The sequence below is a fragment of the Hemitrygon akajei genome, chromosome 16 (assembly GCF_048418815.1).
Source record: "Hemitrygon akajei chromosome 16, sHemAka1.3, whole genome shotgun sequence".
Classification (NCBI taxonomy): domain Eukaryota; kingdom Metazoa; phylum Chordata; class Chondrichthyes; order Myliobatiformes; family Dasyatidae; genus Hemitrygon; species Hemitrygon akajei.
In genome coordinates, this window is record NC_133139.1 from 74,836,490 (window position 1) to 74,897,437 (window position 60,948).

General features: G+C 42.7%; 1 protein-coding gene across 1 annotated transcript; it reads left to right on the top strand.

Moving 5' to 3' along the window:
- Nucleotides 1-14,984: 14,984 nt before the first annotated feature.
- Nucleotides 14,985-60,303, top strand: LOC140740409 (C-type lectin domain family 4 member A-like). The gene is made up of 5 exons (XM_073069546.1): nt 14,985-15,084; nt 20,308-20,382; nt 35,736-35,807; nt 46,219-46,364; nt 59,320-60,303. Exons 1-5 carry the CDS (start codon nt 14,991-14,993, stop codon nt 59,329-59,331), a joined length of 399 nt encoding a protein of 132 aa, XP_072925647.1. The 5' UTR covers nt 14,985-14,990; the 3' UTR covers nt 59,332-60,303.
- Nucleotides 60,304-60,948: the final 645 nt, after the last annotated feature.

Genomic DNA, 60,948 nt, shown 5'->3' on the forward strand with positions numbered 1-60,948 from the left:
CGGTGATATAATTTTAATGCCCTGTTTCAATTCTTTGGAGATGAACATATAACATTGCAGAATTACATGTTTGCACTGGCAGCGTATCTCGTCTGACAAGGCGCGCTGGGATATTTAAAATATCCGTGGTTGATGCAAAGGCATCTGACTGTTTGGGACAATTATACAGTTATGTAATTCTATCAATAATATATATTTAATTGAAAACTTACGTATCTTGAAGAAAGAAAACAATTCAACTGGCACTAATACTATTGGTCCATTGAACCCATGAATGAATCTATCTATCTATCTATCTATCTATCTATCTATCTATCTATCTATCTATCTATCTATCTATCTATCTATCTATCTATCTATCTATCTATCTATCTATATCTATATATATGTAGTCGAGTAATTTTATTTGTAGACTGCGAAAACTGTGCTGCTCCAAGCAGCACTATATGAGGACATTCTTACCCTCGGCCATCAGGCTCGATAATGAGCCAACCTACACCCATGGAGGCGATGACACTCTCCTGTTAGACTGTTTGATGTAACTTGTCTTTTAAATTCTTTATCACTTCTAGTCTAATATTTGTATATCTGGATATCTTTGCACTTGTAATGCTACTGTGACACTGTCATTTCCTTTGGGATCAATAAAGTATCTATCTAACCCCTCTAGGATACTTCTGAAAGATGAACTGCAGCTGGAGTTAAGCGATTCGTGCTGCTGCAGCACCGGACTATACAGAGAGAAAAATAAACTCGCATATCTGTTGTGCCAAAACGTCGGGGGGGGGGGGGGGGAAGTAACAGTCCTGTTGATTGCACTCAATCAGGACACGTTCAAACAACATAAAGGAATCAGAGATTTTGTTATTGAGGAATATGTGTTAATCGACAAAATGTTCTTTAGGTTATTGTGGACACTACGTGGGTCCAGGCCTCATCACAGTTTTCGTCGAACTGTGAGTAACAAACCAAAGATGCAATAAAGAGAATGATTTCCCTTGATATCAAGAAAATAGTACAAGATCCAGTGGGTGCCAGCCAATTGGCATCAAAGACAAATACTCCAAACAGAGGTTTACACAACAAAAAAGAATATAGCTGTGGTAGGAGCAAAACACACAATAACACTGCGCTCCAAGTAGGCACAAAGAAACTTCAGTGTATATAAAACACCAAAGCTCTGGCATGGCGAATCTTAAACATAATGGAATATCGAGATGAAAGAGGAAAATCCAGCGTACGCACATTGGACCAGATGGTCTCCGTATAGGGCATGAAGTTTATAAATATAACTTACATCAGAAAGAGGATTTGAAAACAAAATCATTAAGATTAAACAACGCTGAGATGGATGGAAATTTATGTGTGTGTGTGTGTGTGTGTGTGTGTGTGTGTGTGTGTGTGTGTGTGTGTGTGTGTGTGTGTGTGTTTGGGCGCGCGCATCGTATTCCACCAGCCTGTACGGCACACCAGTAAGAAGTTATTTCATTCCAATGAGTGAGAATGAGTAATTCCAATTTCGTCTTATCCCGTATTCCATTAAATGTTTGGTATTATTCCATAAATTGTGCAAATATTTTCTATTTATTTTCCTCCCTGGACCATTAATTTGGTATCTTGTACTACCCAGTATATGACGTATGCGTAACCATTTAATTTAAATACGTTGCGTTGTATATATCATTGATGCCATCAATATAAACATCACACTTCATGGAACGAATATCCAACGTAATTGAACCTGATATACAGTTCATAATTTGTCTGATTACTTATTAGGTATTACGTATTTAACCAATGAGCATCGAACATTATTCCACGCGAGGTGTACCGCATTGCTCTGGATGTGCTGGACTGAGCTACCTTATGCCCAGCGTTCTATCAAACATACAAACCCAACTCGATGGTGATGCAATCCAGTCGAGGAAATGGCTGCTTCACTTTAATGACACCATACATTCAAACCTCTGATTGTGCATTTCCATTCAAACAAACATGTACAGTATATAATGAAATCTGTCTCAGCCCAGTCCCTTCTGTGAGGAAAACCCTAGACGAGGGTGGTATGACCAAGTGCGAAAGTATCCGAGACGAGACTCGACACGATTTTGAGATTGTGAGGTGGACAGGGTTCTTGTCGAGATGCTACATGAGAATCCAAACGAGTCAGTATTCCAAAACGTAACCACAGAGTGAATTAAGTATGAGATGAGGATTGAGCATCAAACCTTCTTCTTTTTCTGTGCTAATATCGTCGCCCACCTTTCAGGAAGCTTCCATGCCTGCACTTACTACAATGGAGTATGACAGAAGTCATGACGGGCACCAGATTCTGCCTCCCCAGACTGTTTTAATTAAAACGTTCACCAGGGCCCGACACGACCTAACAGTCTCTGCCTCGGGTGCTAAAATACTCTGCAAACTAGTCCCCAGTTCTATCCCAATAGTTATCTTAAAAGCAGCGAATATGTGTGGCACACGGTGATTACATGTTTTATTGTCCCGGGAACCATAGAAAAATCGCACCACCCATTCCCGTGATTACCACCAAGTTGCAACTTGGAGTGCAAACCCGTATGTCCAAACTTCAACCACATATCTCTCTTCTAATTCCTTCCCCAAAGGCGCCTTACTTGAACTTATGGAAACAAACTATAATACCACCTTCCTGCTCCACTCCTATCGCGCAGTTACTGACATTTTACAATCCCAGCAAACGTATTACGACATTTCACTTCATACTTTCCTATATCGACTATAATATTTACCTGTGGCTTCAAACGTGCTCGTTTAACTATACCATCTGCCCTTTCATTACCCGAAACACCTACATGTGAAGGTACTCAACAAAACTGTATTACTATACCCGCACTCTCCAGAACATATTCATTATAATTGATTTACATCAACAGATCAGTTCTCCTTGAAACTTTGATTGCCAACTGTGCCAGTACCGAGGCATGATCGGAGCAGATCACGACTCTATTTGACTTCACTTGTTCGACCCGTTGCAGACGAATGATGATTGCAATGACTTCTGCTGTTTAGACGAACACCCTACCTGCCAGCCTTTTTATCACATCAGCATTAAACCAGTGTGGTGAACTACATATACCTGTCTGGACTGCTCCTGTGGCTCCTCCCACAGACCCCTGTATAAAGGCGATTGAGGCCTGATGCCCGGCCTCATTCTCCAGGATGTTGTGTTGTTCATTCTTCCAGTCAATAAAAGCCGATACCTCGTTTCTTACGTCTCAGAGTGAGTTATTGATGGTGCATCAACCAGCGGATACATATCTTAGAGCCCACACAGCTAAGCACCGAACCTAGTCTAGGTGTTCTTTTCGTATCCAAAACACTGCGCCAAAATATGGCCGACAATTACCGGAGCGGCACTGAACCGTTAATAGGACAGCGCCAGCTGTCCTTACCGCAAAGATTCGGAGCGTCTAGACCATAGAAGCCGTGCGGTGGCGTGCGTAGGGTACCAGGATACCCTTATCGACCGCCTAATCCTGATGGTCCTAGCTTCTTTGGTTGGCGGGGATGAGAGCCGGGTCCAGGATATCCCTTTCTGGAACCCAGAACCGTTCCACGAGTCCAAACTCTTCACAGTCAACGAGGAACTGCCGAACAGTTGGAGAATCAAAAGTTTACTTACGGTGAATAACAAATCTGGCTGGCGGCGGGGCTGATGGTGATGGGGCTAAAGAACTGGTACTCGTAGGTTTCAACTTGGAGAAGTAGAGAGTGATCTTAAGGATCTTGGCGAGGTGTGATCTGTCGGCTTCAGTTTCTTAAAAACCTTGAAAGGTACAATGGAATTGGGCGCCAGTTTCATTGACTCCGCCCAGTGAGGCAAGTTTTGCATAGACAACCAGAATTATTGCTCAAGCTGCAAATCCCGTCCCATTCTTCTGTTACCTTTCGGCTTTCTCTTACCGTCTTCAGTTCGGCTTAACCGGTAGCAGCCAACAGAATCTCCTTCGCCCTCGTCCATGTGTCCTGGCAGAATGTGACGACATCTTCGGCAGCTGAAACCTCAAATTCGGTGCCCTGTTCAGGGAAGTGTAGTGGATGATACCGAAACTGGTATTCCAGCTGAGAATGCCAGCCATCCCCTTCGCGGAATGCTGTAGTATGTTGTGGGCGACCACTGTCCACATCAAAAGGATCACAACACTCGCCTGTTCTTTCTGAGGCCAGGCATTTCAGGGCTCGTTCCATATCCTGGATCACTCGCTCTCTCTGATCATTGGATTTCGGGGGAAACCCAGAGGAATGGTTCGCAGTTGCCCCAATCAAATTACATAACACTTTCCAAAAACGCAAAAGCGTTTGTAGACGACGTTGCGACACAATGTACACCGGTAATCGATGGACCCTGAATACCTAATAAAGGGCAAACTTAACCGACTCGGCCGCTGACTGTAGTTTCTCCAACGCTATGAATTTACAGGGTTTCGAGAAGCGATCCACAATCACCATGGTGGCGGTGATTCAGTTGGCAGGCGGAAGACCTTCCAAAGTCCATAGAGACGAGGATCTTTACTTTTTCAGATCCTTGTATACGGAGAGCATTCTGAATGGCTTGAGTGTTGGAACTACTCACGAACATCCTACCGAGGACGACTACTGATGCGCCCTAGCTATCGGCGGTAATTCACCAGGCCTCTCAGTCTCCTCTATAAGTTCACGACAGTCCAAATCGGAGTCCTTATGCGATTTCAGAGACTTGGTCACATCAGAGTATACATCTTCATCGTTTCACCGGGTGGCGGCAACGAGGCGTTACGAATAGTCTTTGTCCTCCACGGATTAGGCTCCGAGTATCTACGTTTTGGTTCCTTACTCAGACAGTAAGCTGTGTCTGTTTACCTTAGACTTGGCTAAAACGTTAGACAACTCCTTGGCGGGCTTCCTTGCTTGTTTCTGAACTAGAGACCCCTTTTCACCCGTTCCAGATCACCACCGACTAGATAGAAACGACACTCACTCGGTCTTGTCGACTGTGTCCAGCCAGTCCGCCTTTGAAGGCAGGTCTGGGTTTCTAAAAGGCATCGGCTAACACCAAAAAAAAAGCTACCTTTTCGTAGGCCGTTGGTCTCGGCAGAGTCTGGGAACCGGTAGACCAAACGGAAAATATTCCTTCTTGTAAAGGTTTGACCATATGATAATTCTCCCTTCCTCCCATTTCACGGAAGGCTTAGGCTTGGACAGTTTAGGGTACACGAGGATCAGCGTAAGTGAGCAGAATCTACGATATTTAAACAAATGTCATCCGCATGTTCCCCTATCCTAATTTGCAATACTGATGTCTGCTGCAGGACCTGACCGGACCCAAGAGGTCGTCTTTCCAGGCCGGTTGTTGGTCAGTGCTTGTTCCCCTCTTTCAGAGGCATGTTGTGCCGACGCGCTGTACCCAAATCCAGGAAATCACCAGCTGCCCCAGAGTCCACAAAGGCATTCATCTTTCGCCGGTTGTTTTCCCTGGAGATCTCCGTCTTCAACATGACACCGTAATCTGTCAAGCTGGGAGTAATAGCAGCAACCGTCGCAGTCCTACAGACACTGGACGGTCTGATCAGTTTCCCAACGGCTGCGGTTTCGCGCATTCGGCCCGCAGATGACTTGCTTCCCTGCAATAGTAGAAGAAACATTGATTCCAACGCCGTGATCTCTCATCGGCGGAGAATCTTCTGAAGCCGAATTGCCTTGGCTCGACAGGATCTTGTGCAGGAGATGGACTGGTCATTGTCTGCGACGGGAAAGTGGAACTACGATACGATAATACCGGACATGGGCTAGCCTTCTTCGACTTCTTGGGATATTGCTACGTGTCCTCCGCCAGGTGGTTAACGAGGCAGATGAACTGATATATCCAAGTCTTCTACCGACTCTCCCACAGCAAGGGCATCCTTTCATTCGCTTTGGAGCCAGTGGCAGTACGAGTGGCCAAGGCCTCCCCGTTCCAACCACACGCTTCGGCCAAAGTCCGAAAATCAATTCCGTATTCGTTGTCCTACCGACTACCTTGATGCTTCCTGATCAAAGGGTCCGAGGATCTGTTAGCTCCGGCGGTATGATGGAAAACCCTCTTCATGGAGTTCATGAATTTTTCTGACACAGAGCAGATATCCGCCCTCCGCTCCCAATGCATGGTCGCCCAAGCCAAAGCTCTCCCGGTGAGGGGAGAGGTCATGTAGGCAACCTTTCCTCGCTCCGTAGGAAGCCGGGACAACTGGAGTTCAAGCACCAACGAGTAATGTGTGAAGCAGCAGCAGTCAGAACTCGGTCCATGGCCATATCGCTCCACGGTCGGAAGATGGAGTTACTCAGTAGTGCGACGACAGTCTGGACGAGCGATTGTGGGATCCTCCTTGCGACAGCTGGCGCAAGGCAACCTGGAGGTATAGATGCTGTTAGGGCTGCTGAGTTCCTCCAGGCCTTTGTGTGTGTTGCTTATAAATTAGTGATACTGGGCTTAAATTGTTCTGGTACGTTATTAGAGTACTTAATTACAATACACATTGTGGTATATATTAAATTAGGTATGAAGTCCGACCCTCTCGATCTGTACCTTTTTACAATATGACATCGGTGCATTTTATCACCTGCGGAATATCAATTTAGTATATCTTTTTGCAAAGAAAGAAGTTTCACTTTGCTTATCAATCATTGTAACGTTGGTCCTGTTCCGTGAATCATTCTCATAAATCCTCCCTGAACTTCTCTAATGCTTTCATTCTTTTGCCATAAGGTGAGGACCAACATTGTCTGTTCCAGCTGAAGCAAAATCAAATTTTCACGAATTTTGGATTTAACTTCATTGCTTTTATATGCTGTGTCTTCACAATATTTTCAATCTGTCCTGCCATTTCCAATCACCCGCGTCCAGGGACAACCAAATCCCTTTGTTCTAATATATATTTGAAATGTATCCACTATTCAATACTGTCCCTACTTATCCTACCCACAAAATTGCATTGCGTCGCATTTCTCAGTATGAAACTTTATGAATATGATCTGCCATATAAGCTACAGATTTCACGCGCTTGTTTTAATCATACCACAGTCTGTAAACTTCATCAAGAAAGCAGCCGTTTTTAGTCATCTGTAAATTTAGAAAAGCTGGCTGCGCACACAAGGTCAATGGCAGAGATAGACAGCAGCCCGAAGAGCAATCCATCTTGAACACAGTTATGGGCCTATCTCTAGTTTAAAAAAATAACGATGACCCTGTAGTATCTGTTATTCGGCCATAATTCATTTTAGCAGGGTTCTTTTCATTCCTTATGTTTCAACATTTCTGGTAGGCCTGAAGTGCACAACTTCATCTTAATCTCAGCAAATGACTGCTGGCCGCACTTCCCTCATTCACTCTCACTATTACATCACCAAATCACTTCCCTCATATCGGTTAAACGGAATTAAGTTCCCTAATTCCGCACTGAAGTTCCCTAATTAATTTATTTTGCGCGTTTCATCCTGCCACAGGTCATTGTGTCCAAAATTGCTTCTCACCATCGAGCAAAGCTGACTGAGCTGAAGTCGTTGGATGCAAATTTTCCCTATTCCTTGAGGAAGTAAGTAATATTTGCTCTCCAGACCGATGGCAGCACCACTACTGCAGTTGGGATATCCGCCCCTGCAAAATTCTGTTCTGACACAACAGCCACATCATTTTTATTTCACATCTCATGAATGAAGAAATACTGGTTCTCTGATGCCGCAGAATTGACAAGGACTCTGAGAGGAGATCATCCACTTTGTATTTCTTGCTGTACGTGTTTGCAAATACTTCAGCCAACTGATTCAGACACGTAGGCATTGCCCTTTAGGGTGAGGATAGAGATGTGTTTATCAAGTGTTCCTCTCGCTATCTATCCAATTGTCCATTATAAATGATATATAGCAAGTTATGTATATGAACACAGTGCGTTGAATTCGTATGTTATTTATAGGATACTTTGCGCTCCCTATTGCTTACTAATTTTTTATATGACTAATCTTCCCCTGTTTACAAATGAATTTTTCATGCAATAGTTATTTGCTCTATATTCGTCATTAACCCAGGGTTCTCCCACTTATTTGATCAACAGTTCAGTAAGAGAATATGCTACACACTGTGGTCACAGACTACGATGGCGCACATGTGTTCTGCTCCCGATGTCTATAGCATGAGTGCAGTGTCTAGGGTTAAAAATAGAATCGACCATAACATATTCAACTAAACTGGGCAGGGGACGTGTGTTGCAGATACGGACAGTTTATTAATTCCCAAGGCATGTTCAAGTAATAAAGAATAAACGGCATTCTCCTTTTACACTAATTTATGTTAACAATTTCATTAACCTTTAGCCCTCATCACACCTAGCCATTCCTTTACTTGAAACTCTTCTCGCCGTTTTTACGGTGAGACTATAATGCGTTTAGTTTCGAGATTTCAGGAAGCACCGCGTTATTTCGTTAAAGAGATGATCAGGTGGTATTCTTCATCTTCGGTATTTAATTTCGCATTCAGCTCAGCCGTTCATTGTTTCATTTCCGCCGTCAGAAATTTTTGATATTCATTCTTCCGTCCAACAAGTAATAACCCATTGACATTAATTCGGCTTTACTCAGCTGATTAAATGAAACATCAGAAACTACATAATAAACATGGATGGTTATGAGACGTAATTCTTTTCTCTTTTCCACTGTGTTTTCCTCCATAACCATGATGGAAACATAGATATTTTGCAATACAGCTTCAGAGTCTAACATGAATAGGTGTGAACCATGCATGTATGAGAGATTTGGATATATTCAGGCATTGATCTCTGGATGTTGAGTTGGAAGCAATGATCGTTATGATGAAGGTATATTTCTTTTGCACTCTTTATGATCTTTTCGAAAATTTGTTAGCCAATAGAAATTTAGTGGGCAATATGCCGGATAGTGTGCAAAATTTAAAAATCGTTCTTTTGATTGTGTGTTCCCTTCTTTTCCAAATTAACAGTAATTATATGTATATTCACGTTACATTGGGACTGCTCTCTCGTTTTAGCAAGAGTCACTTTAAATAGCTCAGAAATACAGATTTGTTGGTTTCATTTTAAGATTCTGACTAATCTGAAATTCTGCATTCATTAGTATTAAGATTGTAAGTATTGTAGGAAGCAGGTGTAAGCCTCAATATCACAGACAGGAACTTTAACACAAGTAGGCACCTAATAGAGATCTGGTTAAGAAAGTGTTCCAATAGAATAAAGAAATGTTTAGTCGTGATTTATGAAGCTGATGCTTTATAGATTGTGGCATCCGTGTTTCCAATGCATCTTATCGGCTACAACGGATGGCACCTCTCATCACCCTCCCAAACCCATCTCTTCCCGAGTAATATGCTCCAGCCAGTAAAATTTTGATATACTTATGCTTCTTCAATTCCGATTGGCAGAAGATTGGCTGATACTATATATATGCAGCTCGTTGCTAAATGTCTGGAATTACCTCCAGACCACTGCTCATGTATTTGACATTTGTACTCATATCTCCTTCTGTAGAACCTTCAAGGTTTGTCTGATAACAATGCACGGCGTCTTGCGTATTTCTCTACGTCCATGCATAAGTAGATGAACAACATATATTTACAATATGCACTTAGTGGCCACTTTATTAGGCACCCCTCTGTACAGGCTTGTTAGTGCGAGTATCTAATCAGCTTATCATATGACGGCAACGCGATGCACAAAACCGTCCAGACATTGTCAACAGGTACGATTGTTGTTCAGATCTAACATTGGACAGGGAGGTTTGAGTATTTCAGAAACGGCTGATCTCCTGGGATTTTCACCTACAACCGTCTCTCGCGTTTGTAGAGAACGGTAAACATCCAGAAAGCCGGGGCTTTGTGGATGGAAACTTCTTGTTAAAGGAGAGGTCAGAGGAGAATGACTAGACTGTTTCAAGCTGGCGGGATGGCGACAGTAACTCTAATACAGAGGAATTACAACAGCGGTGTATAGAGCAGTATTTCTGAACAACAACACGTGGAACCTTGAAGAGAATCAGCTACAGCAGCAGAAGGCCACGAAACCCTCAGTGGTAACTTTACTAAGAGCACCTAACAAAGTGGTCACTACGTGTATTAAAAGCAGTCAGAGTCAATCCGCCTAACTTTGCTTAGAGTGCAATAGATTCTCACTGAAGGCTATAAATGGCGCTAGCGTTTTGGTGACAGGGACCAGTACGAATATGGGTCACTGAGTTTCCTACTTATCTGTAAGCTCCAAATGAATTACAGCGTCTCTGCATTTCTATTATTTAGACGTGACCGCAGTCATATGAATAGCAAACGCGATACTCTCGCATCGATTAGTTAGGAAGATTATGTCTCATCTGGAAACGGCCTGAGAATGTTACCGCCGAGTGGAAGCAGAAGGCTAAACTGCTTTTTGAGGGCTCCCCACCTGACTCCGGTCTGTCATTCCCTGGCAACAAATCAATCGAGTCAATTATTTGTGATTTGGCTCCACTCCCGACGCTGCAGAGATCAGGCGGTGAAATTATGCATTTCAGCACATGGAATGCGAGGGATGTTACTAGACAAGGCCTCATCTCTAACGGAAAGGTCTGACAAGTCAAATGATTCGCCTTATTAATAGAAAATGATTTCTTCTATAAAAAGTGCAATCTATTTCATCGTCTTTGAGACCTGGAAGCGAGCCAGATTTCACTTCCTAGCCCACATTGTAAAGTCGTTAAATTTGCCAAACTGTCTGAGGTCTGATACTATTTCGGGGGTTACGAGAACATTGCTGTTCTTAAATACCAGGATCGAATACCTAAATAAAACAAAATAAATAACAAAAACTGTTCGTCTCCGACGAGGGACGCTGCAGGGGCGCTTGCAGCCCATGTCGCAGGTGAAGGGCCGCTCGCTGGTGGTGGATGGTCTTGTGCTCGAGGAGGTAGGAGGACTCGGTGAAGCCGAGGCTAACAGTTCTGAAAGAATAATTTATTTGTGGTACAATACATTTGCGATCTGTGATTGGTATGTAATGGCGGCTCGCGCACATTGGTAACTTTTCTCTTTTGATTTTGAAAAACGAATGTATTTATAGGTGGCAAAGCCCTCGGCAACACCTAGTTGGAAGATTTTATGTGGAAAATAGTGTTTAAAGTGCACTTAGTCTTCAGTTCTGCCAGACTTCAGGATCGAAATCTTGAGCTGTTAAGAGCAAGCATTTACCACATGTACAGCTGTTGGGTCATTTGTGGCCCGTGGGCTGCTGAGTGTCTGAATTCTCAGGGGAAATTGTTTTCAAAGGCTGTATTATTTCCATTTGCACACCTGCACTCCTCTACTGAACATTCCGACCAACCATTCTCAACCATGACCACATTCTGTTACTGAATATCCGCAGCCTATCAAGGCATTAACGCAGTGAGTGTTAAAGTTCACCACTGCCGTCTTCATTAGCGCTACCATTAGTTTCAATCTTTGTCGAATATGTAAATTAAAATAATCATGGAAAGTGATTCGCATTTCACGTCAACAGTCCAGAGTTCCAGTTTAGTGCACGATTTTCAATTTAACTGGAAGACACCCATATAGATTGCATCCATGCAACATATCAGGACAACTGAACACCGGGGCAATTTTCCAAATGTACAGCTTTAGCTAAATACTTGTTGGTCGTTATGCCATTCAACAGATTTCAGTTCTGCGTGATCTATCCATCAGTCAGTTCAGAGATATCAACAACGTCATAGCAGCGTGCATTCTTAATAATTGTGTTGTCTTGTCTTGTGGAAATTACTGTGTGCATGAAGGTAGGATATAAAGAGAACCGAGGTAGGCAGAATCCTTGCCTTCCACAAAGTAAATTCTACTGGGTTTTTTTCGGGAATGGGATAGGCTGTGACAATTTAGGTTAGATTAGATTGGGCTTTATCGTATTAAACGTACATTCCATGTGACGTACCACAGAATCGGCCGACATGAAACTTTCAGTCTGTCCGTGAGGCTGTGAATGCTCCAGATCTGATAAATTCAGGGGAATGCTGAGCACTTCTGAGAGCGGATGTAAACATATTGGGATAGATACATGAAATAACTTAACTGATTCGAATAAAAGAATATGAAAGACAGAACCAAGGCACTTGGGTGGACAGGGCTAGAACAGATGATGATGCGAGAAGGTGGGAAGAAAGGCGACAACGAGGAAAACAAATGGAGCCCAGTAAGGACATCAGACCAAATGAGAATTGGGGGAAACTTCTGTAAAGTGTCAATCTTATCCTAATAGGTGATTATACAATCACTGATTACAAGATAAATGGATACTTTCTTGTTCCCAAAGGAAATTACAGTGTCACAGTAGCATTACAAGTACAGATATACAAATATTGGAAAAAAAATAAAAAAGAATGAAAATAAGTTAGCTTAAAAATAAGATATACAAAATTTACAAGTCAAAGGTTACCAAATCACTTCCCCGGATTTAGGTTGATTCATTATAGAGCCTGATGACCCAGGGTAAGAATGACCTCATATAGCGTTCTTTGGAAGAGCTCAGTTCTCTTTGGCTGCTACTGAAAGTGCTCCTCTCTTCAGCTAAGGTGGTATGCAGAGGGTGAGAAATATTGTCCAGAATTGCCAGGATTTTACAAAGGGTCCTTTATTTTACCACAATCTCCAGTGATGGACTCCTGTAACAGAGCCAGCCTTTTTAATCAGTTTATTACGCCTGTTAATATCAGCCCTGTTAATGCCATTGCCTTAGCACACCACTGCATAGAAGATAATAACTGGATAAAGGTTGAAATTGTGCTCAATTGTAATTATATAAAGCATTAGACCAGACACAGTAGCCTTCTTCTGTCAAAATGGAAGCACAAGTAATTCCATATGAATTATTACCTCTGTGTGTCTCGCCACAGAAGATGCCTGAGCTGCAGTGAATTTGAAACATTCCCTGCATTTGATTTGCATTTCTAGCTTCTGTATTTTTTAGTTCCGTACTGAGACATCAGTGCATCCAAACTCAACCTAATATCAAGTACGGGATCGTCTGATACAGTAAGTCACCTTCACATAATAAGACCCTTCTCCAAGAGGACACTGTCTCTATTGGAGCCTGGTTCATAACAATAGAGAACTCAGAAACTGGATTAGTGCAACAACACCCTCCCCAACCCCGTCTTGGCCACAATATTCATCAAGGTTATATTCTACCTCAGCAAAGCTCTATAGAGGTTAATGACATTGGAACCTTTCAAAATACAATGTTTAAAATGTATCCGTGTCAGCTGCACATTGCCTATAGTTGAGGGGTTTTCTTTTCCAAAATGTATTGAAACTTCAGTGAGAGGAAGTGTGTGGTATAAAATTAGACTTCCCTTATTGTGCCTCACAGGTTCAGGACAAAAAATTGTTCCACTTGAAAACATGGAAGCTGAAGACACTTATGAGAATATCGAAGATCTTAGTAGTCAACGTCCAAGGGAAGCATTGAAACCAGGTAAATATCAGTGATGTTTCGCCACATCGAAATTGATTCTAATTAAGTTCTTGCGCTGGAAATCAGTAACATCTTCAGCTCGATTAATCACAGTAAAAGTGACATTTCCTATTGGCAGCGAGCATGAGCTGACATAAAATTCTAATTCTAAAATTGATGCCAGAACTAACAGAAATTAAGCAAATGGGGTCAAAACTGCTTCATAATTGTGCTAGTAATACTGTATTCTTTATTCCTTGTACCTCGGGTTACCGGGAGGAATGGTAGATTGCCCAGGAATTGCAATACCTCCGTTACCCGCCGAGAAGAGATCTTCGATCTGCTGTAGGTACTAGTGTTATTTTTTTAACGAAAGATCTGTGAATCAAGTGCCATGGATCATGGCACCAGCAGAATTGTGTCCTAACTGTCGATTACATATGTCGACACTTGTTTCACTGCACCGTTAGAAATAACATGGGTCAGTGAATGCAGGAGAATGCTGACAGCAGAACCCTGCACATCGTAAATTAAGACGCCAACCTGGAGAAAATGACTACCGGGTGTCACATAATTTGATGTATTCCACGTGGTTTCAAGAAATACTTGAGAGTACTGATTAGAGTGAAGATTGACTGAGCTGAAAATATCTCAATTCTAGCTGCAGGGATGCCTAGTTTTACAATCAATGGGAGCGAAGAAGTCAATAGAGAGGTATATGGAATTAATAAAGAAAAGGAAAACTGACGAATGTTGTTCGACGTTTGGGTTAATTGAGCAAATGAAATATTGTGTTTGCTTGGTGTAATTTGCGTAAAACTTCCAGGAGCTTTTTCTTATCAGAGTACATAAATAATCATGAGATTCATTTTCATGCGAACATATCTGATGTCCATAATAGAATAATAAACATAATAGATTCAATGAATGATCGCACCAACCTGGGCTTTCAACCCGTCTGGAAAAGACAAAGAACTATTCAAATATAAAAAAGAAAGAAATAATACTAAATAAACAATAAATGTCGCAAAAATGAAGTGAAGAGTCGTTGAATGTGAGTCCATAGGTTGTTGGAACATTTCATTGATGGCAAAAGTAAAGTTGAGTGCAGTTATTCTCTTTGGTTCTGGAGCCTGATGGTTGAGGGATAATAACTATCCCTGAACCTGATGGTTTGAATCCTGAGGCGACTGTACGTTCTTGCTGATGGCAGTAGCGAGACGAGAGAATGCCCTGTCGGGTCATGACGATCATTAATGATGGAGCGCAATGTTTTGACGAACATAGCGGGCATTAAGGTCATCTAGAAGTGCTGTCGCCTGCACAGTTCGGTTGAGTTAGGACTTTCTGTTAGGACTTAAAGACTGAAGCGATATTTATTGGACAATCAGTCCTTCATGTTTAAAGTTTGCAGTCTACTTCAAGGTTGGGTTTCCTATTGTACCTTAGGCGATGATTTTAACTTGCATTTTTGCAGAGCGCCGTGTTCAGCAATGGACGAATATGCGAAGAAAGCTATCTCCCCGAATCGTCTACACTCTCGTGGCCATCTCGATCGTACTTTCCGTTCTGGCGCTTGGCACTGCAGTAATACGGAGTAAGATTTCTTTAATATGGGATGTTGACAGTAAAAAAAAATGTGAATTACACCGGACAACAATTTTTTTTCAAATTGCTGCTTCCTCAGAACTTTTAGTTTGTTTATGATAGACTGTTTGAAGATGAATACGAATATAATTGCAGATTACTTGTTTCACGTAGGAATTTGGAGAAACAACAAATTAACTTTTTATTGAATATAATGTGTTTAATAGCGTAATGGTGTTGATGCTTTGCAATAGTTCAACTAAGTTAAAAATATTTTGTTAATGGTTTTCATTTGTACTAAATGTCTGAGGCTTCTCGCGTAAGTGTCCAACAATTCGCCAGCATTGCTGGATTCCAGTTGCCCTGGTATCTTTTCTCCATGACTGCAATGTCCTGGTGAAACCTTTCGCCATGCACGTCACTAACAGCACCAAGATTTGCAGCAAAGAAGTCTAAATGGAAATGCAGAAAATGAATCTTTAGTGATATATTGTATTTCATGGTTTTATATGCTTGAAGCATGCTTTCAACCAGCTGCATGTAGTTTGGTGCTCTGTAGACGCTGAGAAAATTTTCAACAAATCCCTTGAATGCCTTCCATGTGATTTTCTCTGGTCCGACTAGAAATTCCTCAGATTGCTTGTCATTGATGAACTGTTTTTATTTGTGGACCAACAAAAATGCTTTGCTTTATCTTGGCATTAGTTATTCTGGGAAGCATCTGTCTCAAATATCAAAATCCTTTATAGAAATTTTTGTGCCTGGTAATAGCAAATTCCATCCTTACAGTCCAGAACCCAATAATTATTACTAAAAGCTGCCCTGCCATGCAGCAGCCGCCTCGCCTAAGCTTGCCCAAGCATGCCTGGACAAGATAGGAAACTTTCCAGCTTACGTTGTAGGCAACATTTTGAATGTCTTGAATTATGAATTGAAATAATAAACATAGGTAATTTCAAAAAATGGTGCGTGATAGGAAATGTCACGGTGATTTTCATGATCAGTAGCCCAAAATTCATAAGATACACCTAATGGTATTCAGGAAGCAAAATCTTTGTAGTCCAGTGTTATCGGAACTGATTTAGTGTGCACAATCCATTAGATACTAGAAATGTGGCTGGATAAATTCAAAGGTGGCTGAGAGACAGTGACTTTTACGTTAATTTGGGGTTTCTGTGTAGAAGGCGACAGAACATGCCGAGAAAATTAGAATTCAGCATTAACCACGGACAGTGAATTGTCAGCTCAATTACCATTTTTTCCCATTTCTTTAGTGTGGCATATAACCAATGCGATGAAACCATAACTCACGTATTTAAATTAACAGTGTATTGATGTCATTTAGAATAATTGGCATTGTAGAAGTGACAAATCCGAAGAACTTTCAATACTCCTCCCCATTGTCTGTCTTGTCTTGTGACGTACTGTTGTGGGATGTGAAAAGTCGGCGGGAAATCGAATTTGCAGTAATGGAAAAAAAAACCAAAATAAGTGATGATATCGGATCTAGGATGACCTTTTACTGGGGCCTGGATACGTGCTGTACAGCATGACCGCTTTTTTTGTCTGGTCAAACTGTTGCGTCACCCTGCTCCAGTAGGACTCTGAACCTGGGGTTTGAAGCACTATTATTATCTAAAAATACAAAGTAAATGCTGAAAAATTCTCGAAAGGTCACTGAGTCAGTCTGCGTTCGGGGAAGCAGAACATATTTGATAATCCTTGTTGAAGACCCTTCATCGGCACCGGGAAATGGGGAAAACACATTTGTTTAAGTTGCGAATAAGGTGCGAAAAATGTGAAATATCTGTGATAGAATAGGTCCAAGTTTCACCCGAATATTCCATGGACTCCGATGATTCATTGCGGCCGCAGGATAGCAGTGAAACGCCCGAAAGAGTATAAATCATTGCGAAATGCAAATCTAATCGAGTATTTCAATAGTGAATCTGCAAGTGATGGGAATGACAGATTCAAAATCAGAAATGTATGATTGTAGACTTTCCGGATAATGGCGCAGGAAAGTTTTATGGGACATTGTACAAATCAGTATCGAGTCGGGAGGCTACAGTATCCACAGACAGGAGACGAGGGATTGTTCCTTTTGTTTGCTCTGGGCAATGTTATAACAATCCAGGAGGCCAATGACAAATGGGTCTGGGAAGGAGTGCCTCTGCGGAATGAGTTATTCTGCCCTGCAAAGCACTCACTTAAAATACATCTGAATTCTCCAGTACAGTGAAGCCCACATTATGAACTCCAAATTTAGTAACTGTAGTTCAAATGCTAGGAAGTACATTTCAATCGCTCCTCCTCTTACTAGACCTGTGCAGTTTGTTGGATGTTGGGAAGGGAAAAGATAAAATTTTGCCGTTGCTTTTCAATGGTTGCATCAGAGCGCGTTGAAAGAAGGGTTGTGTTTTAAGGAGACATAACGGCAGGCCAGTCAAACATCGCAATTCGGAAAAGAGACTAGAGAATATGTTCCTGATAGCGAATGGTTCTTGAAAGTGGCTGAAATTGTGCAGCACGATTGCTAAATGCTTCTGCGATAAAAGTTGAGAATTTTATACTTGTTCCCTCCGGAGTGTAAAAACAGATTTATTGCTCTCAAACGCTCTATCTAATGTGGTAGACGAGGGCTATATTTAATATCCTGAACGCTGCTTCAAATGTGCTGGAGAACGGAGTCTTAAATGTTATAGTTCACCCCGCTTTCATGATTCCATCTTCCGACCCCAACGTATGACATCACGGCTTCCTTTTGCGGCATCGGTCACATAAAATTTGGACCTCAGTCACGCTATGCCGATAACGTTACGTTTCCCCTACTGACATTGTTTATTCATGGGGTTTTGGCTGAAATTGTCCATGACTATACATCACTTGTTGCTTCTGGCGTCCGTCCTGCTCACTGCTTAATTTCGTTGTTCTCCCCTCCCTGTCATGGTCCAGTCCGTGAAGTCTGCGTTCTGGTTCACAGTCTGGTCCATTGTTCCTTATTCTAGGGTTTCCGGTTTTCCCTTGTTCTGTTGGGTGCTCTAATTGAGGCACCTGATTCTCATTTTGGGCTGGCTAAATAAATAGTTCCTGGGTTCAGATTCATTTGCTAGACTGTTCCCTTCCCTTCACCTTCCTCCTGAAACCTTGCCTGCGTCCTCGCCTGTATTGCTGTTAAGTTCTACTCCTGGAGCAAGAACGGAGGCTTGCTGTGTCTAGATAAGGAACTGTCTATCGTTGTTTGGAACTGTTTCTGTCTCCACGCCTGCACTAGTTAGGCCCGGCTGTTTGCTGCTATCATGTGTTGGGAACCGTCTCTGTGTCTACACCTTCGCTAGGTAGGTCCAGCCATTTGCCACTACCTTGTGTTGAGAACCGTCTCTCTGTGTACGAGTCCTGGCCCTATGTCCTGCTCCCTAAAAGGGGTCCTGACTCTGTGTACAGCCCCGGCCCCAAGTCCTGTTCCTAAGGAGGGGTCCCGGCTCTGTGTTCCATGTCCCTGTGCTCCAGTTCTCTCAAGACCAAGCTCCGTGTTCCTGTTCTCTCAAGACCAAGGCTCCGTGTTCCTGTTCTCTCAAGACCAAGGCTCCGTGTTGCTGTTCTCTCAAGACCAAGCTCCGTGTTCCTGTTCTCTCAAGACGAAGGCTCCGTTTTCCTGTTCTTTCAAGACCAAGGCCCTGTGCCCAGGTGTCCCTAGATCGAGTCAAGACTTCGGGTTCTTCTCCTGTCCATGTGCCTCGTCCTGTGCAGGAGTTCCATGTCTAGTCCTGAAGCCAAGCCTTGAAGAACCCAAGCCATGTCCAGTCCTGTAACCACGTCATGTCCTTGCCTAGTTCAGGAGTTTCGAGCCTGAGTCAAGACCTAGGTTCTGGGTCCTTGTCCAGTCTCTGGCTCGGAGTCCAAGCCCAGGCTCCTAATTCTCAGTTCCTTTACCTGGTCCCGCTCTTCTAGCCAAAGTCCTAGCCCAAGTCTGTGTCCTGTCCCGTCCCTAACTCTACTCCAGTCCAGTTCCTAGTACTTCAGTGTCTGTGTCTTGCATTTGGGTCCGTTGCTAGCGTCCACCTTATGACACTCCCAACGATAAAATACAGCTACTATAAGATGTAAAACAACACAATGACATATGATGTCACTCACCTCCAATATGTGAAGTCATTCCCCTCTTTCAGTGACATTATCATCAACTTGGTGACTTCCAGTCAATCTATGACCTTCCTACCCCTCAACAGCCTTGTGAAGTCTCAGTTCGCTGCTATCCATCCTAGTCAGTTATGTACCCACCCATTCATGTGCTATGAGACATGTTTTCTTTCACGTCACAAGTTTCATCATCCGGTTTACTTGTGACACTGTGATTCCGGCTCAGAGAATGGAGTGGTGTATCCAGAGAAAGAGGTGTGGGGCAGGTCCCTGAGTTTGGGGCTGGAAGCATTTAGCCTGCTTAAGGGCACGTATGTTTCGAAGACTCACGCATCTATGATATGTAAGTTTGGGCACTATTCAGCAAGGGGATTCTGTAATTCGTGAGGTAGGAACTTGGGTATTTCTGCAGTTTCTAGGCTGTTCGGATTAATGGGTTGTGTGGAGTACAGTTGGAAATCAAGGTGATTCGGTGTCTAGGACTGCGATGTGTAATTTTGCTGTAAATCTCCATTTCGACATTCTAGAGGTGGGTTAGGAATGGTGACTCAACAATGCCAACATCGTCTGCAAGAGCGTGTGACATAGATGAGAATAGCTTGTAGTAAGAGCAGCGAGCTATGTTCGCAACAGTGAAGTCATGAAGCAGTAGCTGGAAATTCAATTAATCGTGACTATATTTGTAAACAAAAATGAAAACAGAGACCAGATAACTTTCAATTTGAAGCATTATATCCTGGTTTGTGAAAAAAACTCATCCAAGCTCGTTGTAATTTTCTTTTCTTCAGGCGGAGAATTTAAAATCACAGTAGCACTCTGCAATATATCTCGAATAAAACCCCCTTACACATTCTACCCATTGCAAAGATAAATATCACAATCTATCCTGTCTTTTTCCTATATATAAAAATTGGAACTTGACTCCTACTTTGTGAATCCTCTCTGCTTCCAGTGCTTCCCAAACCTATTGTAATGTGGTTACAAATGTTGTGGTATTCCATTTACACTGATAATTTATGCTCTGACTTATGTGGTGGGATGTTCGACTTGCAGTCTAAGCAAAGGTAAAATTCAAGGCCTCATTCTATTTCAGTAACCAAGATGGGGAGTGAATTCAACTCTGCACTCAATGGTTTCCAGATTGAACTTTCCTGGTGGAAATATAATGGTGAGTGTGAACTCTAATCTGTTGGACTCTGTTTCTTCTGTTCAGCAAGATCTGTCTTTGATCTGGTCCTCTGACTATTCCCCAGATCATTGTCCTGAGGCCACCCAAAAAGAATTTCAGGGCTTTGAATTACTTCCCTGCAGCATTGCAGCAGTCCATCCCATAGATATCTCTCCCCAGATCAGGGACATTATGCTGCAGTTTTGTGGTATTATATAGTAACACCTCGGTGGAATTCAAAGGCAAAAATATATAGTGAGATAAGTGAAATTTGGAGGTTGTTTCGGAGTTTGTTTCAATTTAACGTCGGGGACAGGAGACTGGAGATACAGGAGAGTAGAATAACATGGGAGGAAGAGAGAAATGGTAATTATGGCAGAGGAGCATGAAGTGCGAGACAATAGAAAGGTGTAAAAGAAGAAATGTAGGTGAGGAAAAGGGGACTAATTAGTTAATGGAAGTCAACAACTGGACTTCCTAAAGAAGTATGGTGGCATTTGTGGAGCTGGCATTTGTGAGAGATGAATAGCTGTCAGAGTTAGGAGATAGGGTGGGAGTTTGCTATCAGTGGTGGTGGTGCACAGGAGGAGTGTGGGTTTTGGATAGTGAAGAGAATGTGCTGTTTACCTAAGTAAGATATATATCCATGACTTAACCACGCCATGCTTAATGTCCCCATTTAAATACTTAGCAAGAAAATTTTTTATTGGCCTCTGTGCAGTCCATTCCAGTGCCTCCAGTGTACATCTTACATCCCTATCCACACTTTAGCACCTCCCCCACATTTGTTGAGCTACCCATTTTAGTTTAACTCGATACTTTTGCTTCAAAAGAATGTTTTCGTCCCCATAACATGTAGAGGAAACATGGCCGTTATAAGTATTTCTCTACTTTCATTGAACAAGCAAAACCGGGCATTGGCGCCACGTCCAATGCTATTCCTACCTCCTTCTTATACGACGCACTGATGTAATGTTTCAAGAGGCACGTGCTTGGAAACTGGGCAGGCACTGAACCGGACCTTGGTGTATTCTACCAGTCAAAATCTGGACTCCGAAATTTCGAGTTGACTACGCCGTATTTCGGCGTCTTGTTCCCTTTCTATTTTATTCTTACTGTAGCCGGTTGACTGCACAAGGGTTTTTGGGTTTGGGGAAGTCCACATTCCAATGCGAAGTTATTGCATTTTGAGATTCTACATTGCTCTGCATCCAGATTTCAGTCATTTCCCGATAATGTGCTGACATCTCACTGAATTTTCAAGTATACGCCCGTCAACGAGAGTGGGGTGCAAACTAATCGGACCAAAATACTTTATTATATTCTGCACTCCCATTGGTCCGAATATTAAAGACATGAAACTCTGACATTGGATGAGGGAGCATGAAAAGCATGGCTTAACAATGCAGGCAGATTAGACGGTTCCAGTAACTTATGCTAGTTATATTGTTCTCAGGATATTTCCTGGTTAACATACTAAGTCCCAACGCAAAAGCAAAATGTGGGAATATACATTCGGTCATGGATATTTAAAGTATGTGGACGATACAGATTAATTAAATCGTGGGAATCTGAAAAATAGAATTTTAAATGAAAAGATGTGAGTTTATGCACTTCACTGAGGGCAGAGGGTTAATATCTGGTGAAAGATTGCGAGTAAGGGAAAGGACGATTTTTTTTAACTAACTGTGAACATTTAACAGAGAACAGCAGTTAGTGGTTTATTGGTCTTTATTGCAGGTGGTTTGGTGGGTTGAAGTGAGGAAGATGTTCTAATTTTATAAGGCCATGGTAAGACCACGCCGAATGCACTGTGACCTTGTGGCTCCTTTGTTTAAGAAAATGTACAGTGATATCGAAAGCAGTCAGACGAGCTGCATTAGGGTAGCCCCTCTAATTATGAAGTTGTAGTTGTTCCATCAAAGATTGCTAAATCGGATGTATCAGAATCATTTAGTTAGAATACTAAGGGCTGCTCCTGAGACGGCATGTCATGTAGATGGCAAACTGATCCACCAGAGTGAGCATCACGAAAGAGGGAACATTCAGTTTAATGGTTTACACGTTGAAATCACCATCTCCTGTCATATGACAAACAGCAAGATTGTAAAAAATAACACTTAAAGGATACTAGATTAGAGTGGTGTAGCAAAATTTCGGAGAGCATGGTAAACCTCTCTTTATAATATCTTCTGTATACTGCGGAAATTAGATCATTGGATTCTTTTAGAGAGAAAATAGATGGATTAGAGTCAAAGGATTATACAGCACCGAAACGGTCTGTAACTTCCGGTCCCGTCCCGTCACTTCTTCAAAATAAAAGCTGGCTGAGTTCTAATGACACGATCTCCCACGAACACTTGAAAAATCGGGGAATTGAATGCAATGGTGAATAGTCACAGTAGAGGAGACGAGGTGTAGAACAGAGTAGCCAGAATGTGTCCACTTTGAGGACACAAATACTTAGTGCTTTTCCTACGTACCCATACTGTTTTATTCTCACGTTCACGAATCCAGCTTTTCACCCATTCTTGATCTTCTCCACCTGTATAAGTGTAGGCTAAGGTAAATCTAGGCTTCTTAACTCTCAGTATTACTCCAGAGATCGCCAACTTTTTCAATAATCAATTGGTATCTCAACGCTGAATTCGATATATCATTAAGGCCCTTTTCTCATGAAGGTATCCTGAGTCTCATTTAATTTCCTCAGATGTCATCGGCAGAGGGTAAACTTGAAACAGGATCCCAGGACCGTTATGTGAGACAAAAAACGCTGACAGCTAGTAAAGTATAATAATCATTTATTTACGAATAATAAAAATTTGACCAAACATTCATGTTATTCATGTTCCAGAAACTACAAAGCTAAATATTCGGCAATCATACATTCATCAAACAGATCTAATTAAAAATGCAACCAGAGCAGACCTTCCCAATTGCCTTAGACAACAGAAGAGAGAAATAACCGCCCACATATGCTGTATACCCAGGATATTTGAAACTAGACACCAGGCCACTAACCAATGGAAAACAGCTGCCGTTTCTAAACGGAAGCGGCTTTCGACAACCGGAATATGTCAGGCGTCCCCCAGGACACACACGCCCCTCAAAATTTGCGAACGTGATGATCCAATCCGCAGTCTAGTATTACTTTTGCGACCTCTTAGGTTACAGATGAAACAAAAGAGTACACCATGCAACACTGTCAATCCAATTGTCACCTCGGGTAGTGTTAGGAACTGCAAATGCCGCACGTGCCAGTCACCGTCCGGAAAGTGCTCACCTTCATAACGCCGTTTGGCATTGAGACAACCATCCGAGGATACGGTTTCTACTCATATACAACATCCAAAATGCATCTTGTATCTGTACCCAACAGCAAACTATACTAACACTCCTTCAGGTAGGAATATCACTTTAAAGAATCAGGACCTTCCAATTCAATGATAGGTAGGACAACGCCAGCTCCAAAAGCACTTACTCAACCAGAGTTATTAAGGGTCAAATCCCTAAAGGCTGTTACAATACTCTGCGTTGAGACCGGCTGGACGAGTATGCAACTTCATACACCATCCAGAGGAATGTATCGCAAGATCTCCCACTCCAAGTCAACTTCCACTGCTTTGCGATTCTGTAATGCAGAGAGAGGTACAGTGGTACTTGTCTCTGATTATTCACTGCATATTTAGCAACACCAAACGCGGAACTAGATGAATTTCAGATCAAATGCTTATTCCATCTGCAATGTGGGTATCTTGATATCGGAAATAAACCGACCCAAATTTCAATCCCATCAACTCATATTCCACAGGGACAGTACCAATTAAGTCGACTGGAAAAACAATTGCACATGTAAACAACTAACAAAGTAACGGAGTAAGGCACAATAAACATAGGACAGATTAAAAAAGAGAACAAAAAACAAAGGAACTAAACAGACACAAGAAACAAGAAGCAAGTGGAATACAGCTGGAAATGTCATTCTTCCAACGATCTATACAGCTGTATTCCACTTGAAAAAATTACTTATAATTTAAGAGATAAATATGAAACATTTTTGAAAATTTGGCGCCCTTATTTACAAAAGACAGGATTAGATATATAGGTGCTCCGAAAATAAAATAATTGGTTATTTGGGGAAAGAATTAAATATATATACTAAAGTTATTATGAACTCCGTGGAGCATTTGGGGATCTTCCGATATCCAGGCATTCTTTCTTTCTTTCTTTTGTCTTCTTTTTCTTTTTCTTTTCTTCTATAGGGATGTTAGGGGGGTGGGGTTAAGGGGAGAGGGGAAGGGTAGATACTTTTTTTTCTTTCTGTAATCATTTGAAAACTCAATTAAAAAAAAATTTAAAAAAAGAGAAACAAGAAGCAAGTTTACAGATGAAAACACAAATAAAGGCCAGGCAGTGAACTTCTTTAAAATGTTGTATGAACTTCAAAAACTCAACAAAGAGAGTTAATTTCTCACACAAAAAAAAAGCAGACTTATCAGAGAGCAACTGAGTAGGAAAAGGCAACTGGGCTGGACACAACAAATTCACTGAGTCTCTGAAAGACCATCTCCACACACAGGCGCACACAAATGCAAACTAACGCGCGTGGCCTCGCCTCAAATATTTCTTTGCATGCAAATTATTCACACTCTATTTACAGAGAAAAGGGATACAGGTCGAATGACAGCCACCCTACAACAATGAGGGGCTAACCACCACCCGATTTCCACTGCTCGGATACATTAGCCATGGCCTTTTGTAGCGAATCCTGAATGGAATGTGAGGAATGTGGTAGATGAAAAAAGGAGGGTTTATCTGCAGAGGTCTTCAAACATAAGACTTTCTCCTCAACAGCCTCCTTCTCTTGTTCCACAGACAGTATTTCCTCCACAATGCATAGAGGGCAGGGATGGGAACTCCTTTTCCTTGCTGCTCCAGGATTCCGGCAACGCCAAAATAATTTTATTTACTGAATATACGGCATTCCCCTCCACCACCCTCATCCAAGCCTCCCCGTCTACTTATTCAATTTCCCTACCTGGCTACGTTGTCCTCTTTTACATACTCCAAACTTTGCAATAATTGAATCACTGTACTTACAGGATGACTAATGTCTGGTGCTATTAAAGGCAGCGCTACCCCTGTTATTGGAAAAACCTATGTAATAACCACGTATCTTATCATTCCAGAAGTTAATTTAATCTCCTCCAGTGGGTTACCACTATAGCGTCATAATTCGCTGCTAAGAGCCCACTGTCGTAGAAATTCAGTACCCTCCTCTACTGTGCTCCATTCCATTTGGATTTTAAATTTTAGTCAGTAAGAGTGGGATACAGTACTTAAGTTTAACTGCTGCCGTTATGTTACCCGAACCCATAGAGATGCTCAGGGGAAGGAAGCAGTGCTCTCAGGGTGTTATTGATCACATAATAGGACGATAAACCGCCACCCACCCCCGCTCTATCATTCCCTGCTGTCTGGCATCATTTCAGGTCATTGGTATCACTGCCCAGACTTGTGACATTATGCTGCCATTTTGTGATGTTAAATGGCTCCACACAGTTGGAATCCACAGGCAAGGCAAATATGATGAGACTGGTGAATTTTAGAGCACGGATGAGGTTCTGGTTTTGATTTGACATTGCCAACGACAGAATGCAGGTATGGGAAAGTAGAATAAGATGGGTGAAGTGAGAAACGGTGATTCTGGCAGAAAGGCATGAAGCTGTGTGAGACAATAGAAAGGTGGGGAGTTTGTTATCTGTTGTGATATGGGAGTTGCTGAACAGATTGTGGCGATTTCATGAGGGAAAATTATGCCAACTCTGTGAATATGCCAAGTTCAATGTCATCATCTAGAAACTTAGTAAAAAAACTACTTCACTGGCCTCTGTGCAGTCCATTCCATTGCCTCCAGTGTACCTCTTACATCCTTGCCGATCATTTTGCAGTTCCCCAAGTAGCTGGATATATTTGCTCAGCTATGGAAAAGAGTGTGGGCGTCGTTTGGGTCAGACACTTTTTGTTTGTGATCTTACTTCAAAAGTATGTTTTCGGCCAAATACCAAACGCCTATATTGGCCGAGGGAAGATAAACAACCTGGCTGAGCTAGGCAGGTAGTTTACAGTGCTCCAGTAATGATTACTAATTATATTGTTCTCGGGAGCTTTCTCTGTCAACGTACTATTTCTGAACACAATGTCAAATTGTGGGAGTACGCTTTCGGTTTTCGATATCTTTAATGTGCAGAGGATAGAGATAGATTAATTCAGCGACTCTGTGAAATAGAATTTAAAATGAAAATATGTGGCATTATGCAGTTCACGAAGGGTAAGATGATGGTAAGATAATATGACCATAAGACAGAGGAGTAGAATTAGTCCATTCAGCCCATCGAGTCCTCCGCCATTCAATTGTGTCTGATCTTGAATCTTGCTTTCTGACCATAAGCTCTGAAGCCCTGACCAATCAGAAAATTATCAATTTTTCCTTTAAATACACCCATGATTTTGGCCTCTACAGCTATCTGTGGCGGAGCATTTCACAGATCCACAGCTCTCTGGTTTAAAAAAAGTCCTGTTTACCTCTGTTCTGTAGGGTCACAAGTCAATTCAGAGACTGAACCCTCTAGTTCTGGGCTCCACCTCCATAGGAAACATCCTCTCCACATTCACCTTATCTAGTCTATGCAAGGTAAAGGATACATATCTGGTAAAAGACTGCACCTAAGGGAGAGGACAATGAGGTTGTTTTATTAATTAGGAACATTTAACATCAGTTAGTGATACAAGGATCTTTATTGCTGGTGGTTTTGAAGTTACAATTGAGGAAAATTGTTTTAATTTGATAAGGTTTTGGATAGACCATTCTAGTGCACTATGACCTTTTGGTTCCTTTGCTTAAGAAAATAAATAATAACACAAAACACAGTCAGAAAAGGGGCATTAGGTTAGTCCCTGTAATTATGAAGCTGTTCTATCAAGAATAACAAAATCAGGTATATAAGAATTAATTATTTAGAATATGGAATGCTGAAGCTGAGTGGAAATTACAGATAGATGGCGAAATTGTTCCACCAGTGGGAGCATCGCGTAGGAGGGAACATTCAGTTTAATTGTGTGCACGTTGAAATCATTATCTCATAACAGATTAGAAAAAGCAAGATTTTTAAAAAAGTAACACCTATGGAAAACAAGATCAGGGTGGTTAATTAAAACTGGAGTAGTCCCGACTGTCATAAGGTGGGCATTGCGAGCGGACCCAAATGCAAGACACAGACACTGAAGTACTAGGAATAGGACTAGGTATGTAAAGAAAGCAAGGGAAGTGGGGAAGAAACGACACTGGACAAGACACAGGCCCTGGACGAGACTAGGATATTGGGCCTGGGCTAGGACTAGACTAGGAAGGCGGGACCTGGATGAGGAACTTGGAACCTGGACAAGGACTCTGAGCCAGAGACTGGATAGGGACCCGGAACCTGGGTCTTGACTCCGGCTAGGACTCCGGATCTAGATGAGTGCAAGATGTGGCAAGGCAACAGGACTGAATGTGGGGGCAGCGACTCCTGGGATGGATGAGGACATGAAGCCAGACTTGGACAAGGACATGAAGCTCAAACTTGATCTTGAGAGACAAGAATGTGGAACATAGAGCCTTGGTCTTGGGAGACAGGATCATGGAAAACAGAGCCTTGATCTTCAGAGACAGGAACGCGGAACACAGAGCCTTGGTCTTGGGAGAGCAAAGAGCTGGGACCCCTCCTTGGGAGCAGGACATAGGGCTGGGACTCATACACAAAAAGCTGAACATGACGAGACAGTGAAGGTGAGGACACAAAAAGACTGTTCCAAACAACGAAAGATGGTTCCTCATTTGGACACAGCAAGGCTCCAGTCTTGCTCCAGCAGTAGAACTTGATGGCAAGGATAGGCAAAAGGTAGCAGACGAGGCTCCAGCCAAAAGGACAAGGACTCCAAGCCAGAGACTGGACAGGGACCTGAAACCTAGGTCTTGACTTGGGCTTGGACTCCAGATCTAGGTTCAGACAAGATGTGGCAAGGCAACTGGACTAGACATGGTGGCAGGACATGGGACTCCTGGGCTGGATGGGGACGTGAAGCTCAGACTCAGTCTTGGGAGACTGGAACACATAGCCTTGGTCTTGGGAGATAGAAACGTGGAACAGGCTCTTGGTCTTGGGAGACCGGAATGCGGAACACAGAGCCAGCACTCCTCTTTGGGAACAGGACATAGTGCTGGGACTCATACACAGAACACAGAGCTGGGTCCCCTCCTTGGGAACAGGACGAAAGGCCTGGACTCATACACAGAAAGCTGAACACGACAGAATGGTTCCCAACACAAGGTAGCGGCAAACTGCTGGACCTACCTAGCAAAGGTGAGGATGCAAAGAGACATTTCCAAATAACAAAAGACAGTTCCTTATCTAGACACAGCAAAGCTCCAGTCTTCATCTGATGGTAGAACTTGATGGTGAGGATGTAAACGAGACTCCAGGCAAAAGCTAACAGGTGAGGCTCCAGCCAATGGCTACAGAAAGAAGGGAAAGGGAAAGGAACGGTCCAGCCTCAGGGTAACGGCAAAGACAGCCTGGCTTACCCAATGGAGGCAAAGACAGGAAGGGACAGACCCAACCCCAGGGTAATGGCAAAGCCGGCCTTACTTACCCCATGGAGGTGAGGATGGGATACTGACGAGATGAACCAGCACCTACACTCAAACCCAGGGCCACTTATATTCCCAGCCTTAAGACAAGGATCAGGTGCCGATGATTAAGCCCAACTGAAACAAGGGACAGCCAGACGACCCAGAATCCAGAGTCCATGGACCAGACCGTGAACTGGAACGTGGATTTCATGGACTGGACCATGACACCGAGGGTCGTAAATCTTTCTTCATAAGGTTATCTGCCTACTGTAGAAATTCGATTTTTGGATCTTTTACAGAGGGAATACATGATACATTCCGAGGATTATAGAGTGCAGCAACGGTCCCTTTTGCTCTTTCCTGTTGCTTCTTCAAAAGCAAAAGCTCAGTCAGATCCATAAGACAAGATATTCAACGTACACTTTTCTTGAAAGATAGGGGAATTCAATGCAGTGGTAAACCATCACAGAAAAGGAGCCAAGGCTTTGAACAGAGTAGCCATAATGGGTCAGTCTGAAGGACACCTCATATTCTGTCTGGCTAGTCTTCAGCCCCTTGGCATGAAAATTGAATTCTCCAACTTCCGGTAATTCTCTCCCCCTCCTTTACCCATTCCAGTTTCACTCTGCCCTCTCCTTCAGCTGCCTATCACCACTCTCCATGATTCTGTCTTTTTCTACTACCCATAGTGCTTTCCCCTTACATTCCTTCTTCACCTTTCCTGCCTACACCCTCCCCACTTCCCCTCCCCCACCCCTTGATCTTTCCTCTTACTGGTTTTTCACCTGGCACCTACCAGCATTCTCCTTCCCAGCCTCACCCCACCTTCTTTATAGGGCCCCTGCCCCCTCCTTCTTCAGTGCTGATGAAGGGTCTCGGCCCAAAACGTTGAATGCTCATTTCCATGGACGCTGCTCGACCTGCTGAGTTCCTCCAGCGTGTTGTACGTGTTACAATAAACCATGCCTGATTTTTTTCACCTGTCTGTGAAGGCTATGGTAAATCCAGGCTTCCCAAGTCTCAGTGTTACTGGAGAGATGCATAGCTGTTCCACACTGAGGAATCGAATGGCAGCAAATCACTCTATTCAGTATACCATTATGTCCCTCTGCCCACGGAGGGATCCTGTGTCTCATTTAATTTCTGGAGATTCCATCAGTAGAGTGACCAATTAGCTTTTCCTCAACTGTTACCTTAATCCATGGATGAACGGTGGCATCATGGTCGGTGCAATACTTTCAGAGACCTTTTATGGTATCAACAGGCCCCATAATACTTCAATTGCTACTCATGGCAGGTTTTACAAGTACACAGAACATAGAGGAGTACAGACCAGGAGCAGGCCATTCAGTCCACAATATTTTGCTGAAGGAGCTAAAGAGCATGTCAAAATCACCCAGTCACTAATTCCTCCAACATACTCAAGACAATGTCCCTCCATCTTGCCTACATCATGTGCTTAGATAAAAGTCTCTTAAAAACCTCAAATGTATCTATCGCTACCAGCAGACCAGGCTGCATATTCCAGGCACCCACCACTCTCTGAGTAAAAGATTACTCCTCATACCCTCCTTGAAAGCACCTATTCTGACTTTCAATGCATGCCCCACAGTATTAGACTTTTCAACACTGTCTGGGTTTTTAGAGGAGCAGCTCAGTGGCAGTGCTATACTAGTGTGCTGCCTTTATGGCAGTTATTTAGTTTATAATATTTTCGCTTGGTAATTCGTTTGTTAGCATTTTTTAGTTAAAGTTAGGATTGTTTAAGTAAATTCATTTGTCTGTAATATATCGCGGCATGCGATGACGTCACATCCAGTTTTGCCGCGTCTTGTGGGAAAATACTGGTTTGGGATAAACGCAAGGGTGGGGGCCAGACATGTGCCAGTTCAGCGCAAGCAGAGTTTTCTCTCTACGCACCAGAAACACAGTGAAAGCAACGCTGTAAGTCATGAGATAATCGATATGTTGAATTAAAATGTTAACGCTGATTCTGTTAAAAGTAACGACGGTCGATAAGGTTTATGTTTTCGTTAGTTAAAGAGTCGGGATAGTTTGTGTTGAAGTGTATTTAAAGCAGTCAATGGAGTAGGTAGATTCTGACCGTATGCTGCACTTTAATGTAATGTAGTTATTGTAGTTTTACCTTTGCAGGTATTCACGATGTAAATGTGATATCTAGAAGGAAACAAATACTGTACCAATCTTGTATTGTTTTATCAACAGTTTTCACCATACGTTAATGTGAAGAGTGAACAGTAAATGGTTAATCTTACCGCGACCTTGTTTTCATTGACTACGGTTTAACTCGACGTTTAATTCAGGTTTCATTACACCCGAACGAGAATGTTACAGTGAAAAAGCGGCATTATCAGGTGTTTCAAGTGCAGCAATGACAACTCGGTCCAGCATGAAGTCGTTGCCATCCTGTGACAGGAGCAGTAGGGCATCAAGTAAGGCCACCCAAGCAAGAGCTAAAGCAGAAGCCGCCAATGTGCGAGAGTGCTTTGCCAAACAAGAAGTAGAAATAAAAATGGAAGCGGCTGCCAGAGAAGCCGAAAACCAGAAGGAAGAGGCTGCCAGAGAAGCCGAAAACCAGAGGAAAAAGGCTGCCAGAGAAGCCGAAAACCAGAAAGAAGAGGCTGCCAGAGAAGCCGAAAACCAGCAGAGGAAAAAGGCTGCCAGAGAAGCTGAAAACCAGAGGAAAAAGGCTGCCAGAGAAGCCGAAAACCAGTTGAAAAGAAAAAGGATAGTGGCAAAGTTAGAAGTGCTGAAGCTAGAATGAGAAGCAGAAGCTGCCAGGGTGGAAGCAGAGTTAATAGAAGATGCTGAAGAAATGCATGATCCAGTTGAGGGAAAATCTACTTCAGAAAAGATCAGGTTGGAACGCACAAGCGACTATGTCCAATCTCAAATAAACCGGAAGACTCGTTTTTCCGCTCCACACTCATTTGATAATGTCCCACTTCACGAGGAGTCTCAGAGAGGCCCGACCGCATCACATCCATCCGAGGAAATCAATTTACGCGTGCAACTCCGCGACGAACCCAAGAGTGAAAGGGCTCACGACAAGTACTTCTCGACACCAAACTTACCAGATTTGGGGAGAAGAGAGGCAAAGACCGAGTCCAGAACAGCAAATTCCATAACAGATGTACACCCTCAGTCGTATACCCGCAGACATGTTTCCTCAGCCCACATGCCACTTGCAGTCGAACCCGTAGCACGGTATTTAGCACAACGGGATCTCGTCACTTCAGGACTATACCAGTTCGACGATAAACCTGAAAATTACCACGCATGGCACTCCACATTCACCAATGCTATCGACGGAGTCCAGCTCAGAGCAACCCAGGAGTTGGATCTTATGGCGAAATGGCTGGGAAAAGAATCATGCGAACAGGTGAGACGCATACGTTCAGCGTACATCAACAAACCCGAGCTAGCATTGAAGAAAGCATGGGAGAGACTTCAGGAGGGCTATGGGGCCCACAAAATTATTGAAGCGGCGCTATGCTAACGTTTGGTAAATTTTCCTAAGGTGTCAGCCAAGGACCACACTAAGCTAAGAGAACTCGGAGATTTACTCATGGAGATTCAAGGCGCCAAAGAAGATGGCTACTCAGCTGGTCTAGTATACCGAGATACTCCAACTGGGATTAGACAAATCGTGGACAAATTTCCATTTGGGCTGCAGGACAGGTGGTTGTCCGTTGCCTCAGAGTACAAGGAAGATCACAGAAGTCAATTTCCTCCCTTTGAGTATTTCACTAGGTTTGTGTGCAAGGAGGCGAAGAAGCGAAATGATCCTAGCCTCATAGGTCCAGGAAGCAGTACAATTTACACAAAGCCAGATAAATCCTCTTCGAATAATTTCAACATTAATAAACCAGTCTCAGTGCTTAAAACTGAAGCCTTTACAACTAACAACGATCCTAGCAAGAATTGTCCATTGCATAATGTTACGTTCCCCAGTAACCGGGTAATTTACCAGCAAAGATAGATGGGTCCGCTGAGCCTGGTGCTACTATTTTCAAACGTTTTATTTATAAAGGGGCACAAACGTATGGTTAATACAAAACATTCAGATCATATACATCGTCAAAACTCAATCTAAAGCATAGGTGTAGTAATAATCAATCAAAAATGAGCTCTATCATTGTCTAGGGGTTAAACGATTTGTCCAATTGAAATATAAAAGTCTCGCCAGTTCATGGAGGCTTTTTGCTGCTTGAGGGACCGCTGCGTGTTCACGGGTTGGAGAGAGAAAATAAACTTGCCAAAGCTTGAGATCGAGATCGAGAATGGGAGTTCCTCGTTGTCAGTCCGAACTCCTTTTCGGGGTTATTAGCCACTCGATAGGGGATCCGAATCACACGTGGCTTCCGAGCAGCTTCCCGTTATTACGAGAGGAATGAGCGATGGTGTCCGTCTAGTGCGTCGCTGGAGTACCGCCTCCAGCAGTCTCATTTTTATCATGGCTGGCAGATTTGTAAATGTCAATCAAGGTAGGGTGAGGCCATCCCCACACCACATTGCCCGAGGGTGTCCATGTCCCTGATATCTGTCACGTACTATAGAGTTGCAATTCACACAGGTGCCTCTTAGAACAATGGTCAACTCCATGGCATTGTCTCTCATTTCCTGGGTCCAAGACCCAAATTAATAGCGATCTTGCGATTCTCTTGAAGGAGGGGGCTGAGGTCATGACACCTCCCCTCTTAAAAGTTTTTTACCAGCGGTTAAAAAAACAAGTTGGTACAGGATCTTTTTTTTTTGGACTCTAACATACTACACAAGCTTTTCTCTTCACAGAGTACTACCGTTATACATTCCAGTCAGTATCTAAACAGGTAACAATTACAGTGCCCCTTTCTTTAATATCTTAACATCACGTACCGTACTACAGTCTGGTAGCACCAAACTTCAGCTCAATAACCACCTATTTTAATTTATTTTCTTCAGCAACACAACTAAGGAGGTGTGATCTTAGCTTAGGTGCATCTACAAAAGTTTATACAAATACTAATCGTTTCGGTCGTGTTATTTCACCGGCAGGTCTCCAAAAGGGTTGTCTTTATTAGTCACCAGCTTGGGCGCAAACCCGTACAACCGGCGTCGCTGTTTAAAAATGACAATTTCTATTAACCCTCTTCTCTTTCCCGGGGAGTCCCCCCGTGGGGAACTTGAGTAATTTGGCGAGGTACTCTCCCGCCTTTCCTTTCCTCGAGGGTTATCCTCTTAACTCCGTGTCCCCAACCTAGTCCATCATGGGAATTTCCGCCCAATTCCTTAATGCTACACAGGTGGTTAACCCTTTTGTCAAGACCATACAGGCTGATGTGTTTTAGTTCGAACCTTTTTCTCCGGCCGCATTTAAATTTCGGCTTCCTCACAGCGCTTTCTCGAATAACAATAGCGTGTGTGGCCCCTTTACATTCCAAATCAACCTGTAATCGATGCGCAGGCATCAATCTAGACTTTAACTTTTTCCCCTTCGATTTGGGAACTACAGATTTTCCGTTCTCCTCCACAACAACAGTTATCTCCCCATTCGTAAACTCCACCTTAACTCTGAACACCCTCTTTAGCACAGACACCTTCTTTCCCAAACCAAGTCTATCTGACTGATAAATGACTGATTTAGAGACTGAAGTTTTGTATTATATTCATTGTGACCTTACGAAGGTCAAGCGGGGAGTGTGCTGCCTTTATGGCAGTTATTTAGTTTATAATATTTTCGCTTAGTAATTCGTTTGTTAGCATTTTTTAGTTAAAGTTAGGATTGTTTAAGTAAATTCATTTGTCTGTAATATATCGCGGCATGCGATGACGTCACATCCGGTTTTGCCGCGTCTTGTGGGAAAATACTGGTTTGGGATAAACGCAAGGGTGGGGGCCAGACATGTGCCAGTTCAGCGCAAGCAGAGTTTTCTTTCTATGCACCAGAAACACAGTGAAAGCAACGCTGTAAGTCATGAGATAATCAATATGTTGAATTAAAATGTTAACGCTGATTCTGTTAAAAGTAACGACGGTCGATAAGGTTTATGTTTTCGTTAGTTAAAGAGTCGGGATAGTTTGTGTTGAAGTGTATTTAAAGCAGTCAATGGAGTAGGTAGATTCTGACTGTATGCTGCACTTTAATGTAATGTAGTTATTGTAGTTTTACCTTTGCAAGTATTCACGATGTAAATGTGATATCTAGAAGGAAACAAATACTGTACCAATCTTGTATTGTTTTATCAACAGTTTTCACCATACGTTAATGTGAAGAGTGAACAGTAAATGGTTAATCTTACTGCAACCTTGTTTTCATTGACTACGGTTTAACTCGACGTTTAATTCAGGTTTTGTTACACCCGAGCGAGAACGTTACAACTAGTATATGTCTCTCTCTCTCTCTAACACACACACACACACACACACACACACACACACACACACACACACACACACACACACACACACACACACACACACACAGACCCCCCCACCCCCACCATCTCTGTTATCAATACAAAGTACAAATACCAATGTGGACACAGATTTCGGTTTTCACATCCTGACCAATAATGCGATGGAGAACATCACTGTGGACTCAAAGTAAATTGAAGTGAGTGCAGGACTTAGTTAATCGAAGAAAGGATATACATGGCCTAATAAAATGCCTCTCTTTCAGTTAGTGAAAACTTGGAAAAGAAACACAACTCAGTCATCGCACTTCAAGCTGAAATTTCACTGCTGAAGGAAAGTAAGTTCAATAGTTGTCATAAATATTTCTCATTTACAATTGTTCATCCTAGAAACCAATCAATTTATCACACAGGTATTGTGGAGGTGGGTTAGATTGCTAATCTAACCTCCTTTTTCATCTCTGCCCCACATACTCCTTTGTACTGCTCCTCCTTTCTACCTCTGCTTTCATTTCTTCTCTCTGCCAGTACCCACCCTCTCTGAACCTTCACCTGCGTCTGGCCTCTAGGGCTGTCCTCCTCCTCTCTCACCTTCGTAGACCCTCCACCGACCCTGTTATAGCCCTCTTACCAAACAGCATGAATAAGGTGCTCGTCCATGGCACTGGGGTGATATACTTATGACACCACATGGCAACCGAACTGCGGGAACCAGGGGTTGGGTTAGGAACTGCAAGTGCGGTACATGCCAGTCACCACCCGAAAAGTGCTTACCTTCAAAACGCCATTTGGCATTGAGACAACCATTCGAGGATATTGTTTCTGCTCACTCTTGACATCCAAATTGCACCTTGTATCTGTACCCAACAGCAAACTATGCTAACACTCTGTCAGGTAGGGTGATCATTTTTAAGAATCAGTACCTTCCAATTCAATAAATGGTAGGTTGGACAACACCAGCTCTAAAAGCACTTACTCAACCAGAGTTATTAAGGGTCAAATCCCTAAAGGCTGTTACAATACTCTGCGCTGAGATCGGCTGGAGCAGTATGCAACTTCATACACCATCCAGAGGAATGTATCGCAAGATCTCCCACCCCAAGTTAACTTCCACTGCTTTGTCATTCTGCAATGTAGAGAGAGGTACAATGGCACTTGTCTCTGATTATTCACTGGATATTTAGCAACACAAAATGTGGAACTGGATGAATTTCAGCTCAAATGCTTATTCCCTCTGCAATGTGGGTATCTCAATATCGAGAATAAAACGACCCAAATTTCAATCCCATCAACTCATATTTCATATGGGCGGTATGAAATAAGTTGCCTGGAAAAGCAATTGCATGTGGAAACAAGTAACACGGTAACGGAGTAAGACACAATAAGCATAGGACAGATTAAAAAAGAGAACAAGAAACAAAGAAACTAAACAGACATGAGAAATAAGAAGCAAACTGAAGATGAAAACACAATTAAAGGCCAGGCTGTGAACTTCTTTAAAATGTTGTATGGAACGTCAAAAACTCCACAAAGAGAGTTAATTTCTCAAACAAAAACAGCAGACTTATCAGAGAGCAACTGAGTAGGAAAAGGCAAATGGGCTAGGCCCAACTAATTCACTATCATAAAGACCATCTCCACACACACACAGGGACACACAAATGCAAACTGACGCATGTGGCCACGCCTCAAATATTTCTTCACACGGAAATCATTCACACTCTATTTACAGAGAAAAGGGATACAGGTTGAATGACAGCATTCCTACAACAATGAGGCGCTAACCACCACCCGATTTCCATTGCTGGGATATATTGGCCATGGCCTTTCGTAGCGAATCCTGAATGGAATGCGAGGAATGTAGTAGATGAAAAAAGGAGGGCTTATCTGCAGAGGTCTTGAAATATAAGACGTCATCTTCAACAGCTTCCGTCTGTTATTCCGCAGACAATACTTTCTCCACAAATCATAGAGGGCAGGGATGGGACCTCCATTTCCCTGCTCCTCCAGGATTCCGGCAATGCCAAAATCATTTATTTACGGAATATACAGCATTCCCCTCCACCACCCTCATCCAAGCCTCCCCGTCTACTTATTCAACTTCAGTACCTGGCTACATTGTCCTCTTTTACATACTCTAAAACTTGCAATATTTGAATCGCTGTACTTACAGAATGACTAACGTCTGGTGCTATTAAAGACAGCGCTGCCCCTGTTATTGGAAAAACCTATGTAGTAACCACGTATCTTATCATTCCAAAAGTTAATTTAATCAGCTCCAGTGGGTTACCACTATTGCATCATAATTCATTGCTAAGAGCCCAATGTCGTAGAAATTCAGTACCCTCCTCTACTGTCCTCCATTCCACTTGGATTTTAAATTTTAGTCAGTAAGAGTGGGATACTTAAGTTTAACTGCTGCCGTTATGTTACCCGAACCCATAGAGATGCTCAGGGGAAGGAAGCAGTGCTCTCAGGGTGTTATTGATCACGTGATGGGACGATAAACCGCCACCCATCCCCGCTCTACCATTTCCTGTTGTATGGCATCATTTCAGGTCATTGGTATCACTCCCCAGACTTGTGACATTATGCTACCATTTTGTGATGTTAAATGGCTCCACAAAGTTGGAATCCACAGGCAAGGCAAATATGATGAGACTGGTGAATTTTAGAGTACGGATGAGGTTCTGGTTTTGATTTGACATTGCCAACGACAGAATGCAGGTATGGGAAAGTAGAATAAGATGGGTGAAGTGAGAAACGGTGATTCTGGCAGAAAGGCATGAAGCTGTGTGAGACAATAGAAAGGTGGGGAGTTTGTTATCTGTTGTGATATGGGGGTTGCTGAACAGATTGTGGCGATTTCATGAGGGAAAATTATGCCAACACTGTGAATATGCCAAGTTCAATGTCATCATCTAGAAACTTAGTAAAAAAACTACTTCATTGGCCTCTGTGCAGTCCATTCCATTGCCTCCAGTGTACTTCTTACATCCCTGCCGATGATTTAGCAGTTCCCCACGTAGCTGTATATATTTGCTCACCTAAGCATTTCATCGAACTCCATTAGTTTACTGCAGAAACACAGACAAAATGATGGAGGAACTCAGCAAGCCGCGTATCATCTATGGAAAAGAGTGTGGGCGTTGTTTCGGTCCGACATTTTTTGTTCGTGATTTTACTTCAAAAGTATGTTTTCGTCTCCATAGTATAAAGAAGAAATATGGTCATTATAGGTATTTCCCTATATTCATTTTACCATTAGATTCATGCATTTTCACCTAAGGCGTCAACGCGAATCTTACCTCCTGCTTATACGATGCTCCCCTGAAATGTTTCAGTGGCATAAGTGCTTGAAAGTTGGGCCACCACTGAACAGGAATCTAGACCATTTTTGAGGTGACTGTGCCTTGTTTCGACTCCTTGCTGTCTTTTCATTCTTTTCTGACAGTGGCCGTTTCAGAGCACACAGGATTTCAGGTTAGGAGATAAGGGAAGTCCACAGTCCAGTACAAACTTACAGTATTATGTGATCCTGCATTGGTCTAAATCTAGATTTTATTCATTTCCCAACTATGTACTGGCATTTAACTGAATTCTCAACTACACTGCTGTCAAATCGAGTGAGGTATGAATTAATAGAATCGAAAATGGTTTATTACACTTTTGCTATATTTCTACTCTATTCTTGGTTGGTGCAACTGTAACAAAACCCAATTTTCCTCGGGATCAATAAAGTATGTCTGCCTTCTGCCTGCCTGCCTGCCTGCCTCCACTCCCATTGGCCAAATATCAAACGTCTATGTTAGTCGAGGGAAGATAAAAAACCTGGCTGAGCTAGGTAGATAGTTTACAAGGTTCTAGTAATGTCTACTAATTATATTGTTCTTGGGAGATTTCTTAGTCAACGTAGTATTTCTGAATGCAATGTCAAAGTGTGGGAGTACACGTTCAGCTTTCGATATCTGTATTGTGCAGAGGATACAGATAGATTATGTCAGTGAGTCTCTGAACTAGAATTTAAAATGAAAATATGTGACATTATGCAGTTCACGAAGGGTAACGTGATGGTAAGATAATATGACCATAAGACATAGAAGTAGAATTAGTCCATTCAGCCCATCGAGTCCTCCGCCATTCAATCGTATCTGATCTCAGAATCCTTCCTTCTGACCATAAGCTCTGATGCCCTGACCAATCAGAAAAATATCAATTTTTGCTTTAAGTATACCCCTGATCTTGGCCTCCACAGCTACCTGTAGTGGAACATTTCACAGATCCACAGCTCTCTGGCTTAACGAAAGTCCTCTTTACCTCTGTTCTATAGGGTCACAACTCAATTCAGAGACTGAACCCTCGAATTCAGGACACCACCTCCTTAGGAAACATCCACCTTATCTAGTCTATGTAAGGTGAAGAATGCATATCTGGGAAAATATTGCAAGTAAGAGAGAGGACAATGAGGTTATTTTATTAATTATGAATGTTTAACATCTGTTAGTGACGCAAGGGTCTTTATTGCTGGTGGGTTGGTAGTTACAATTGAGGAAAATTGTTTTAATTTGATAAGATGTTGGTTAGACCATTCTAGTGCACTATGAGCTTTTGGTTCCTTTGCTTAAGAAAATAAATAATAACACCAAATGCAGCCAGAAAAGAGGCATTAGGTTGGTCCCTGTAATTATGAAGCTGTTCCATCAAGAGTAGCAAAATCAGGTATATCAGAATTATTTATTTAGAATACTGAATGCTGATGTTGAGTGGAAATTACAGATAGATGGCGAAATGATTCCACCAGTGGGAGCATCAAGAAGGAGGGAATGTTCAGTTTAATGGTGTGCACGTTGAAATCACTACGTATCTCATGACAGATTAGACACAGCAGGATTTTTAAAAAAGTAATACCTATGGAAAACAAAATTAGAGTGGTTAATTAAAAGTGGAGTAGCCCCGAGGGTGGTAAATTATTCTTCATAAGATTATCCGCCTATTGTAGAAATACGATTATTGGATCTTTTACAGAGGGTATACATGATTACATTCCAAAGATTATACAACTCAGCAATGGTCCCCAATGCCCTTCCCTGTCACTTCTTCAAAAGCAAAAGTTCAGTCAGATCCATAAGACAAGATACTCAACGCGCACTTTTCTTGAAAGATCAGGGAATTCAATACAATGGTAAGGCATTTGACAAGGTTCCACATGGTAGGCTTATTCAGAAAGTCAGAAGGCATGGGATCCAAGGAAGTTTGGCCAGGTGGATTCAGAATTTGCTTGCCTGCAGAAGGCAGAGGGTCATGGTGGAGGGAGTACATTCAGATTGGAGGGTTGTGACTAGTGGTGTCCCACAAGGATCTGTTCTGGGACCTCTACTTTTTGTGATTTTTATTAACGAACTGGATGTGGGGGTAGAAGGGTGGGTTGGCAAGTTTGCAGATGACACAAAGGTTGGTGGTGTTGTAGATAGTGTAGAGGATTGTTGAAGATTGCAGACAGACATTGATAGGATGCAGAAGTGGGCTGAGAAGTGGCAGATGGAGTTCAACCCGGAGAAGTGTGAGGTGGTACACTTTGGAAGGACAACTCCAAGGCAGAGTACAAAGTAAATGGCAGGATACTTGGTAGTGTGGAGGAGCAGAGGGATCTGGGGGTACATGTCCACAGATCCCTGAATGTTGCCTCACAGGTAGATAGGGTAGTTAAGAAAGCTTATGGGGTGTTAGCTTTCATAAGTCGAGGGATAGAGTTTAATAGACGCGATGTAATGATGCAGCTCCATAAAACTCTAGTTAGGCCACACTTGGAGTACTGTGTCCAGTTCTGGTCACCTCACTATAGGAAGGATGTGGAAACATTGGAAAGGGTACAGAGGAGATCTACCAGGTTGCTGCCTGGTTTAGAGAGTGTGGATTATGATCAGAGATTAAGGGAGCTAGGGCTTTACTCTTTGGAGAGAAGGAGGATGAGAGGAGACATGATAGAGATGTACAAGATATTAAGAGGAATAGATAGAGTGGATAGCTAGTGCCTCTTCCCCAAGGCATCACTGCTGAGTACAAGAGGACATGGCTTTAAGGTAAGGTGTGGGAAGTTCAAGGGGGATATTAGAGGAAGGTTTTTCACTCAGAGAGTGGTTGGTGTGTGGAATGCACTGCCTGAGTCAGTGGTGGAGGCAGATACACTAGTGAAGTTTAAGAGACTACTAGACAGGTATATGGAGGAATTTAAGGTGGGGGGTTATATGTGAGGCAGGGTTTGAGGGTCGGCACAACATTGTGGGCTGAAGGGCCTGTAATGTGCTGTACTATTCTATGTTCTATCATAGAAGAGGAGACAAGGCTTTGAACAGAGTAGCCATAATGGGTCAGTCTGAAGGATACAATTAGGAACTCCTATTTTGATGTATCTATGATGTTTTGTTCTTACTTTCACTCATCCAGTTAGTAAGCCATGCCTGATTTGTTTCACCTGTCTGTGAAGGCTATGGTAAATCCAGGCTTCCCAAGTCTCAGTGTTATTTGAGAGATGCATCGCTGTTCCATGCTGAGGAATCAATTGGCAGCAAAACACTTTATTTGGTATACCATTAGGTCTCTCTGCCAATGGACGGATCCTGTGTCTCACTTAATTTCTGGAGATTCTATCGGTAGAGTGATCAATTAGCTTTTCCTCGACTGTTACCTTAATCCATGGATGAACTGTGGTGTTACAGTTGGTGCAATATTTCCAGAGACCTTGTATGTTATCAACAGGCCCCGTAATACTTCAACTGCTACCCAAGGCAGATTTTACAACCACACAGAACATAGAGGAGTACAGCCCAGGAGCAGGCCATTCAGTCCACAATATTTTGCTGAAGGAACTAAAGAGCATGTCAAATCACCCAGAAACTACTCCCTCTAACCTACTCAAGACAATATCCCTCCATCTTGCCTACATCATATGCTTACATAAATGTCTCTTAAAAACCTCTAATGTATCTGTCACTACCACCAGAACAGGCTGCATATTCCAGGCACCTACCACTCTCTGAGTAAAAGATTACTCCTCATACCCACCTGGAAAGCACCTATTCTGACTTTCAATCATGCCCCACAGTATTAGATTTTTCAACGCTGTCTGGGTTATTGGAGGAGCAGTTCAGTGGCAGTGTTATATTAGTATATGTCTTCTGCACATTTTTGTTATACGATTAGTTTATGTATTGTAGGTGGATACTAGATACTTTCTGAAGTCTACTTCACACACACACACACACACACACACACACACACACACACACACACACACACACACCGTTCCCCCTCCCCCCCCACACCCCCCCCCCCCCCACCATCTCTGTTATCAATACAAAGTCCAAATACCAATGTGGCCACAGATTTCTGTTTTCACATCCTGACCAATAATGCATTGGCGAACATCACTGTGGACTCGAAGTAGATTGGAGTGAGTGCAGGAATTAGTTAATCGAAGAACGGATATACATGGCCTAATGTAATGCCTCTCTTTCAGTTAGTAAAAACTTCGTAAAGAACCGCAACTCACTTCAAACTGAAATTTCACTGCTGAAGGAAAGTAAGTTCAATAGTTGTCATAAACATTTCTCATTTACAATTGTTCATGCTAGAAACCAATCGATTATTACAGAGGTATTGTGGAGGTGGGTTAGATTGCTAATCTAACCTCTCTTTTCATCTCTGCCCCACATGCTCCTTTGAACTGATCCTCCTTTTGTACATCTGCTTTCATCTCTTCTCTCTGCCAGTACCCACCCTCTCTGAACCTTCACCTGCCTCCAGCCCCTCGCCTTCCCTCTATGGCCATCCTCCTCCTCTCTCGCCTTCGTTGCCGCTCCGCTAACCCTGTCTCTCTCTCTACTCCCCTACCATTCTCTTTGCATCCCTGGTTTTCGCAGTTCTATGTCAGGCATCCACTCACTCTCCTGACCCTCGTTCTTTGGTCTACTTCCCTCGTCTTTGCTGTTCGACCCCTTGTTTCAGCTTATCAGTCTCATCCCACCACCAACCACATCTTCCCCTCTCCCCCACTCTCGGCTTTCCGCAGGGATCGCTCCCTACACGACTCCCTTGTCCATTCATCCTCCCCATCCCTCCCCATGGACCTCCCTCTGGGCACTCATCCCTGCAAACGGAAGAAGTGCTACACCTGCCCCCACACTTCTTCCCTCACCACCATCCCAGGCCCCAGACAGTCCTTTCAGGTGAGGCACCACTTCACCTGCGAGTCAACTGGGGTGATATACTGTATCCAGTGCTCCCGATGTGGCTATTTATACATTGGGGAGATCCGCCGCAGACTGGGAGACTGTTTCGTCGAACACCGGCGCTCGGTCCTCCAGCAGTGGCGGGATCTCCCTGTGGCCACACACTTCAATTCCACAGACCACTCCCACTCCGACATGTCTGTCCATGGCCTCCTCTACCGTCAAGATGAGGCCACACGCAGGTCGATGGAGCAATACCTTATCTCCCGCCTAGGTAGCCTCCTTCCTGCAAGCATGAACATCCAACTCACTGACCTCCGTTGATACCCCTGCCCCCCACCCTTACCCCCATCCCTATCTATTATTTTAGTCTGGTTGTCTTTCTCTCTCTTTTCCCCCCCTCACTATAATATCTCCCCCCAGCCCTACCTTTTTTCTCTTTTATTTCCCATAATTCTCCACCTTCCCCCCAGCCCATTTCCCTCCAGCCTATCACTTCCCAGCTCTCTACTTTATCCCTCCCCCCACTTCTTATCCCCCCCCCCCCCACAACGACCATCCCATGTTACTTCACTCCTGATGAAGGGTTTTGGCCCGAAACGTCGCTGTTACATCCTCCCATAGATGCTGTCTGGCCTGCTGAGTTCTGCCAGCATTTTGTGTGTTTTTTTTATCAGTCTCTCTGTTTTCTTTTGATCCCACCACCTCAGTTTCCTCCCAGGATCATTCATCAACAGTCCATCTCCTCCCTCATGTTACCTTTGTTTACTGCCCACCATCATCTTGCATTACTGAAGCCTACTCTCACCTCTCGAATCTATCTCCATTTCTGACCCCCCATTATCCCTTGAATCCCTTCATCACCTTTGCTGACATCTCACCTTCCGTTTTCCCATTACTAAGATTTCTGACACATCATCCATTGCATTCTAATGGCTTATTTCCCCTTTACATCGTCCATGACACCGAAGTCTCTTCTCTTTGTCGGCAACCTATTCTCTATCTCCTTGTGTCTCCTCTCTCTCCAGAGCCCCTTGTCCAATGCACACACAAACCCCATCTATCTCTTTCCTCTCTTGGCCCCGCACATTCTCAACTCCCCTGCCCTTCCTGTCCCTTGGCAACACCATCCTCACTACATCCCCCTTTTCCCGCCTCTCTGTGCCTACCCTTCAGTATCCTAACTCGATCATCTCTCCCTCCGTCACGATTGTTTGTCAGCCTGCTCTCTCCTTCACAATGCCGAATACTCGCCCAAACCACAATCCTCATTAATCTATTTTATCTCTGCCTCCTTCACCTCTTGTTTTTCACTGCATCAACGTACTTCCTTTTTCCACTCATCTGCTTGCTGCTCTCAGTGCCTTGACATTCAGTTCTCGTCCCCAGTCCTTCCTCTTCACCACTTCCTCTCTTTCATCTAGAAGATTTGCGCCTCTCTCAACATACACTCATTGCCCCATCCTCTTCTCTGTCCTTTTAACAGCACCATCTTCTCTGGTTTACTTTGCCGTGCACTGCACCATGTTCACCATGTTTCGCAGCTTAACCTCTGCACCCTTTCACTCTGCAGGCCCTTTCTCTACTCCATGTTCCCAACTATGCCCACTTATTCTGTCCAGCTCTGGTCCTCTGACTGGTATCCTCTGTTACCACTCTTAACCCTGTTCATTAAGGTGTTGCTAGCCACCACCACTTCAGCCTCTCCATCATCTGCTGCCTCTTTGCACTTCGCCTGCTTCGACTACTCTTCCTTGCTATTTCTCGCTCCACAGATCACTCTGCCTTGCCATACTTTGATCATGTTTATACTTGTTAATTCTACCACAAATCCCCTTTATTTTTATGCGTTCTTACTCCCTCTGCCTTGCCTTTGTCTCCAGCTACTACCACAAATCAGTCTGTTCCCGACCTGTTCTTGACGCCTTCTATCTTTCTTGCCTTCTGTCCTATTCCTCGCCTTAGCACCATCCTACTGCCTTGCTTACATCTCTTCTCCCTGCCTCGCTCTCATTCCGTCCAGTTGTCTCCCGTAGTTCCCTCACCCATTTCCTGTGTCGCCCGCTTCATTCCAGACATTTCTTCGACCCTTCGGCCCTTGCTCACCAGTCATCTGCTGCTGTTGTTTTGTCCCTCTCTGTTTCCTCACTCGTCCTCTCTCAGCCATTCCCTCAGTGACCACACTTTCGTCCTTTCTTCACTTCCTCTTCCATGGCCTGCAGTTGATGCAGTCCATCTGCACACCCTTGACCCTCTATCTCACCGCCCACTCCTTCTAACCTCCTCACCCTCGCTTCAATGGCACTCCATCCTTATCCTCCCTCCCTGCCTACCTTCCGTCCTGACCTCCATTTGTTCAGCTGCCCTCTACCTACATCCTGTCCTCATGCATTTTCAACCTAGCTCTCTACATGCTTCAATGTTTCTCCTTCTCCTGTGGACCCTGCTACCATATAACTTTAGCCGATCAAAATCAGACCTTCAAAGTAGTTTTCTGAAATTTTCTTCAATGTTTTCTCAGATTTGCCTTCTTGTTCCAAACAATGGATTCAGTTCAAGCAAAATTGCTATCTGTTTTCCTCAAACAAAGAAACCTGGGAGCAAGCCAATGCATCCTGTGCATCAATGAATGCCCATTTAATGGTCGTTAACAATGCTGCGGAAGAGGTAGGAATTTAGGATGTGATTAAACTCGCTGGATCTGGGGATTTGTCATTTTTGCAATGATTTTGTCGTGTCATGGGGACATATCCTTTCTGCTCTTGCTATGAAACAAAAGTGTTGTCACCCAGTGGTCATTCCAGTGGAAACTGTCTGAGAACAGACTCAAACTATCTGCATATTAATAGACAGTCAGATTTTCCTGGTTATCCTATGAAATAATGTTGTATGGATTGTCTCGGTGCTGAACGGTAAATCTGGCAACACTGCACGACAAGAACAGAGGGATTGCTGGGGTCTTATTTGGACTTCTGCTGGGCAGGTTTTCCTGCTGTACAGTACAGTCTTGTATCTAATAGTTGGATACTCCAAGAGGACAGGTATAGATTCATGGGTTTATGGAATCAATGAGCAGGAAATCAGCTCTTTTGCACCATCTGGTCTATCCCGACCAAGGCGTATCATCTATGCTATTTCCAGTTCCAGCATTTGACATTTAATATTAACTACAGTATTCACCTGCTCAGGAGAAAGATCCCATGTAATTTTGAAAGCACTTAACTAGGCTTAATAACTCTTTCCTTCCATCTTAATGTGGAAAGTGAGTATATTCAACACTAAACATCCAAATCATCCAAGCCATTTCATAAGTCCTCAGGCAATGAAGCAGTCCCTTTATACATAAAGTATGACAGAGAGATCAGCTAGTCATTGTTCATAGCTTATGTGGTATTCGCAACACGCAATGACCATTTCCCATTGAAAGGACCCACCCAACTATGTACACAATATCCTTACTATCACTGAGAGTATTCTTAATCACATTTATCCAGAAACAATACTGAGCCAGCCACAAGAACGATGTAACTCCAGTAATCCGGCTAGAGACTGGGTATTTTGAACAACTGTTTCTGTAAACATATCTACCACTGACACAAAGAACAAGAGTGATGCCACACTCTCTATTGAAAATATTTCTACAATTCTTCATAAAAACACACAAGAAGTCAACAAAGACAATAAATCTCATTTTACCAAGATTTAAGCAGGTACTCTAAAACTATCTCTTCTTTTGCACTTGATGAGCACACTCTCACTTCTGTAATCCAAGCAGTCGGTATGGTCAATACAAGCGGCTGCAGGGCACACAACCAACACAAAGAAGCTCCACTAATTACGGGCATCCTTGACATGACATCGACCATAGGACCATAAGATACAGAAGCAGATTTAGGCCATTTGGCTCATCGCACCTGCTCCACTATTTCATCATGGCTGATCCATTTCCCTATCAGCTGCAATTTCTTGCATTCTCCAGTAACCCTTTATGCCTTGACTTATCAAGAATCTATCATCCTCTGACTTTAATATATCTGATGACTTGGTCATCATAGCTGTCCATGACAACGAAATCCACAGATCTACTACTCTCTGGCTAAATAAAGAGCTCTGTAAAAGTATTGGGGAACGTTACACTGGTTGAAGGGCAGCTTGATCAAGTGACTGGTAAAGTTGTCTTGTTAGTCCAGACTAGCGCTGATGTAACTGAAATTGCTCTGCCCAACATGTTAGGAGAACCTGAAGGAGAGGGACCATGGGTAGTCCCTATTTTTAGAGAAGGGAGAAATGTAGCAGAGGATGATGACTTTAAAGACAAGTTGTTCTCAAAGTGAGGGAAAAGAGTTGGTAGATGTGAAATGTACAAAGGGCCCTTCAACGGTTGATGGAAATGTTGAGCTGGTTTTGGCAATTATATCAATGGTAGATGAACGCCAACGTGTACCTGCGGAGAACCAAAGCTATCATAGGCTGAGGATGTTCTCTGGAGCCAAGCTCATTCCAGATAATGAGGATGTATATGTGCCTTGGGCGGAGAAGACATCTCAGTTCCTAGTTGAATGGCACTATTCAGACAATATGAAAAGGCAGCGACTGGTAGAGAGTTTAAAAGGTCTGTCTGCTGAGGTGGTGAGGTTCCTAAAGGTAGAAAACCTGTTGGCCACACGTGGGGACTACATATAAGTGTGAGAAAATGTTTTTGACTCGACCGACATCCCAGCAGAGCTTACTGAGGTTCAGCCAAACATTCCAGGTGAAAGGGTAGAAATTTTCTGTCCGGAAAAACAGCTGTATGGCTTGTGCTGTAAACGGGTCCGTTCATCTGGCTGAGGTAAATTGATTAATGATGGAGCTAGTTGTGAAGAGTGGGCTGTCATGCCAAGTGATTGCTTTAAGCATTCGAATGATTCATGAGACTCGTCCCAATCCCTCGTTTCTTGTGCTGATCAGAGAACTAAGAAAGGAAGACAATAGGATGGAGGAGCTGGATGCCTCCACCAGCAGGACAAATTCCTCAGCATTAGCCTTTGTTGTTGATGTGACCCCTGATACCACAAAAGCAGGTATTTTGCAGAATGCAGTGGAAATCCTGCAAGCTGAAGCATCTCAGGTCATAGTGGTTACTGCTGCCACGCGGTTTGACAATTCCGATACAAAACTGGACCCACCGGCAGGGTCTCCTAGGCAGAGGGCTGCTGCTGACAGCCATATCTTGACAAAGGAAGAGACTGGTATTTTCTGCTACAGCTGTGATGAGTATGGATATTTCAAGCGGGAGTGTGCAGGACACGAAAACCTTCGGAAAGTACCCCAAGGGTTGCTTAAAACAGAAAAAGAAATTGAGATACTTCGGAGAGACTCAGTAATGAAGTGACCTAGTGTCTCGGAGAGAACATATTCAAAACAAAGTATCAAGAAAAACATGAACGTGCAGATCCTATTCCAAAGTTGTAAGTATTCGTACGGTTGAGGGTATTTATGCTTGAGCCTTACTGGTCAGAGGTTCCCCGATTACTCTACTCTGCAAATCCTTCTACAACCAGTATTTGATGCATCTGCCATTGATGCCATTCAGTGCCTAGAAATGTGGGGGCTTTAGCTCTGACGATGGTTACTGGTCTTTCATGCTGGACTCGGTGGGGAGGGGTGGTGGGAGGAGAGACACAGAGAGAGATATTGAGATATTGAGATTTCTACTGATGAGTTTGATGTGGGTTGTTCGAAAAGAAACAGAGGACAGCCATTTCAGAGAAGGCCTGGATTGTTTGCCTCAGCAAAGATGGATGATGTCTGGCTGCAAACTGAAGGAAATTATCACTGAGTCATTGAGTCCCTATGCATCATCCATAGTGGTGGCGAGGAAGAAGAATGGGAAAGTACGAATGTGTGTTGACTATCCGACATAGTCTCATATAACAGAGCTGCTATGGATCCGTCCAAGATAGAGATGGTGACAACATGGTCATGGCCCAGGAAAGTCATTGCCCTACGTTCACACCTTGGATTCTGGGGTACTACCATAGATATATGAAGAACTCCAGAGTAGGCCATCCTTTGAATCAGCTTCTGTATAGATACTGGCCCTTGGGGAAGGGACGTATTGGTCTGAGATCGGTTCTATTGGCCCAGAATGAACGCTGAGGTTGAAGAGCACTGCAAGTCGTCTATTCAATGTATTCGGCAGAAGACGCATAATATGATAATTGCTCCATCATCTCACTTACAGGGTGTAGGGACACTTGATTTAGTGTGTATATATTTCCTCTCCATAGAGTCTGATTCCAGCAATGCAACAAATCGCTTATTCATCACTGATCACCTCACCCTATATAATCAAGCCTTTCTAGCCAAGGACCAGAGAGCATCCGCAGTTGCCAAAGTGTTACGGAAGATGCATTTTGTTTATTATGGCATTCCAAGAAGAAAACGGTGTGATTGCGGAAGGGAATTTGAGAATCGGCTCATATATGAGATATTGAGCAAGCCTGGAGTCGATAGTCGAGGACCACGTCATATCACCCTCAGGGTGATCCCCAGCTTGAAATGTTGAACCTCACATTGTTATAACACACTTTGGAACACAGGATGTCAGCAAAAAGAACAAGTGGCATCAGCATATTGGACATTTGGTAGACTTCTACATTTGTACAAAGAATTAAACTGCCATATACTCGCTATCAAATTTGATGTTCAGTCATTAAGTGAGATTGCTGTAGATCTGTGTTTTGGAGCCGGTGGTGCAGACTTGCCACGGAAGTCATATCAATTATGTGTCTGACATAAACTACAGAATGGCAAACAGCTTTTGACCTAGCAGCAGTTTCTGCTTCTAAGCAAAATCAAATACTGTAGACAAGACAAAGTGTGATCAATAGAGTAGGTTCTCTCAATTGTTGCCTGGAGACAGAGGTTTTATAAGAAATTTGAGGCTACCAGGTAAGCTTACGCTCGCTGAATGCTGGTTGTCTAAGACTTACGTAGTGGAGACCTAAATGTCAAATGTGCCAGTTTTCCGGGTGAAGCCAAAGAGTGAGAAAGGCGCTGTCAAAATTCTCCATCGGAATCACTTTTAACCCTTGGGCAATGAGGTGTGTGTTGACCCAGAACCTGACAGAGAATGTTCACCTAGTAGAAGAACTCTGCACAAAAGGAGAACAGATAGGCAATCGGGGAAAGATCTGAAAAGGGCCCAACTACTGAATGCTGTACCGACTCAGATAACAAAGAAACTGTGGTGAGCTATGCGTTTCCTGAATCTCCCAGGCCTGACTCAGATGTAGCAGAGATGACCACCACGAGACAGGCAGACGTGATGAAAGACTGTGAGAGGAAAGTGGGAGTGGGTGGAGTAGCCTCACCAGGAAGACAGTAGCAGTGATAAGGAGTGCCTGAGGCCTAAGAAGCTGAAGATGAGATAGGAAGATCTCTGAGAGTCAGGAAAGAAACTGCCAGAGAGGCTCGGAAATGATACACAGCAGAACAGAGTGTTGCATCTATGCTAATAGTGAGATAAGTAACTGCTATTTGCAAATGGATTGGTGGGGAGGGGTCATTAAATCATGAAATTCATTTGGATACTGTATTATTAATAATGGTTTAATAAGTTCCCAACTCCTGAGGACGTGGCTATTTTTGGTGGGTGGAGAATGTAATGTTCTGGTTCAGATTGTTACTGCTATACGGTGTGCTATTTCATTAGTTTACTCTAAAGCAGTGTGTCCCACTGTTTGAATGTTTTGCTTTCTAGTGAACATAAAGGGCAATGTCGGCCAACTTAGGAATGTTGTACAAACCAATCAGGATGGTAACCTCGGGATAAGGTTCTAGAGAGAGTTGGGCAGAGAGAATTTTGTGACGGATAGTGGTGTTGTTCGTGGCCTTTTGGTGGGAGATAAGGAGAGACATTGGGAGAGTCTCCATTAGGACTCGATCCGATGGCAAGACATGATTACAAGGGATGCTTTGCAAGATGAAGAAGTCTGAGATGGGACGTTGTACCAGTGATTAGTATTGAGAAGTCAGCGCTGTGAGTAACAGTTAGACCCAGCTTCTAGAAGCGGTGAGCTCCAACAGTCATCTGCGCATTTAGACTGGTATAACTGTAATGCGCCCTTTTATTGTTTTCCATTTCTTTTCCTTCTCTTAAAATCTGTTTTTTTCATGCTAAAATTGACATCCCTGACACAGGAACCTATGAGGCAACATATGATATCGATGTCTCCATCATGGCCACACAGGAATAATGTTGCCTCTCTATACCTCCAGCTATAGATGATCCTCCTGCAGTGCTCTCCACCTCTCTACTCTTCTAAAGTACAGCATTTGAATTAGTGCCAGAGACCCGGTTGCTGCGGTTCCCCTGATAGGTCATCCCCATCAACAATATCCAAAATGGCTTACTTACATTGTAGGGAAACAGCCCGAGGGGTACTCAGTGCTGGCCACCCATTTCCCTTTCTTTTCTTCTTAGCGTCACCTGCCTCCTGCAACCTAGGAGTGACTACTTCTCAGTACCCCTATCGACCACCTCCTCAGTTTCCCGTTATGAGCCGAATGTCATCAAATTTCAGCTCCAGTTCCATAAAACATTACCTGAGGAGCTGCAGCTCGCTGCACATGGTGCAGACGTGGAGTTTTCACAGAATTCCCACCTTTCACCCAAAGAAAACAACACAGCTCTCAGAGCCATTTTCACTGAATCATGGTCTAACGGACAAAGAATGAAGAATACAGGAGAAGAAAATAAATTATGAGGTACTTCCTTCATCCCAGCCCAATTAGCCAAATCCAAAGCAACCACTTTGTAACACTGGCTGACTCACACAATGGCTGCTCCACGAATAGGCTCAGCTTATCCAGCCTGGTTCATTCACAATTGCTAATGAACCCTGTTCATTGATTGGGTGTAGTTAAAAAATGCAAAAGCTCCTTACAGATTCTGCAGTGGAAATGCAGTCAACATGAAACAGAAATGGGAACATCGAAAGACTTATCCAGTCAGGCTTTATTTTTGGAATGAGAATTCAGCTGCGTTTAACGTCTGGAGCTCTTCCTCAGATTAGCAGGAAGAATTAAGCATTTTTTATAGGTGGATTGACCTGTCAGAGAATCAACCAAATTGAGATGTAAAGCAGATTAAATAATTATCATGGTTAGTCAGGTAACATTTCCTCCGTAGTTGAAAGTTCAATATTGTCGCTGGCCTTGACCTTTCAGTTTCTTGAAGATTGGAAAATGGCAAAGACCAAACCAACCAAAATAATGTAACATGCTGATATCTCCTGTTCCTCTCAAACATTTACAGAAAGGGCAAAGGGTTTGAACTAAATAGCTGGACCTTAGTCCGAATTTCACCATGTAAAAACTTTGTTAGAAATACTATCGACAACCATTGATGCCTTTGTTTCTCTGGCAGGAGTTTTTAAGAAAAGCCATCCGTTATAATTCTCACTGGATTGGGCTCACTTACACATATGGGAATATGTGGCGCTGGGTGGATGGAACAGATTATTCATTATCTAAAACAAGAATGTAAGTTCCTTTCAAATTTCATGTTTTGCTCCATATCTCTGGCGTTGAATGGCAACCAGATATCTCTGTTGCTTTGTGAGCTCCAGTATTAGAAACACTGAAGAAACGAGATCAATTGGAGATTCACATTGCAGCTTGTTTTTGCTTAAGGAGCTATAGGCAACTGTGGGATTAAACCCCAGGATCCGGCTAGTGTCCCAGCATTAATAATATAAATTCCGCCTGAACATAACCTCTTAAACTACAAACCCCATTTCCAGAAAAGTTGGGATATTTCCCAAAATGCAATAAAAACAAAAATCTGTGATATGTTAATTCACGTGAACCTTTATTTAACTGACAAAAGGACAAGGAAAAGATTTTGAATAGTTTTACTGACCAGCTTAATTGTATTTTGTAAATATACACAACTTTAGAATTTGATGGCTGCAACACACTCAACAAAAGTTGGGACAGAGTTAAAATAAGATTGAAAAGTGCACAAAATATTCAAGTAACACCGGTTTTGAAGACTCCACATTAAGCAGGCTAACTGGTAGCAGGTGAGGTATCATGACTGGGTATAAAAGTAGCGTCCATCAAAGGCTCAGTCTTTGCCAGCAAGGATGGGTCATGGCTCACCCCTTTGTGCCAAAATTCATGAGAGAATTGTTAGGCAGTTCAAAAGGAACATTTCTCAACGCAAGATTGCAGAGAATTTAGGTCTTTCAATATCTACAGTATTGTATTAAGATTCAGAGAATTCAGAGACATCTCAGTGGGTAAAGGGCAAGGTCAGAAACCACTGTTGAATGCGTGTGATCTTCGAGCCCTCAGGCGGCACTGCCTAAGAAACCGTCAAGCTACTGTGACAATTATAGCTACCTGGGCTCGGGAGTACTTCGGAAAACCATTGTCACTTAACACAGTCTGTCGCTACGTCCAGAAATGCAACTTGAAACTGTATTACGCAAGGAGGAAGCCATACATCAACTCTATGCAGAAACGCTGGCGAGTTCTCTGGGCCCGAGCTCATCTCAGATGAACCAAAAGATTGTGGAACCGTGTGTTGTGGTCAGATGAGTCCACATTTCAGCTAATTTTCAGAAAAAAACGGGCGTCGAGTTCTCCGTGCCAAAGATGAAAACGACCATCCTGATTGTTATCAGCGAAAGGTGCAAAAGCCAGCATCTGTGATGGTATGGGGGTGCATCAGTGCCCACGGCATGGGTGAGTTGCATGTATGTGAAGGAACCATTGACTCTGAGGCGTATATTAGGATTTTAGAGAGACATATGTTGCCATCAAGGCGACATCTCCTCCCGGGACGTCCATGCTTATTTCAGCAGGACAATGCCAGACCACATTCTGCACGGGCTACAACAGCGTGGCTTTGTAGACACAGAGTGGATGTGCTTGACTGGCCTACTGCCAGTCCAGATCTATCTCCTATTGAAAATATATGGCGTATCATGAAGAGGAGAATCAGACAACGGAGACCACGGACTGTTGAGCAGCTGAAGTCTTATATCAAGCAAGAATGGACAAAATTTCCAATTGCAAATCTACTACAATTAGTATCCTCAGTTCCAAAACAATTAAAAAGTGTTATTAAAAGGAAAGGTGATGAAACACAATGGTAAACATGCCTCTGTCCCAACTTTTGTTGAGTGTGTTGCAGTCATCAAATTCTAAATTTGTGTATATTTACAAAATACAATTAAGTTGGTCAGTAAAACTATTGAAAATCTTTTCTTTGTACTTTTGTCAGTTAAATAAAGGTTCACATGAATTAACATATCACAGATTTTTGTTTTTATTGCATTTTGGAAAATATCCAGACTTTTCTGGAAATGGGGTTTGTACAATACCTTGTGCAGGCATGTATTAATCCCCACATGCAAATTCTCTCATCATATAAAACCAGAAGATATACAGTGCCTATAGAATAAATCACAACCCCCCCACCCCTCTTGAAAGATTTTTATGTTGGAATGTTTTACAACATTGAATCACAGTGGATTTATTTTGGCTTTTCTAACATTGATTCACAGAATACGACTCTTTTGTGTCAGAGTGGAAATAGATCCCTACAAAGTGATCTAAATTAATTACAAATACAAAACACAAAATAATTGATTACATACATACTCACCCACTTTAATGTGACACAATAAATCATCACTGGTGCAGCCAACTGGTTTTAGAAGTCACATACTTAGTTAAATGAAATCACTAGTGTACAGACAAGGTGTTTCAATTGATTATACAAAGACACATCTCAATCTGGAAGGTCTAACTGCTGGCGAGACAGGATCCTGGCAAGAACTACACCATGAAGGTAAAAGAACACTCCAAGTAACTCCACGAAAGGATTATTAGAAAGCGCAAGTTAGGAAATGGATATAGGAAATGTCATTGAATGTCATTGAATATCCCTGGAGTACAGTTGTCAATCATTAAGAAATGGAAAGACTATGGCACAGCTGTAAATCTAGAGCAGTTTGTCCTCAAAAATTGGGTACTGTGCAGAAGGGGACTAATGAGGGAGGCCAACAGGAGACCTGTGATAACGCTGGAGGAGTTACAACATCAGTAGCTGAGATGTTGACCTGATAGAGGTGTATAAAATGATCAGAGGCATTGATCATGTGGATAGTCAAAGGCTTTTTCCTAGGGTGGAAATGGCTAGCATGAGAGGGCATAATTTTAAAGAGCTTGGAAGTAGGTACAGAAGAGCTATCAGGGGGAAGTTTTTTTTAACGGAGAGAGTGGTGAGTACTTGGAATGGGTTGCTGGCATTGGTGGTGGAGGGTCTTTTAAGAGACTCCTGGACAGGTATATGGAGCTCACAATAATAGAGGGCTATGGGTAACCCTAGGTAATTTCCCAGGTAAGGACATGCTTAGAACAGCTTTGTGGGTTCAAGGGCCTGTATTATGCTGTAGGTTTTCTATGTTCTATGTTCTATGGGAGAGACAGTGCTTAACAACTTTTTCCCGGGTGCTTCAGCAATCACAGCTTTACGTGAGAGTGGCAAAGAGAAATCCACTGTTGAAGAAAACTCTCATGACATCTCGGCTGGAGTTTGCCAGAAGGCATGTGGGAGACTGAAGTCAGCTGGAAGAAGGCTTCATGGTCTGATGAAAGCCAACACCGCATATCATCAAAAACACACCATACCTCCCGTGAAGCATGGTGGTGGCTATATCATGCTGTGGCGAAGGTTCACTGCAGAAAGCCCTGAAAGACTGCAAAACGAATGCAGCAAAATACAGGGAAATCCTGGAGGAAAAACCTGATGTACTCTGCAAGAAATCTTGCAACTAAACAATGATCCTTAGCATTAGGCACAAGCCACACAGGAATAGCTTAAAAAAAAACAAAGTTTATGCCCTGGAGTGGCCAAGTCAGAATAAAACCTCAATCCAATTGAGAAAGTGTAGCTGGACTTGAAATACTTTGTTCATTCATGATCCCCACGCAATCTGATAGAGATTATGCAGTTTTGCGAAGAAGAATGGGGAAAATTTGTAGTGTCGAAATGTACAAAGCTGATAGAGAGCTATTCACACAGACACAAGGCTGTATATACTATCATAGGTGCATCTACTAAATTTTGACTTGAAGGGGTAAGTAATTATGCAATCAATTATTTTGTGTTTAATAATCATGATAAATTTAGTCCAATTTAAATAAATCTGTTGTCAGTTTGGCACATGAAGAAACTTTTCCAGTGTCAAAAAAGGTAAATTAAATCCAGCATGATTTAATTTTGTAAAACAAACAAAAAACATGACAATTTTTGTGGGGAGGGGATGCTGAATACTTTTTTATAGGCACGATACGTAGGAGCAGAATTAGGCCAATTGGCCTATCGAATCCACTCAGTTATTTCATCATGGCTGAACCATTTTACCCCTCAGCCCCAGTCTCCTGCTTTCTCCCCGTATTCCTTCATACACTGACCGATTAAGGATCTGTCATCCTCTGCCTTAAGTATATGTAAGGATTTGGCCTCCATTATCACCTTCAGCAATGAATTTCACTGCTTCACTGCTCTTTCACTTAAGAAATTCCTCCTAATTTGATGTAATTCCTCCTAAGGCTGTGTTTTCTGGTGCCAGAATCAATCAACATAGTAAACATTCTCTCCCCATATACTCTATTGAGTTCTGTCAACATTTGATTGGTTTCAATTATGTTACAACTCATTCTTCTGATTGTCAGAGAATACAGTACCAGGTCCATCAACAGTTTTTCATATGAGAAGCTGTTTAATTCTGGAATCATTCTTCTGAACCTCTTTTATACACTCTCCAGTGTCAGAACATCTTTCAAAGATAAGGGGCCCCAGACTGCTCACAATACTCCATGCAAGGGCTCACTGATGCTTTGTAAACCCATAACATTACATCCTTGGTTTTATATTCCATGCCTCTTGAAATGAATGCCATCATCCCATTTTCCTTCCTCAAAACCGAGTGAACCTGGAAGTCAATAATTAAGAAATCCTGCACAAGGACTCCGAATTCCTTTTGCACTTCACATTTTACAATTGGCTCCCCATGTAGTAAATAGTATATTGCTTTATTCCATTTATGAATTGCTTTACCATACAATTCTGGATACAGTATTCCATCTCCCACTTCTTTCCCCAGTCTCCTTATCTTTATAGGTCCCTCTGTAGCCTTCTTCATTATTCCAAACCTGCTTGTTGTTTCTTCAAAGAATTCCTACAGATTTGTCAGACAAGATTTTCGTTGAGAAAATCATGCCGAATAAGTCCCAGCTAATCATGTTGCTCCAAGTACCCCAAAACCGAATCCAACAACTTCGAAATCACTGAGGTCAGATCAAGTGGTGAAAAGATTCCTTTGTTCTGCTTCTCTCCCTTCTTGAAGAGTACAGTAATATTTGCAATTTTCCAGTCTTCAGGAACATTTCCAGAATATAGCAATTCTAAAAAGGTCATCAGCCACCTCATTCACAACCCTGAAAAGTACACCATCTGGTCCAGGTGACTTACCTATTTTCAGACCATTCAGTTTACCAAGAAACTTCTCCCTATAAATGGCAACTTCACACACTTTTTATCACTGACAATCTCAAACTTCCACGATACTGCGTGTGTCTTCCACCGTGAGGACTGATGCAAAATACTTATTTAGTTTGTCCACCTATTCCTTGTCACCCATTACCACCACTTCAGCATTGTTTTCCAGTGGTCTGATATTAATAATTGCCTCTCTTTTACACATTATGTATCTGGAGAAACCCTTGGTATCCTCTTCAATATTATTGATAGCTTACTTTCACATTCTATCTTTTCCTTCTGAATGACTTTTTGAGTCGCCTTTTGTTGGTTTTTAAAAGCTTACTAATGCTCCAACATCGCACTAATGTATGCTCTATTACATGCCCCCCCCCCCTCCCTTTGGCCTTTATGTAGGCTTTGACTTTGGATGTTAGGCATGGTTGTGTCGTCTTGCTTTTCCAATTATTCTTCCTCTTTGGAATACATATAACCAGTACCTTCCAAATTGCTTCCACAAATTCCAGCCATTGCTGCTCTGCCGTCATCCCTACAGATATTCTTTTCCAATAAATTTTGGCCAACCCCTCTCTCATGCCTCTTTAGTTCCCCTTACTCCACTGTATTGCTGATACAACCAAGTACAGTTTTTAGCTTCCCCAGTAGAGATCCCAATGATCCATACATAGGGTCGTTTTCTGAATGATGCTCACAGCATCAAATGTGATTGAGTGCATCCAACCTGAGCTTCAGCTCCTGGGCAAATTTGTTTAAATCAAGCAAATTGAAGTTTTCCTGATCGCTCACTTTGCAAGATTGAGGACATATATTTCTTGCCTGCTCTTAGCTGTAACTCCGCTCTGATTCCTCTGCTAAATCCTCCGACCCACAGTCTCAGCACTTACGCTCAAGCACAAGTGTCAAACATAATCGCTGTTAAAAATGATCGCTCCATAACTGTTTAGCAATCAACTGTGTATGAAAACCCTCACATTGCGTACTAGTGTAAAAGAGTACTTTTCTTGATTTATGAAAATGTGGCTATTCAATCATCTCCACATTTCTTTCTTCCCACAGGTTCTGGAATGATAATTGTAATCATTTTTTTTCAAAATGCTGCATAGCCATCGCTTCACATGGACAGACGATATGCTCATGCTTTATACCGTATCACAGCATATGTGAAAAACCAGCAGAGTGAAAATTTCTTCTCCTTATAGTGGTGACAAAGTAGGAAACGAATCAACCTGTGAATCTACTGCGTTTGCATAGCCGGCGATCAGCTCTGAGAAGAGATTGATATGATGTGGCCAGAACTCTCATTCGCCCCCAACCCCTCGTGAAATTGCAGCTGTTCCAACGTCTACTATTGATATTCAAATTTAACCGTATAAACTAGCCCAGCAATTCAAAGATCCTCACATGGCTCTTCCTGACTGAGCACACGTCCTTTTTTCTAGTAATGGTGCGTGTTCTGCAGCACTTCTTTGTTCATCACCTCAGTTTTGGTCTTCAGGAAACAACTTTCGTGTGAAAGCTAATCCTGCAGTGTCATTTGAAAACATGGTTTGCAATTTGTATTACTCCAAGGAATAGAATTGTTTCTGTACAGTCCACCCTCCCATTGTCTGCTATAATGTAAAATGAACGGCTTGCAGAAGGACTCTCCTTTCACCTAATCAGATTAGAGAGATCAAACTGCCACTATCCACTCGTCAGTACTCTCCTTATCATCCCTCCCCAACTTTTCCTACTTTACTCTGAACATAGAAACACAATTCTGCCTGTACAAACTTTCAAAGCAATCGCTGTTCTTTAACAGAAGTCCAATCTCTTTAATAAGACCATCTCTGGCTGAAACTGGTTTAACTGAGGTTTTCCTACAATGAATGCTTTGGTAGCAATAGGCTCAGAGCTCTTCAAGCAGGTTAACCTCTTAGTATGTATTCACATGGTCGAATATCGTTTCCTTCATCGTCTTATCCTCAACTCAACCCTACCTTGCTCACTTCTTCCTCTACGCCCCCTTCCCCACCATTCCAGGTAACAGCTAGGAACTTAAACCAGATTAATGATGCTGTCTGCAAGCTTAATATTATTCCTATACCAATAATTTTAATAAAGTAAAACGTTTATACTTTGTACCTAGTATCCTGATGACTAATTAAAGAGTTTTGTTTCTCTGGCTTTTGTGCTCTGTGTGTTTTCTTAGTTAACATAGAACATAGAAAACCTGCAGCACAATACAGGCTCTTCGGTCCACAAAGCTGTACTGAACATGTATTTAGAACATAGAATAGTATAGCACATTACAGGCCCTTCGGCGCACAATGTTGTGCCGACCCTCACACCCTGCCTCCCATATAACCCCCCCATCTTAAATTCCTCCATAGTCTCTTAAATTTCACTAGTGTATCTGACTCAGGCAGTGCATTCCACGTACCAACCACTCTCTGAGTGAAAAACCTTCCTCTAACATCCCCCTTGAACTTCCCTCCCCTTACCTTAAAATCATGTCCTCTTGTATTGAGCAGTGGTGCCCTGGGGAGGAGGTGCTGGCTGTTCACTCTGTCTATTCCTCTTAATATCTTGTACACCACTATCATGTCTCCTCTCATCCTCCTTCTCTCCAAACAGTAAAGCCCTAGCTCCCTTCATCTCTGATCATAATCCATACTCTCTAAACCAGGCAGCATCCTGGTAAAT

Coding starts and splice junctions, on each gene's coding strand:
- LOC140740409 (XM_073069546.1), top strand. CDS start 14,991: ATGCGAAGAAAGCTATCTCCCCGAATCGTCTACACTCTCGTGGCCATC. Junction 20,383..35,735: donor TTCCTGGTGGAAATATAATG/GTGAGTGTGAAC, acceptor CCTCTCTTTCAG/TTAGTGAAAACTTGGAAAAG. Junction 35,808..46,218: donor AATTTCACTGCTGAAGGAAA/GTAAGTTCAATA, acceptor ATGTTTTCTCAG/ATTTGCCTTCTTGTTCCAAA.